Genomic DNA, 72,089 nt, shown 5'->3' with positions numbered 1-72,089 from the left:
TGAGACTTGAGCGTGTAGAATGCGATGAATTTGTCGCTTCCGTCCTCAACGATCATTTTTTTCCACGACCCCGCCAACTGAACGCATTCCATGCCATTCAGGCTGCATTTCTGCGCATCCTCAAAGCTTGACAAACCGGGAGTCCTGATAACCACCGCACTGCAAATCGTTGCGATGTTCATCAATTCTTCCACTACTGCATCGTACCTTGCGCTTCTTAACTGGAGGCTTTGTCATGTATGCAGGAAGATTAGGAAAAACTTTCGGAATAGCCCCATTGACGAGGGCCCACTCACCACGAGGCATTTCTCTGTTTTTCCGTCAATTATGCGCACGCAATTTTTCAGGACATCCTGGTCGTGGAAGTGGAGGTCGCATACTTTCGACTTGGCAGATAACTCCCTGTCAGCTCGTGCGATGGCTCTATTCCGTGCAGCACGCAAGGCGTCGTCGCTGGGTGCAGAAAAGTAATGCCGTGACAAAATGCTCGTGTCATTCCAGCGGCCGCTCGTAGCCCGGCACGTAACGCCTGGGCATGGTGACCGCGGAAAGGTCTAGGAGAGTCACTACACGTCCAGCTCCGTCGCTGCCGCCGCAGTGTGGCCGTGGCACCGGCCACACCGTGAAGCCGGATTCGACGGCAGCGCCACTAAAACGCGAACCGGCGGTGGTTCCGCGCAGCACAGCGGAGTTTTGAAACTAACCCTATCTAGTAACGTTGACTGTAACCGTATTCAGAGTTACTGAAATCTCCTGCAGCGTCATCAGCACTTGTCAACACCCCAGCTCCTGCGCCTCTCCTCTCCCATTTCTTTCCTTGCGTCTGTCAATTCCTCTGCCAGCGACCGTCAATAACTGTCTACTACACCTGCTACTTCAAAACTCCAAGCATACACTAGTGCTTTCCTGTGGTGCTAATGTGAGTGCTGCGGCATAAAAACACAACATACATCCCACATTCCTATTACGTAAACATTCCAACTCTGACACCACCCCAGCCGTTGTTGAAATCTGCATTATTCCAAGGGTTCGTATTTTTAGTGCGCAGCTCTTTGGTGCCTATTCCTGCGTTGCGCGGCGTCGTTGTCGGCGTCGCCGTTGTCTCTCGTAACCAGCTCCATAAATGAAATAAATAAATCCTGTCTACTCCGGAAATCGAACCTTCATCCCTGGATCCCCAACCGGACGCTTTAACCGTAGAATTAATGCAACAAACACTAGAGCGAAAGTAACGGCAGAACGGCAGAACCCTCTCCACTCCTTTGCTTATCGTGTTCGCAGCCATGATGGTACTTCTCGCATACAAAAGCTGCGTGCAGCAAGCGCGCTCTAGTTCTAGGCACAGCAGACGAAACGATACGAAACTATCTCAAACACGCTTTTATCAGCCTTTATATCACTTAAATTTTACAGGTGTAAGAAAATAAAATGTGAAAACATTTTTTATGAACTGTAATAATGTATAGATCTATCTTTTAGAGTTCATTGTGCGAGTAAAGCAAAAAATAATTACTAGACGTACCATCATGGCGCTACATGAATGTAGCACAACCTTCTCGCCGCGCTTTACCCCCCTGGCTTTAAACAACTGCGCCACTCCCGGGATATCTTTCTTTATTGCATGGAAAAACTTCCGTACAAAAAATAAAATCTTCGCTTACTCAAACGTGTTTATATCTTAATTTATCGGCTTGCTTAATGCTGCGGGACAAACTCCGTCCAAGTAGGGAATTGATTTGGCTAGGACCTTTCTGGTCCACCTGGTAAAAAATGGAAGTCTCAGTACCAGTCCAATCCAATCCAAAAACCCCGCCATATCCCTAACCTTAAATTGTAGCACCCCATGGAGGAATTTCCTTCCTTCCTCAATGTGTGTAAAAAATGGAAGTCTCAGTACCAGTCCAATCCAATCCAAAAACCCCGCCATATCCCTAACCTTAAATTGTAGCACCCCATGGAGGAATTTCCTTCCTTCCTCAATGTGTATCACCTTCCTTCCATGTGTTTTCCTTCATCCATGTGTATCACCATCAAAACATCAAAATTCAGGGAAACACGCATCTAGAGGTACGGCAGCACGAGGTTCTTCGCATGGAGCATATACACTTCTCACCAAAGCACACTATTCACGAAATTCCCGCATTTGGACGATTTTGGTGGATCGGCATGCGCCACGCCCGGGATCGTGAAACGCGTATCCCAATTCTCCATGTCTACCTAGGATTGGATTGGATTGGATTGGTACTGAGGCTTCCCTATTTTACCAGGTGGACAGTAAAAGGTCCTAGCCAAGTCAGTTCTCTACTGTGGCGGAGTCTGTCCCGCCGTGGCGTAACGCCACCAACACCATCTATCTAGTCAGCCTTATCCAGTTCTCAAGGCGTCGTTGTCTCCACAGCCTAATCCCGCTGTATCACATCACTGTCCACCGCAGCATCTCCTTTCGGCTGTCCAGACGCGAACCCCAGCGCTTGCGGCAAGGTCTACCACGTCTACCATAAGGATGATAGTAGCAATGACAATGGCGCTGCAATTATTGATAATAACAATGATAACATTAGCAGCGATAACTATGGTGCAGTTAGTTGATAATGATAGCAAACGTGATGCACCGTATGCGCCAGCAACGCATAGGCTTCGCGTTTCTGCAGTGGGAAGGAAAGCGTCTACCGGCGTTGCATGCTCCCGGCGTAAAAGTGCATTCTCGATGTCAGCGCAACCCCCTGATGGGGCTGGGACAGGTAGGTCACTGCCGCTTGCGGCGGGGGCTAGCCTGTCCGAATGTTTACCTGTTGTAGGCCGTCATTGCACCCGCCACCTCTTCGGTGGTGGACGACGGCTGTTGTGCGGCGCGCGTCTTTCTCTCCCTCTTCCTTTTCTTTCTTTTCTATTTTCTCTTCTGTCTGCACGAGGCAGCGGAGGTGGATCAGCTACAGAGCCAGTAGCAGGCCCGTGCATTTTCTTTTCCTTCTTCCTACAGCCACAACAACAACAACAACAACACGTTAAAGATCCCCAGGTGGTCGAAATTGCTCCGTAGCCCTCCACTACGGCTCCTCTTTCCCTCTTTCCACTTTAACTCCCACCTTCCTCCCTCCCCTTACGGCGCGGTTCAGGTGTCCACAGACACAAGTGTGACAGATACTGCGCCTTTTCCTTTCTGTGAACCAATTATTAATTATTATTATTATTATTATTATTATTATTATTATTATTATTATTATTATTATTATTATTATTATTATTATTATTATTATTATTATTATTATTATTATTATTATTACTAAAGATCCCCAGGAGATCGAAATTACTCCGCAGCCCTCCACTACGGCTCCTCTTTCTCTCTACTTTCACTCCCACCTTCCTCCCTTCCCTTACGGCACGGTTCAGAGGAATGGGTTAAAGATGAGGTGCACACTTTGAAAGCCTTTACAAAAGAGGTCTGCACGACAGAGGACTGCCCAGCGGTCGATACGCACCTTCTACATTTATGGGAAGCGAGGCACTCATTGACAAAGAGATGGCGCAGACAGCGGCTTAACCGCAAACTCAAGAAAAAAATAGAGGAGATAAACAAAAAGGCAGAATCCTATGCCATATCCTTAGCCAGACAGAACTGGAATTCGCTCTGTGATGGTATTCAGGGGAAGCTAGGGGTGTCAAAGACTTGGAAGCTCCTACGTGTCCTAATCGACCCCAGCAGCAGCAAGTCGGCCACTAAAGACAGGCTCACGAAGATCGTACACGCCACCCCGGGTACGGACACAGAGTTGATGGAAAAGCTCAAGACCAGGTATCTGTGCACTGACCAAGTCGTGGAACAGCCGGAGTATTCTGGGCTGCCGAATCCCGAGCTGGACATCCCACTCACGAAAGAAGAAATAAAAGCAGAAATCGCGGCCATGAGAAAAAATGCAGCTCCAGGTCCAGATCAGATAACAGCGAAACTCTTATTTAACCTCAGCGATGACACCATCACCTCGCTGGTGGAATGCTTCAACGAGCAGCATTGGGCTACAGGAACGTTACCAATATCCTGGAAGACAGCCGAGGTTCGGTTCATTCCGAAGCCGAACAAACCCCTTAAACTGGATAATCTAAGACCGATATCGCTGACCTCGTGTTTGGGGAAACTCATAGAGAAGGTCATCAACACGAGACTGAGTAGATACTTAGAAGATAACAACCTCCTACCTAACACTCAATTCGGCTTTCGCCCACACCTATCAACACAGGACGCCCTGTTGTACTTGTACAAAGACCTCCTTGAGACACCTCCCAAGTCACAGACAAGGGCCATCCTGGCACTTGATTTGAAAGGAGCGTTCGATAACGTTCTACATAAAAATATCCTGCAAAGCCTCGCCGATACCAACTGTGGCGCAAGAACCTACAACTATATCAAAAACTTCTTATCAGCCAGGCAAGCCACTATAAACTTCGGTGGAATAAAATCAGATCTCATCACTCTAGGCCCGAGGGGAACTCCGCAAGGGGCGGTACTGTCACCCCTCTTGTTCAACTTAACTATGAAAGATCTGCCAGGCCTTCTTTCCGAAATTCCCGGCATCAAACACACATTGTATGCGGATGATATCACTGTCTGGTGCAACTCAGGGAGTGACGCCGAGATCGAGGAGCGTCTTCAAGCAGCAGCGGACACGGTGGCCCGGTAGCGTATTGACAAACCATATCCCGTAGGAGCACTCGAGCAGACGACGCTCTGACGCGCAAGCACGTGACACAACGTCACTTCCGCGAGTAGCAGCGACGCTGTTTCTCCCTAGCGCCTTGTGGCGAGACTACTCATGGTTTCAGTTTCGTTTCATGCAGGGCTCGCATTTACGTTTTTTTCCCGCTGGTGTTTGTCAAAGGTACTCATGTTTCGGTGTCGTTTTCGCGCAGCACCCGTATTTTCGCACGGCTGTGGGCTGAAGTTCACGTAAAATAACGCGAATTGCCGTCGGCTAAAAGTTCGGTCACGCGATCACGTTAATTTCGGTCCAGTGACCACTGCGCGGGCTTTTTGCTCTGGTGTTCTGTAAACGTCGGTCGGTTACCGGTCACGTGTTACGTAAATTTCAATCCAGTGGTCACTTGCGCGGCTGTTCTTGTTCTGGTATTTTCTGGAATCGTCGCTCGGCTCGGCTACACCCCGAAGTTTGCACTTCTCCCCATCCGCATAGCTCCACGCATTTCGTCCGGTGCTTCTGGGTTGTACGCACGTGCACTTGGCTCATCCGTTGCGCGCTGCGCTAACCAGGGTGATTTTGTGCTTGGCGAACTTGTGAGTCAATTGCGGATAACTAGAGATGATGGACGAGCTCCCAGAGCCGCTCGAGCTCGTAAAAGATGAGCTCGCGCCAAAAGGGCTCGGATTAGTGTATCGCGCGAACCTGACAAACGAGGCAGCCGTCAACGAATGGCTGGAAGCCTACAGCGTCGAAACCAACAAGTCTTGGATTGTGCAATAGGTTCAAAAGGATGGAGAAAGATACGTACTTTGCCGATCAGCCAGTATTGCTCATAGCAGTATATTTCAATCATTGTCAAATAATTTATACTCGGCTAGTGCTATATGTGGGTTGAATTTCAGTCAATTTAACAAAAAGTGGAGCTACATTTCTCGCTTATACTGGAGTCGAAAGTACACGAGCGCAATATATTAGGCGATAGTTTCCATGCAGACCAATGCAGTTAGCTGGCAAGCGCGAGAGAAGAGGCTTTTGAAGGAAGTCATCACCCCGAAGCTAAATGACTAATTGTAGAAATGATGACACAAAGTGCTAGTCACATGCCGTCAATGTGATAACTTTCCCTTGTAAACGTTCGTAAAATCAGTTTACAGAAAAAAAAAAAATCTTAGCCAAAGAACTTATACTGAGTGAACATCTAGTGAATATCTGCCGCAAATGTTAATAATATATCATTATAGTATACATTATAATGTCCACGTTGAAGAGAGTAGAAAGTGTACATGTACCGAATACCCACATATGCCCACACATCTCTTGATGAGATATTAAATGATATTCTGTAGATATGTAGCCAACATCTTTTTAGGGATCAGAGCAATTGCTGAAAAGTGCCAAAGAAGATAATTGTTTATCCAAGGTAAAAATTTCCTACTGGTTTCTTGCGGGGATCCTACTAGTTCCAGTAGTACTGGTTTATAAACACATTCCCCATAGCCACTGGAATCGGTAGCGGCTGGGTCTCCCTGCAGAAGGTCGGTTGGGTGCATTGGTTCTGGTGGGCCTGTTGACCTATGAAAATCTTGGTGCAGCAGCTGCCTAGGGCCGCACTATCAAAATGAAGACAAGGGCAAAGGTTTCATAAGTATGAATCATTCTTTATTATTTTCCATGTCTACAAAAGTTCTGCAATCTGCGTGGACACTTTTGTCTTGCTGTGTGGTACTGCTGCAGGTGTTCCAGCTTCAATCAGATGTTGCAATGAAGTTAGCTGCACAGCAAGATTTTTTTCAGAAAAACATACAGCACCACACTACTTTAATTTGAATATCAACAATTTGGAAAGCAGCCATTCAAGAACAATGCATTTGGATTACGTTTGTGTACTTGCATCGCCAAGGGCTTAGATTACTTCCAACCAAAGCCATCATCTCAGCTTTTAGACATTAGTTGATGGCATGGTACCCTGCCAATTTAACAGTCAAACCATTCCATATGTGACACACCACAAATTGTTAGTGCTGTGCTTCGCATGCTATACAGCTGCTTACAGTGTGATCAATCATGTTTCTGTGTAGTTTGAGCTTTTTCAGAATCAGTGCGTGGCGAGCCTGTGTATGCATTTGGACCAGAATATGAGAGTGAAAGTGTGTGCAATGACAACTGGTGTATGTGGAGAATATGCACTTCATGTGTTATATGTCAACTATGCGAGACAAGTGCAATCCACTGTGTGCATGGTCTTCTCTATAACTCGAACCAATTCACTGCACTGCAACATTGTCATCAACCATTTGTATCCTCATTCTCCTTTTATTTCCCTTTTCTCCCTTCTCTAGTGTGGAGCAGCACGCTAGGGTCATATTGCTGCTGGCTGAACTCTCCACCTTTCTTTTCGTTGGAATTATTTTCATCGCTATCTTGCTTATTCACTGTGCTTTGGGCCTCCTTGCAAACACAAATGTGGCTATTTGCAATTCAAAGTAGGTTCTTTGATGGCTGCATGGCTGCCCAGTGTCATTTGCAGAACTGAAGTCACATCTGCCACTTTTTCCTGCCAAAAAGTTGAAGGCATTTGCCAGTAAAACAAACTGCTTCTGCATAAATGGTTTACAATGTATTGCTTGCCATGCATTTACTAAACAGCAAAGGCATTGTTTCACCTAAATTTAAAAGCAGTGTATTCAGTTTTGTTTAGTATAGTGTCCCAAATTGACTTAGGCTTTGCAGGATTCTGTAGTGTAGGTCTCCGGCTCATTTTTGACCAATGATTTTTTTTTAACATGCACTGACACCACACAGTAAATGGGTGCCTTACATTTTTCTCTATCAAAACATGGTCACTATGGCTGGGATCGAACTCAGGTTCCTCAAATTTAAATGCCTAAAACTGGTTGTTTCATACTATTTCCTAGACGACTTTCATCGGGGTAGCCTTGTAGTACCTAATTTACTATAGCCACAAGTCCTTGTAGTACCTAATTTACTATAGCCACAAGTCCTTGTAGTACCTAATTTACTATAAACACACTTGTGGCACATGATGATGACATTAACAAGCGTTTCTTTGAAATGTTGGATTGCTAGCTGACCAGTGTGCAAACCATAAGGGAGTGATGTCAAAATACTCTGGTTCTCCCCTCTTCAAGTGTTGCTATAATTTGTGAGCTTAATCCTTTAATCTTGTAGCAATGATTCCTTCTTCAAAAAGATTGGTAGGCATAATGGTGCATGTACAACATGTCACCTAATTCAGAAGCTTTTGAAGCGGCTGTAAGATAGTTTGCAATTCAAGTTAGCCAAGGTCACTTTGAGATGTATACAAGGAATAAACAGTTGTGAAAACCAGCACTTATTTATTTGACTCAATATTGAACTGCACCATTCTGCGTAAGCATGTTATGGGGTGCCCACAACTTCAAAAATAAACACTGTTGTTTCTTCTTGCCATGACACTTGAGCAGAATACCAATCACATACATAAAGAGTTACAAAAAACAAATTACACAGCATGCTATGCCACTGCCTCTGCTTAACAGGTGCAGTTAAGTTAGCTATTGCGCTCAACAAATGCCTATTCAACACAGTGCTCTCAAACAAGCGTGAGTACTTTAAGAGGGTGGAAATTCTGGCTGGTTGGTGCATGATCTGTGGCTAAAAACAGCGCTAACACGAGACGAAGCAGCGTCGTGTACCCTCTGCTTCGTCTCGTGTCAGCGCTGTTTTTAGCCACAGAAGCGTGAGTACTTCGTTATCGAGTTCACCTAATATCCCACTACTTTCAGAATCAATAGTTTGACGTCGCCAGATTATGGGCTTCAGAAAAGGGCGGTTGCCGCTATGACCAGGGCGCCGTAATCATGCGTGCGTTCACAAAACGAGAGCATGTTTTCATTTCAAGGATTATTACCGCTAATTTCAGAAAAACTGGCTTCGCTGTTCCAGCATGTTGCCATATAGAAACATTTCCGTATTTAAATGCCGGAAACTGAAAAAAAAAAAAAAAGAAAAAAAAAAACAATCCTGAGTGAAAACAGCTGCTCGCAAGGTAGCATAAAATGAGAGACGGCCTTTGAGATGTAATTTAGCATCGGTAGTAATCTACATTTGCCCTTGGGTAGGCCAGTAGCTTTAGCATCCTTAGCGAAGACCCCCGAGCAGCGATGCTGCATCACAGCAAGTGTTGCACAAATACACCACGTAACCAAGTTTTTTCCTCTTTTTTTTTTTCCCTTTTTACCCCCCATATTCCAGCGGTGCTTATCTAAATATTGCAGTGCTACTAACCAAGGCACTTTCAACGATTAGTGGCTCCAAGGCGAGCTCCAACGGCGCTGCGCAGCTTTCTTGGAATCGACACACTTGCACATCCAGCACCAGCACAGTCGGCATCCAGCATGTTTAGGCAGCAAAAGTTCAGCAGTCGTGGCTTCACAAAATCGCTTGCTGTCAGAGTCAAACACCAGACTTCGAGATGAAGGCCAAGACACTTGTTTCGAACTGCAAACATCACAGTATCCAGCATCCAAATGGCACGGCTTGGGCCACTGCATTTATAAAGCCTCAAAACTGCGGCCGCAGCACCCCTTAAGCCACAGGCACTACCACTAAGCCATGGTAGAAGGATACGCGTTTGTCTGGTTAACCAACGCCCCAACGCCAGCGTCGGCGAAGCAACGGCGCGAGCGTGTGCGCCGCCATCTTCGTTTTGCATAAAAAAAAAAATAAAAACAAGCAAAAAAACAACTTAAAGGAAGTGACGTCGTGTCACGTGCTTGCGCGTCAGAGCGTCGTCTGCTCGAGTGCTCCTACGGGATATGGTTTGTCAATACGCGGCCCGGTACGCCAGGGAGAGAGGCCTCCAGTGTGCGCCGGAAAAGTCCGAGTTGCTAATTCTGAAGAACCCGAGGACACCCCTAGCACAGAACATCTCGGTGTATATAGAGAGCCACCCAGTACAGAAACCCACGGAGATCAAGATCCTAGGGCAGTATATCCCGCAGGGGCGACAGAACACCACCACAATGAAGAAGCTTACAACATCCACCGAGCAAATCCTCCGGATGATACATCGTATCCGAAATAAACACCATGGCATGAAGGAAAGAGACACCATCCGCTTGGTGCAAGCTTTCGTGATCTCGCGGATAATGTACGGGAAGGCATTCCTTAACCTCTCCAGGTCGGAAATTGAAAAGTTGGAGACACTCATCAGGAAAGCCTACAAGACGGCCCTGGGGCTACCAAACTCCACGCCAACGGCCAAGCTCATGGCTCTAGGAGTACATAATACCCTCGAAGAGATGTGGGAAGCACAATGGCTCTCACAACTCAATAGGCTCGCACTTACAACACCCGGCAGAAAACTGCTCGAGAAGATCCATGTTAATCAGCCCTATACAATTGACCAAAGGGAAGAGGTCCCACGCGATGTGAGAAGACGCATCAACGTGTACCCCATTCCGCGGAATATGCATCCCGCATATAACATCGAGAGGAGGATAGCAAGAGGGGAAGCCCTGCAGAAGAAATGGGACAAGCAGACTAACACCCTTTACGTGGACGCAGCAGGACCACACAATGGAGTCATGACTATCGTAGTCTCAACGCCTGCGGGGTCGATGGTGAACTGCGCCTCGGTGAAAACATCTAACCCCACTCACGCAGAGGAGGCAGCTATTGCATTAGCTGTAGCATCTAACCCCAACGCCGTTGTGCTCACTGATTCTCAAAACGCCTGTCGCAACTTCAATTACGGATTAATTCATAAGTCAGGGTTGTCATTGCTAACTAAGCACCCACCCAACCAAGCATCAATCATCTGGTTTCCCGGTCACCTGGAACTACCAGGAGGAAACGAAGCCGCTCACAGGCATGCCCGAGCTCTTCTATACCGGGCGTCTCCCCCTGATGACCATAAAGGGTGCCGTGACCTGATAGGTTTAGCAGTGTATGCTGACAATCTCGCGCCATACAGAACAGCCAGAAAAGAGTACCCAACACCACACAAATCCCTCAATAAGTTAGAAGAGAACATCCTTAGGAGACTACAAACCAACACATACCCAACACCAGCTAAATTACACCTGTGGTACCCTACACTATACTTTCCGCAGTGCCCACACTGTGGAGAGGTAGCTAACCTCTACCATATGGTGTGGGCATGCCAATTTAATCCCTTAGTTGACCCCATTCCCAACCCCTCGGAGGAGCAGTGGGAGGCTATTCTGCTCAGCGATGACCCTGACCGTCAGCACTGGCTGGTGGGGAGGGCCAGCGCAGCAGCAGCAGCCAATGGACTACCGGACTAGGCGGCCCACCCACATGTTCTGAGAATACTGAATAAATAAAGATGTTTTCAATCAATCAATCAAGTGTGAACAGAAACAAGTGTGACAGATACTGCGCCTTTCCCTTCCTGTGAACCCACTATTAACTATTCTAAAGCTACAGCAACAAGAACAACAACAACATGAGAAGGGAACAGAGTTCAAAGCCCCGCCGTGGTGGTGCAGTGTTAAGACGCCCGACAACAGTGCCGGAGTACCAAGGTTCGACCCCGACCACCGCCGGCTGCGTTTCGGTGGAGGCGAAATGGAATGGCATTCATGTGCTGTGCGATGACAGTGCAGGTTAAAAATTCCCGGTTGGTCTAAATTACTCCGGAACCCTCCACTGCGGCACGCCTTCTCTCTTTCCGCTTTCACTCCAACCTTTCCTCCCTTCCCCTAAAGCGCGGTTCAGATGTCCACAGCACAAGTATGACAGATGCTGCGTCTTTCCTCTCCTGTAAACCAATTATTATTATTATTATTATTAGAGCTCAAAAGTGACGAGCCAAAACAAGCAAACGGATTTGCTTGTTCTCCTGCTATTTGTTCTTTATTTTATATTCTCGATTTTTCCTCATTTCTGAACGCGCCTCCACCCGTCGGTTTTGGGCTTGACGTTATTAATTTAGCGTCAGTGCACGCCCAAACGCATTAAAACCAACGCTGCAACGACATGAAGAAAAAGAGAAAGAAAGCAATGGCTACACGTGGAGCACGTGGCGCACGTTCTTCAGTTGTGACTGCGAAGTACGGTTAGGCCTGTTCGCGACCGAGAGCAATTCGAACGATTCGAGCAAGACGAATGTCTTCGTAGGCGTCTATGTCGACCGAGAAGCGTCCGCTTACTTGAAGGCCCGATGTGCAGCCTGTAAGTGGTGCCAACGCATGCTATCATATTATTTGCCTATGCAGGTGACATCTGACTTGAATTAGGAAGCACGTCGGAGAAAATAGTGGCAACGTGACGGAAAACTGCAGCTATACTTTTTCGCAAACTCCATCTGATTACTAGAGACCTAGCTCTGCAGCAACGCATGATATTTGTTCAGTAAATGTCGACATGGAGTCATACAGAAAAGGCGTGTTACACGTCGATCACGTTTCTCTTGCCGCGCTGACCAACTTGTACCAGACTCCCTTCTACGTATACTCCAAGAGGAAGATTGAAGAAAACGTCCGCACGGTCTTAGAGGGTCTTCAGTCTTCTGAACACATGATATGCTACCCTCTCCGAGCCAACTACTCGCTGGGTATTGTCAGCATATTCAAACAGTTTGGCACAGGTTTCGTTGTTTCCAACGTCGAGGAGCTACTACGAGTGCTCAAGATCGGAGGCGACCCGAAGAAAGTAGTGGTCGCGGGACCGGGCAAGACGAGCGCAACGATTTCGCAGGCTATCGCCAACGACGTGTACTGCATCCACGCTGAGTCATGGCAGGAGCTGGATCGGATTGAAGAAATCGCTCGGGCGAGCAACAAAGTCGTTCCAGTGGGCATCCGTGTCAACCCCGAGGTAGATACCCGCGCGCATCCACACTTGGCCACATCCCTCGTGGACTCCAAGTATGGATTCCCGCTACAGGAGGCCGAGGAAGCCTGCGTGAGAGTCCACTTCTCCGCGTTCATGGAGCTCGTTGGAGTCAAGTACCAACTCGGCTCCCACATTCTGGTCTTCGAGCCTTTCGCCGAGGCTTCCGACAAGATAGTGGCTCTTGTCGATAGGTTGAAGGACAAAGGTATCGTCCTCAAGCACGTCGACATCGGCGGAGGAATCGGAGTACCGCTTGGAATTAGCGTCGATGCTCCCGGTCCTGTCGCCTTTATCCGCCACATCACCGAGCCCGTAGAGAAGAGAGAACTGCGCGTCGTCTGCGAGCCGGGACGTCTGCTGATGGCGGATACCGCTGTGCTCGTGACGCGAGTGGAGTATGTCAAAAGGACAGCCTCCAAGAACTACCTCATTGTGGATGCAGGCCTGAGCGATATGATGACGTCGACCCTCTACGACTCTTACCATGACATCAGAAACCTCCACGACGGGCCCGGCAGGAGGACGGAGCTCTACGACATTGTAGGCCCAGGAAGTGGCCCCGCGGAAACATTTGGCCTTGCCCGCTATCTTCCGGCGACGCAGCAGGGTGACGTTCTCGCGATCCTCACCGTAGGGGCGTACGGATTCTGCTTGTCGTCGAACTTCGCGTCGAGGAACCACGCGATGGAAATAGTCGTCGATGGTCCCACGTACTCTGTCATCCGTGAAAGGCAGACTCTGGAGCAGCAATTCGTGAATGAACGATTCTTTAAGTAGCAATATCGAGATTTGAACAGTATAATTACTCGCTTTATTGTACTGAAATACATCCAACACTTATTGCGTGATATTCGGTCTCATAAATGATTCTATATGCTTGAAGTCTGTAATCAGGTAAGTGTAATAAATCGAAAGTTTTCTGTTCATAACGGACGCTTTTTTCTTGCGCTCTAAATAGAATTTCACGAATTCGAATCGGCTGAATGGCGATTACCGTTGAAACAAACTTTACTTATTACGCTTAATTAAGTAACTTCGTAAACGCTAACGCGTAATAAATAAAACAATTAGAGCGTCTCTCTGATGTCTCAAGAGGAGAATGGCGAAAGGCTACCCATTATCTCCTATCATTTGCCTCTTAGCGGCGTTCGTTGCAGTGTTACATTTAATTATAATTGCTTCACAGGAAATTAAAGGCGCAGTATCTGTCACACTTTCTCCGGCAAGTTGGACGGTACACCATCGCTCTTGTCGCATGGCATTCCTTGGTGCGCGTTCAAGTGTGGGATTGCAGATAGCTGGAACCTAGATAAGAATTCATCGCGCAGAATCTTGCGGAATATGACAGATCTCGCGCACAACACTCGCGCACGGGATTTCGTTCCATGAGCCTCAAAAGGATTTCGCCTTAATACCGGACCTATGTGTGCACTATTGTGGTCTTGAAAGCAGTCGAAGCGCGCTTGCGTATGAGGCATAATGCTTTCTGTGCTCAGTAATGATTTTTTTATTCCTTTGCCTTTCCACCAGACAAGAAACTAGACAAAAGGCAAGAAGCAATCTGGCGTCGGCTCCAGACGCGTGCCTTCTTCAGCCCTTCTAAATTAGCGCACATGTATCCAGCACAATAGAATCCAAATTGTAAACACTGCGGCGAAATAGCAGGATATGATCACATATTATGGAGCTGCAAAAAAGCGCCGCCACCAGCGGACCTACTACCAGTCGCTTCTTTTGAGCGGTGGGAGGGCTATACTGGCCAGCTCAGACCCGTTGACGCAAGTTCGGGCTACTGAGTGGGCTCAAAAGGTCGCCGAGAGCAACGGTCTTGAGGTCATCTAAGTGTAGCGCCCACAAATCGCTCATTGCTGACAATAAATGTTTTCCAATCCAATTCAATCTAGATTTGCGGGCTTAGGCTACTGGCTACTTTGGAAATGTGTTGATGTCTATGCAGTCAAATGCTTTTTAGAGCGCAGCTACAGCTCTTGTGCACCTGTTCGACGGGTTAGCTTAGTCGCCGTCGGCTCGGACGATGACTTGTGCTGGGACAAGGGCTTCAAAGAGAGAAATTTTCCCTGAAATGTTTCTAATGCCGTAAAAGGAAAGCAGATTCTCTTGAGAGGACCGACAACAATAAGAACAGAAACCTTCTCCGGTTCCTCCAACAAAACGGCTTGCATGATTCTGATGCCTTATGGGAAGTTCGCGAAATAAAGTCACGAGAAACCAGAGAGTCACCAGCCAAAGCATATTTCCCAGAAAAGAAAGAAAAGCCACGAGCTCTTCCTGTGCCGCTCACTCATCGGACATCCAAGACGGTCGGCGGGACTCACTGAGGCGGGCTTCAATAGATGCTCTCTCCCTCTAGCTCCAAGCTATCACACTCTCCCCTCGCGTTTATATTTCGCTTTTTAAAAAAAGAGCTGGAGAGCTGCGCTCAAGTTTCGCATTAGGGGATTTCGTGATCATCCTCAGAACTTCTTTTTTTTATCACTCAAGCAATAAGCTGATTTAGTGTACTCTGAGTGGATGTATGCCTTCATCCTTTGTGTGAATCACGGGTAAGTCATTTCAGTTTAAATACCACTAAGTAGAGCGTCTCGGCCTCGGGCGTTCCCAGGTTACCGTTACAACAGGCAGTAACAATCAGATTTCACGATTAAAATGTCTGCCAGGCCAAGCAGTCACTCCACTGTCATCAGTTGTAGCATTTTCATAGCTGCGTCTCGATTCATTATTGCACGTATTATTGTGCGCCGTATAGGCTAATGGCAGCACCTCCTAGTTCGTGCCTTCTACTAAGCTATGCCGAAGAAAATTCGGGAATTCAAAAAATTATCCCGTTCTAGTCAGTAACCTTTTCGAGAATAATTACCGGAACGTAATTCACATTGCAGTCTACGCTATTTGAGAAGTAATTTAACTTCCTCACTTGTCTGGATTGCATCACCATCACCACCACCGAAACGCATAGCCGCCGCCGTTCGCCACTATAGAACCGCTTGCCTATATAAATATTTTATTCTCTGCCAGTTCTTTCTTAGCCATGAGCGATGGCACCGGTGAAAGTGCTTCGTCTGACGCTGCGTAGGTGCCTCGATGTTTATGAATGAATGAATGAATGAATTACTCCGCCTAGTGCCCCCGCCGCCTTTCCTGTTGTAGCGTAGGCCAAATACGCGTTTAGATCAAGAACAGTTAGTGGTGTTTTTCTTGAAGAAGGAATATGTGTGAAAAATAAAAAAGATGCCTGTAATTGTACATGCAGGTCTGGGTCAGTTCTTTGCCTCTATCTATCGAAAAGCTGAAACAGCTGATGAGCTGCGCTCACATTTCGCATCCAGGTCGCAAACATCGGCATTTTTTTCCCTTAATTTCTTAAACAGAATAAGGGGACACAGCTCAAAAGTGACGAGCCAAAACAAGCAGACCGATTTGTTCGTGCTCCTGCAATTTGTTCCTTATCTCATCCATTCCTCTGTATCTGTGCCCGCGCGTCCAGCCGTCTGTTTTTGGCTTGGCGTCATTAGCTTAGCGTTTATGAAACGTATTAAAACAAACTGCGGCAACTTGAAAAAAAAAAAAAAGGAAGAAATGAATGGCTGCGCGTGGCGCACGTCCTTCAGTCATGACCGCGCGGTACGGTTAGTCCTGTTCATGACCGAGAGCAACGAACGATTCGAGCAAGACGAATGTCTTCGTAGGCGTCTGTGTCGACCGAGAAGCGTCCGCTTGCTTGAGTGCCCGATGTGCAGCCTGCAAGTGGTGCCAACGCATGCTATCATTATTTGCCTACGGAGGTGACCTCTGATGTGAATTAAGAAGCACGTCAAAGAAAATAGTGTCAGTGTGACGGAAAACAGCAGCTATATTTTTTCGCAGACTCCGTCTAATTACTAGAGCCCTAGCTCTGCAGCAACGCGTAATATTTTGTTCGTAAATGTCGACATGGAGTCCTACAGAAACGGCGTGTTACACGTCGATCACGTTTCTCTTGCCGCGCTGACAGACCGGTACCAGACTCCCTTCTACGTATACTCCAAGAGGAAGATCGAAGAAAACGTCCGCACGGTCTTAGAGGGTCTTCAGTCTTCCGAACACATGATATGCAACCCTCTCCGAGCCAACTACTCACTGGGTATTGTCAGCATATTCAAATAGTTGGGCACAGGTTTCGTTGTTTCCAACGTTGAGGAGCTACGGCGAGTGCTCAAGATCGGAGGCGACCCGAAGAAAGTAGTGGTCGCGGGACCGGGCAAGACGAGGGCAACGATTTCGCAGGCCATCGCCAACGACGTGTACTGCATCCACGCTGAGTCATGGCAGGAGCTGGATCGGATTGAAGAAATCGCTCGGGCGAGAAACAAAGTCGTTCCAGTGAGCATCCGTGTCAACCCCGAGGTGGATACCCGCGCGCATCCACACTTGGCCACATCCCTCGTGGACTCCAGGTATGGAATCCCGCTACAGGAGGCCGAGGAAGCCTGCGTGAAAGTCCACTTCTCCGCGTTCATGGAGCTCGTTGGAGTCAAGTACCAACTCGGCTCCCACATTCTGGTCTTCGAGCCTTTCGTCGAGGCGTCCGACAATATAGTGGCTCTTGTCGATAGGTTGAAGGACGAAGGTATCGTCCTCAAGCACGTCGACATCGGCGGAGGAATCGGAGTACCGCTTGGAATTAGCGTCGATGCTCCTGGTCCTGTCGCCTTTATCCGCCACCTCACTGAGCCCGTAGAGAAAAGAGAACTGCGCGCCATCTGCGAGCCGGGACATCTACTGATGGCGAACACCACTGTGCTCGTGACGCGAGTGGAGTATGTCAAAAGGACCGCCTCCAAGAACTACCTCATTGTGGATGCAGGCCTGAGCGATATGATGACGTCGACCCTCTGCGACTCTTACCACGACATCAGAAACCTCCACGACGGGCCCGGCAGGACGGAGCTCTACGACATTGTAGGCCCAGGAAGTGGCCCCGCGGAAACATTTGGCCTTGCCCGCTATCTTCCGGCGACGCAGCAGGGAGACGTTCTCGCGATTCTCACCGTAGGCGCGTACGGATTCTGTTTGTCGTCGAACTTCGCGTCGAGGAACCACGCCATGGAAATAGTTGTCGATGGCCCCACGTATACTCTGTCATCCGTTAAAGGCAGACTCTGGAGCAGCAATTCGTGAATGAACGATTCTTTAAGTAGCAATATCGAGATTTGAACAGTATAATTACTCGCTTTATTGTGCTGAAATACATTCACCATTTATTGCGTGATATTCGGTCTCATCAATGATACTACATGCTTGATGTCTGTAATCAGATAAGTGTGATGAATCGAAAGTTTTCTGTTCATAACGACGGTTTTTTCTTAAGCTCTAAATAGGATTTCACGAATTGGAATCGGCTGAATAGCGATCACCGTTGAAACAAACTTTACTTAGTACGCTTAATTCAGTAACTTCGTAAACGCTAACGCGTAATAAATAATAAAACAATTAGAGCGTGTCTCTGATGTCTCTAGAGGAGAATGGCGAAAGGCTACTCATTATCTCCTATCATTTGCCTCTCATCGTTTGACTCTTAGCGGCGTTTGTTGCAGTGTTACATTTATTTATAATTGTTTCACAGGAAATGGAAGGCGCAGTATCTGTCACACTTTCTCCGGCAAGTGTGAGTATGGGCGGTACACCCATCGCTCCTGTCGCGTGGCATTCATTGGTGCGCGTTCAAGTGTGGGATTGCAGATAGCTGGAACCTAGACAAGAATGCTTCGCGCAGAATCTTGCGAAATATATGTTATGGGCTACTTTGGAACCATGTTGATGTCTATGCAGTCAAGTGCTTTTTAGAGCGCAGCTACAGCTCTTGTGCACCTGTTCGACAGGTCAGCTTAGTCGCCGTCGGCTCGGACGATGACTTGTGCTGGGACAAGGGCTTCAAAGAGAGAAATTTTCCAGGAAGTGTTTCTAATGCCGTAAAAGGAAAGCAGATTTTCTTGAGAGGACCGACAACAATAAGAACAGAAACCTTCTCCGGTTCCTCCAACAAAACGGCTTGCATGATTCTGATACCTTATGGCAAGTTCGCGAAAAGTCACATGAAACCAGAGAGTCTCCACCCAAAGCAAATTTTCTCAGAAGAGAAAGAAAAGCCACGTGCTCTTCCTGTGCCGCTCGCTCATCGAACATCCGAGACGGTCGGCGGGAATCACTGAGGCGGACTGCAATAGATGCTTTCTCCCTCTAGCACCCAGCTATCACACTCTCCCCTCGCGTTTATATTTCGCTTTTTAAAAAAAGAGCTGGAGAGCTGCGCTCAAGTTTCGCATTAGGGGATTTCGTGATCATCCTCAGAACTTCTTTTTTTATCACTTAAGCAATAAGCTGATTTAGTGTACTCTGAGTGGATGTATGCCATCATCCTTTGTGTGAATCACGGGTAAGTCATTTCAGTTTAAAGACCTCTAAGTACATCGTTTCGGCCTCGGGCGTTCCCAGGTTACCGTGACAACAGGTAGTAAGAATTAGATTTCACGATTAAAATGTCTGCCAGGCCAAGCAGTCACTCCACCGTCATCAATTGTAGTATTTTCATAGCTGCGTCTCGATTCATTACAGAAGCAAATATTTTGCACGTATTATTGTGCGCCGTATAAGCTAATGGCAGCACCTCCCAATTCAAGCCTTCTACTAAGCTATGCCGAAGAAAATTCGGGAATTCAAAAAATTCTCCCGTTTGAGCTAGTAACCTTTTCGAGAGTAATTACCGGAACGTAATTCACATTGCAGTCTACGTTATTTGAGAAGTAATTTAACTTCCTCACTTGTCTGGATTTTGTGTATTTGAAGGGAAATTAATGACGCCCACCAGGACACTACAATGATAAACACCCTTTACGCACACCTCAACAGGCCTTGTTTTTTGTAGCGAGAGCTACGCTACGCTAGTAATCAGCACGTCAGGCCGTTTCAGTTTGGCCGCAAGTGCACATGCGCGAAACCACAGCTGCATCGCGAGTGACGTGCGGTGCCCGAACAAAAAGACGAACGTCTTACCAAGCGGAGACGCCAAGATGCAGAGCGTAATAATAATAATAATAATAATAATAATAATAATAATAATAATAATAATAATAATAATAATAATAATAATAATAATAATAATAATAATAATAATAATAATAATAATAATAATAATAATAATAATAATAATAATAATAAATCGTAATATAATGTGCACAAGAACAACCATATAATCTCTGTGCTGCAGCACGACAGAAAAAAATGCACACGCAAGTTTTACACAGAAATATAACACAAGAACAAATTACACATGAAATGGAATATAAACATGAATAGTCACAGAGAGAATGAAATCAGTGAGTAGCGTGTCTTGCAAAGCATATAAAAAATGATAGAGAAAAGGAATAAAGAACAGTCGTTAATTATAGTAATATCAAATATGCAAAAAAAAAAGAAAAAAACCAAACAACCATTCCAGGCGCAACAAATGTGAGGTACCTAAAACACAAGCTATAGAAATAAAGGGAAATTCAATGGGGGGGGGGGGGGGGGGGGTGAAGGGTGGCAGTTCCTGGCCCTACGGGGCTGGGACGGTAGGTCAACGCCACTTGCGGTGGGGGCTAATAATAATAATAATAATTGGTTCACAGGAAGGGAAAAGCGCAGTATCTGTCACACTTGTGTCTGTGGACATATGAACCGCGCTGTAAGGAAAGGGAGGAAGGTGGGAGTTAAAGTGGAAGGAGAGAAATAGGAGCCGTAGTGGAGGGCTACGGAGTAATTTCGACCACCTGGGGATCTTTAACGTGCGCTGACATCGCACAGCACACGGACGCCTCTTCGTTTCGCCTCCATCGAAACGCAGCCACCAAGGTCGGGTTCGAACCCGTGTATTCGGGACAGTAATCGGGCGTCTTACCACTGCACCACCCCGGCGGGGCTGGGGGCTAGCCAGCCATCGAATTTTATCTGTTGTAGGCCGTCATTGCACCCACCACTGCTTCGGTGGTGGACGACAGCAGTTCCTTTCTTCTCTATTTTCTCTTCTGTCCGCACGAGGCAGTGGAGGTGGCTCAGCTACAGAGCCAGTAGCAGGTCCGTGCATTTTCTTTTCCTTCTTCCTACAGCCACAACAACAGCAATCCATGAACACGGGACATTAAGATTCAAATATAAAGTTTGTGGGATCCCCAACCAGTGACGCCTTAGGCACACAAGCCAATGGGAGGGAGGTGGTGAAGGGTGGCTGTTCCTAGCCCTGCGGGGTTGGGACATGGTAGGTCAACGCCGCTTGTGCTGAGGGCTAGCCTGACACCGAATTTCAAGTCAAAAGCCTTTAATGGCTCATGCTGTCGTGGACAAAGTGTGTCCCGCTTTTGCGGCATTCTGATTGGCCGAGGCGGGATGCGTCCCTGCCATCTGCAATGCCACACTTGAATGCGCGCCAAGGAACGCCACGCGACAGGAGCGATGGTGTACCGCCCAAACGCACACTTGTCAAAGAAAGTGCGACAGATACTGCCCCTTTCCTTTACTGTAAACCAATTACAATTATATGTAGCACTGCAACGAATTCCGACAAGAGACTAACGATTGGAGGCAAATTATAGGATAGGAAGGATAGGCTTTCACCATTCTCCTCTTAAGAGACATCTAAGAGACCCTCTAAATTTTTATCTGTTGTAGACTGGCATTGCACCCGGCACCGCTTAGGTGGTAGACGACGGCTGTTGCGGCACGCTTCTTTCTCTCCCTCTTCTTTTCCTTTCTTCTCTACTTTCTCTCTTCTGTCCGCACGAGGCACCGGAGGTTATAGTTCAGCTAGCCCCGCCGGGGTGGTGCAGTGGTAAGACGCCCGACTACTGTGCCCGAGTACCCGCGTTCGAACCCGACCTCAGCGGCTGCGTTTCGATGGAGGCGAAACGAAGAGGCGTCCGTGTGCTGTGCGATGTCAATGCACGTTAAAGATCCTCAGGAGGTCGAAATTATTCCGCAGCCCTCCACTGCGGCTCCTCTTTCTCTCTTTGCACTTTCACTCCCACCTTCCTCCCTTCCCTTACGGCGCGGTTGAGGTGTCCACAGAAAACAAGTGAGACTGAGACAGTTACCGCGCCTTTCCCTTCCTATAAATCAATCAGGTGGTTCAGCTACAGAGCCAGTAGCAGGCCTGTGCATTTTCTTTTCCTTCTTCCTACAGCCACACCAGCAACAACAGTACACGGACGATGGAGGCGAAACGAAGAGGCGTCCGCGTGCTGTGCGATGTCAGCGCAAGTTAAAGATCCCCAGGTGGTCGAAATTACTCCGTAGCCCTCCACTACGGGTCCTCTTTCTCTCTTTCTCCTTTCACTCCCACCTTCCTCCCTTCCCTAACCACACAGCTCAAAAGTGAAGAGCCAAAGGGAGCAACCCGATTTGTTCGTGCTCCTGCTATTTGTTCCCTATCTCATACAATCCTCTTTATTTGTGCCCGCGCGTCCAGCCGTCGGTTTTTGGCTTGGCGTCATTAGCTTAGCGTCTGTGCATGCTCAAACGTATTAAAACAAACTGCGGCAGCTTGAAAAAAAAAAAAGAAAGAAATGGCTGCACGCGGAGCACGTGGCGCACGTTCTTCAGTTGCGAATGCGTGGTAAGGTTATTCCTATTCGCGACCGAGAGCAACGAACGATTCGAGCAAGACGAATTTATTCGTAGGCGTCTCTGTCGACCGGGAAGGGACTGCTTACTTGAAAGCCCGGACGAGCAGCCTGTGAGTGGTGTCAACGCACGCTTTCATTCTTGGTCTACGGAAGTGACTTGTGATGTGACTTATAGGAAGCACATTGAAGAGAATAGTGTCAGCGTGACGGAAGACTGCAGCTGTACTTTTACGCAGACATCTAATTTCTTTAGCCCTAGCTTTGAAGCAACGCGTTATATTTTGTTCGTAAAGGTCGACATGGAGTCCTACAGAAACGGCGTGTTACACGTCGATCACGTTTCTCTTGCCGCGCTGACAGACCGGTACCAGACTCCCTTCTACGTCTACTCCAAGAGGAAGATCGAAGAAAACGTCCGCACGGTCTTAGAGGGTCTTCAGTCTTCTGAACACATGATATGCTACCCTCTCCGAGCCAACTACTCGCTGGGTATTGTCAGCATATTCAAACAGTTGGGCACAGGTTTCGTTGTTTCCAACGTCGAGGAGCTACGGCGAGTGCTCAAGATCGGAGGCGACCCGAAGAAAGTAGTGGTCGCGGGACCGGGCAAGACGAGGGCAACGATTTCGCAGGCCATCGCCAACGACGTGTACTGCATCCACGCTGAGTCATGGCAGGAGCTGGATCGGATTGAAGAAATCGCTCGGGCGAGCAACAAAGTCGTTCCAGTGGGCATCCGTGTCAACCCCGAGGTGGACGCGCACACGCATCCACGCCTGGCCACGTCCCTCGTGGACTCCAAGTATGGATTCCCGCTACAGGAGGCCGAGGACGCTTGCGTGAGAGTTCACTTTTCCGCCTTCATGGAGCTCGTTGGAGTCAAGTACCACCTCGGCTCCCAGATTCTGGTCATCGAGCCTTTCGTCGAGGCGTCCGACAAGATAGTGGCCCTTGTCGATAGATTGAAGGCCAAAGGTATCATCCTCAAGCACGTCGACATCGGCGGAGGAATCGGAGTACCGCTTCGAATTAGTGTCGATGCTCCCGGTCCTGTCGCCTTTATCCGCCACATCACCGAGCCCGTAGAGAAGAGAGAACTGCGCGTCGTCTGCGAGCCGGGACGTCTACTAATGGCGGACACCGCTATGCTCGTGACGCGAGTGGAGTATGTCAAAAGGACAGCCTCCAAGAACTACCTCATTGTGGATGCAGGTCTGAGCGATATGATGACGCCGATGCTCTGCAACTCTTACCACGACATCAGAAACCTCCACGACGGGCCCGGCAAGAGGACGGAGCTCTACGACATTGTAGGCCCAGGAAGTGGTCCCGCGGAAACCTTTGGCCTTGCCCGCTATCTTCCGGCGACGGAGCAGGGAGACGTTCTCGCGATACTCACCGTGGGGGCGTACGGATTCTGCATGTCGTCGAATTTCGCGTCGAGGAACCGCGCCATGGAAATAGTCGTCGATGGCCCCACGTACTCCGTCATCCGTGAGAGGCAGACCCTGGAGCAGCAAGTCGTGAATGAACGATTCTTTAAGTAATAATATTACGCGCTTTATTTTATTGAAATACATCACTTATTGTGTGTTACTCGGTCCCATAAAGGCTACTACTTGCTTGAAGGTTTAATCAGATAAGAGATAAATCAATTCTGCTGTTCATAACTGACGGTTTTTTTCTTGCGCTCTAAATAGGATTTCACGATTTCGAATCGACTGAATGGTTATTGCCGTTGAAAATAAAAATTTACTTGCTACGATTAATTCAGTAACGCTGTGAACGCTAAGGCATAATAAATACTAAAAAAATTTGAGCGTCTCTTAGACGTCTCAAGAGGAGAATGGCAAAATCCTACCCTTCCTCTCCTATCATTTGCCTGTCGTCGTTTTCCTCTTATCGGCATTCGTTGCAGTGCTACATATAAATATATTGGTTTACAGGAAAAGAAAGGCGCATTATCTGTCACACTTTTTTCCGGCAAGTGTTTGGATCGTACACCATCGCTCCTGCCGCGTAGCGTTCCTTGCCGTGCGTTCAAGTGTAGGATTGCAGATAGCAGGAGCGCTAGACAAGAATGCATCTCTCAGAATCTCACTTAATATCACAGATCTCGCGTACAAATCTTGCTCACAACTCTCGCGCACGGGATTTCGTCCCATGAGCCTGGAAGGCTTCCGCCCTAATATCGCACCTATATGCACACTATTGTCATGGCCTTGAAAGCAGTCAAAGCGCGCTTGCTACGAGACATGGCGCTTTTGCTCAGTACTAAATATTTTTTTTTTATTCTCTACTGTCTCCAGATTTGCGGGCTTAGGCTACTTGCTACTTTGGAACCGTGTTGATGTCTTTGCAGCCAAATGCATTTAGAGCGCAACTGCAGCTCTTTACACCCGTTCGGCGGTTCAGCTTAGTCGCCGTAAGCTCGGGCGACGGTTTGTGCTGAGACGAAGGGAGTTAAAGACAATTTGCAGGAAGTGTTTCTAATAGCGTGAAAGGGAAGCAGATTTTTTTAAGGAGCGGACCGACAAATATAAGAGCAGGAACCTTCTCCGGTTCCTCCAAGAAAACGGTTTGCATGATTCTATCTAATGCCTTGCCTTGTCAGATGGAGGGGAGGGTGCACTGGGTGCAGCCCTCCTGTGAGGGTACAGACCTCAACCAACAACCATCATCCTCCTACGGCAACCCCGGGCAAGGTCCCCCCCACCACAGGGGTGGGGAGATTTTTGTTTCGGGGAGCGGGCGTTATCCCAGCCAAGGGGCTCATGCAATCTGGATTCCCACCGCCGGGGCGGGTTCGCAGCGCAATGCACCGCCCACGCAACGCCCCGGCGGATCGAAGCATGACGCGAGCAAGACTCCTAATAACAGACTTCTATTCTTCGATTTTCTTCTTTGAATATTATCATTGTTCGCGAAAGAAAGTCGCGAGCCACCAGAGAGTCACCAACCAGAGAATATTTTAAAGCCACGAGCTCTTCGTGTGCCGCTCGCTCATCGGACATCCGAGAAAAAAACTGATTTATTTATAGGAACTGAAAGGCGCGGTAACTGTCTCACTTGTTTTCTGTGGACACCGCAGCCGCGCCGTAAGGGAAGGGGGGAAGGTGGGAGTGAAGGTGGAAAGAGAGAAAGAGGAGCCGTAGTGGAGGGCTATACGGAGTAATTTCGACCCCCTGGGGATCTTTAACGTGCGCTGACATCGCACAGCACACGGACGCGTCTTCGTTTCGCCTCCATCGAAACGCAGCCGCCGTGGTCGGGTTCGAACCCGGGTACTCCGACACAGTAGTCGGGCGTCTTACTACCCCGGCGGGGCTCGAACATCCGAGAAAGCCCGCAGGGCATATATAGCGTGAGTCAACAAAAGCCCCGGACGCTCTCTGCCTCAGGCTCCCCGCTACCACACTCGCCCCTAGCGCTCTATTTCGCTTTGGAAAAAAAAAAAATAAAAATAAAGGCTGAAGAGCTGTGTTGAAGTATCGCATTGGGAATATCATGATCGTTCTCAATTTTTTTATCACTCGAGCAATTAGCTGATTTAGAGTACTCTGAGTGGATGTACGCCAACTGCAGGAAGCCATATATCCTTCTGAGACTGACGGGTAAGTCATTTCAGTATACTTTTAAAAGACCTCCAAGAAGAGCGTTTCAGCTTCAGGGGTGCCCACGTTACCGTGAAAATGGGTAGTAATAGATTTCACAAGTAAAATGTCGGCCGGGCCACGCAATCACTCCACTGTCGTCAGCTGCAGTATTTTCATAGCTGCGTCTCGATTTATTACAGAAGCATATATTTTGCACGTGTCATTTTGCACCGTATAGGCTCATGGCAGCACCTCGCTAGTTCAAGCCTTCTACTGAGCTATCGCCAAGAAAACGCTGAATTTCAAAGATTCTTCTGTATTAGCTATTAGCGTATTCGAGAGCAAGAATCACAACGTAATTAACATTGTTGTGTACGTTATTTGAGGAGTAATTTAACTTTCTCACTTGCCTGGGTTTTGTGTAACTGAAGAGAAATTAATGACGTCTATCATCACAGTACAGTGATGCCCTCTACGTACGCCGCAATGACTCTATGCACCCTGTACTTTGCTTTTTCTGTAGGTAGCCCGTTAATTCACACCCATTTTGTTTTTCTTTCAGCGCTAATGTTTCCCAAAATCGCTACCTCTTCTCACCTACTCTCATCTCCCTATTCTCAATGTCCTTTACTATCAATGTCCCACCCTCAGAAATATAGGGCCCCTCCGTAATTTCAGTTGATGGGGATTCCCTCGTACAGTCTGGTACAGTCTACGGAAACGCTCGCTGAGCAACCGTAACAGCCGACTGAGTACCATGCTGGTCGAAGAAATGACCGACAGCTTGGTTAGACAAATGGACAATTTTTCCATTACTTCAAGATGCTGTTTTGTATTCTTGTTAAAATTGCAGCAATAAAGGAAGAGCCGTCGCTTCATAATACAACGTAAAAATGTGACGTATGCTAATTTTAGAAACTACCGCCAACTCGCCCATCTACCAGCCGGGCTTTTGGTTGCTTTTTCGCCCAGCAGCTTCAGCAGCCGGCTGAAAGATCAGTGGCTTCAATGTAACGTTGAGTGAAAGGTCCGCGTCTACAACTGTACTCGTTGTCGACAGAAGTGTCTCTTAAATTAAACAAATGCAGGCAAGCAAGCCAGAGAACATAGCCCATAATAATATAGCACTATGACAATGTCCTACCTTCTGGGATGGGAGATGCGCATGCTCCATGAGGTCAATAGTCTATGGAGAGTAATTTTTTAGAGCCATATGTGGAAATCGCTGCAGCACGCTCTCTACGGTGCATTACTTGCGACCTGTTTGAAAAAAGAATAAGGAGTGCAATATATCAAAGCGCATCTATCTGCGCCCGCTCGTTCTGTTGCGTCACGAACCAAAGAGAATATCTCAGAAAAGAAGGAAGAACCACGAGCGAGTACAGCAAAGCTCGTGGCTCTTCTTTCACTTTAAGCATTGAAAAATTATTTTTGTTTGGTTTGTGCGAAAAATAAAGATTGCTTTGTAGCCGCACATACATGCATACAAGCACATTTCAAATTATTTGCCTGAATATATCGTCGCAATATCGGCGCTCAAATTTCGCATTAGGGAGTATCGTAATCGTCCTTAGAATTTAGAATTTTCTTCACTCTCCCTTTGTCGTCATGGCGTAGTGTCAGTCTCCGACCTGGTGACTTGTACATAGAGTAGAGGCCTGTTCGCACTTGCGACTTGCGGAGGCTGTGCGACCGTTTTGCTAGGAAAGCGACAGCTGAAAATGGTCGCTTGCCCAACTGATGTTCGCCGATGGCCTAGCGTCGATAAATGACTGGGCAGAGCCCGACCTGTATTCTCGGCTAGCCAATGCAAGCCCGAAGGCGGGCCCATGGTTGGCCGACAATTACGCTGCTGAATAGTTGGCCAAAAACTTTCAGCCAGGTATCGGCAAATGGCATTTAATTAGTTGGCCCCCAACGCTTGGAAGCATGGCCCAAAGTAGAGCTGGAGTTGGCTGCCCGTGAGGTTGGCCAAATACTTGGAGCCAGCCACATATCGGCAAATGATAGGGAATTAGACATCACTCAGTGGTTGGCAGCTAAACATGGCTCGAAGTATAGGGCTGTGGTTGGCTGCCCACGAAGTTGGGCAAGTAGGATATATGTTTTTTTTTTTTTTAGTAAATGCATTTGTGCAATGTTCACACAGAGGCGGCAGAACGATATTTTAAATAAAAAGGGTAAACAACATCAGCATGCCCTCTTTTACTTTCTATTTTTGCCGTCGCTAGCTTAAACATGATTGAAATAGCTTCTCTCAACTTGTGAGGGTCGCTCTAAAATGAGCACCTCAGGTTGAGGATATAAAGCTCGCTCAAAGTTATTGCTTGGTGTGTGTATATGTGCGCAGCGTGGTGGTGTCTTGCTGATAAGGTTTCTATTAGTGAAGTGCCTTTTGCATGATTCGCATATGATGGATCTTGCCATAGAAATGCTTATATTCACTGCCAAGCATTGCTCCTTGCTATCTGCTGTCTGAAAATGTTACTGATTTGTTTCATCTTTTCAAAGTATTATGAAGGTTACCGTTTTTTCGCAAAGAACGGGCGTGTTTTGTTGGCAATGTTACGGAGTGCCATTTGAAATTGTCGGGTGTTTTGCGAGCGGACATTGTCTACAAGGTTGTCCTACGATTTTGACCCAACATTGGTAACCATACCAGAATGACCATGCCGCTTGTCGACGTCGGACCTACATATGGCCAACGCGAACTATGTTGGCCTGTTTAAGGCCAATAACCAAAAACGACCTCGGCCCAACCATGTTGACCGAGCTTGGGCCTCGGTCGGTCATGTAACATGCTGCCGTTGTGACAACTTTTGGCTGCTGTCGAATTTTCAGTTGGGTAGTCGAAAAGTGACAGTCGAAGGAAGTTCGAGCACTGCTCAATTTTCCAATTTTACTGCTGGTCGCAAAGCGGTATCCAATCGGCGGCTCAGCTGAAGTGAACAGAAGTTAGTTTTGCATGCGGCTTGCCATTTCTGGTGAACAGTCATGAATTAAAGATGACAAGTGTTGCTCCGAACGAGACCAATTCAGGAAAGCAATCTGCGGGTCGTTTTTGCAAGCGTGACATCGGTCGAGCCAGATTCGAAGTATTCTGGTCGAGCTGAGCGGCTCCCCGGTCGCATGCGACAGCCGGTTTCCCGCCCTTCGAGACTCGCAAGTGTCAATGGGCCTTTTACGAGAGCCAGTGAATGAAGAGGCTGGAGCCCAGGACCCAATCTCCTAGAGCAAGGTAAAAGGATCTATTTATTCTAACCTGCTTCTGAGACATGTGGAACCACAAATAGTATAGTACTTCGGGCGACAAATGTGAAGCGATAAAACCGGTGGGGTCCTGCCTGCCTACCTGCCTAAAGTAAATTTATTTAGCCCGATCAATTGGGGAGACACTGTCCTGCAAAAATGAATTCCCCGTACCGACTGAGTGCCTTTTTATGAAAAAGTATGCGTTTGCTTACGGATTGGGGAAGAGTTTTAAAGCGAGAATTGTGTTACGCCAGGTGTCGTCAAAGTTTAGGTGGCAAAATTTCACCCTGAAGCCAGAAATGACCATAAACTTTGACATACGTAACCAAGCCAAACAGAGCTCTCGCTCTGCATCTATGTTTAAAATAGTTAAATCTCCATAATTACTTTTTTTGCAGTTTGCCATCAAACTCTCTGTTCACTTGCCTCGTGAGAGAAGGGGTGAGGAGGGTGGAGGAAACGGGGATATTTTAGCTACGCCGTTAAGGGTGTGACGCGATAGCATTTCAAACACACACACACACACACACACACACACACACACACACACACACACACACACACACACACACACACACACACACACACACACACACACACACACACACACACACACACACACACACACACACGCGCGCGCGCGCGCGCACGCACACACACACACACACACACACGCACACACACACACACGCACGCACACACACACACACGCACACACACACACACACACACACACAGGTAGAGGGAGAGATAAAGAAAGACAATGTTTTAACTTCATAATTTTTTTTTATAATTTTCTCTTTTTGCCTGCTAGGCAATGACGTCACCGCTAAGCTCAGACGCTGTTTCTTAAAACTTGATGCTTTCCAATGCGCGTTCAGCAGGAAGCGGTTTTTACAATAATCCGCGTCTCCGGCCCGCTTCTGTCGCATTGCCTCTGCCTGTAGCGTCCGCATCTCGGCATTTTCACACCGCCTATCCCTCACTACCTCTGCACACCTAGCCTTCGTCTCCGCCATCGGCTTCAGACTTAGTTGACTGATTTGGAGGCGTTGACCGACGACGTCGCCGAGGAGCAGACGTAGATGCACCATCCACACACGTTGAATGCTGTCTAGCAGGAGCAGGCATATATTGTGGGCATGCACATGAATAATATGTCCCATTGTAGCGGCCGTGCGCATTTATCACGCGAGGTTACGCACGCGCTGTTAGGGAGGATGATGAGAGGAGGGCACACCGGCCATCCTCACTGCCTCCCAGTAGGGTGCCTATCTCCCAGTCTCCCGCAGCGACGCCACCGTGGCCTTCCTTCTTTCCTCCTGGCATAGCCAAGGCAGAGCTACCTAGACAAAGGAGATTGTGTAGGTGGCTCTAGCCGGAGGCCCTCCTCTCTACAGTCCTGCACAGTCAGAGCCACCTAAACACAGTCCGGGGGGAGCGCGCCTCCCGTATTTCCTCTCGTCTTTCGGCGGGTGAACGCTTACGAGCGCGGTTCAGCCTTTCTGCCGTGGAGAACGCCGCCGTCACCTGCATCGGTCGGCCATCGTATATGCGCTTACTGCTGTGGGACATGAGCTCAAAGCCATGCGAAGTGAGCAGAGCGTTGTTCTCCCTTTTTAGGTGGTTTTAGGGCGAATGACTTTCTATAGCTAATGGTGTGTCTGTTAAAAGTGACTGCCGGACGTTTCATCGGGAAATGTCCGCCGTATGAAGACAGATTAAAGGAGAAACGATTGGTAGTGATGATTATTGATTAATAGAGGTTATAATGAAGATTGATAGGTAGTATAATGACTTGTAATGACCAGTATGCCAAACGACAACTTGTAACGACTACAATTGATGAGAAATGACTAAAAATCTCCCCTTTAACCTTACTGTGTTACCTTTCTCCACCTTTTTGGCCAATATTTCCAGCCTATTGCAGGACAGAATACCCATTTCCTCGCTATGATACGCCCCAGAACTTTCACCATTTCGTCTCCAAACGCCGATCTTTTTTCAGTATTTCCGCCCCCTTTTCCTACATCCATAGTGTCTACTCTTGAGGGTACACTGGCGTACCTATATGCGCAATCAAGAATTCTGTCGGATATGTACCTACACAAGCCTGTAAGTACAAACACGAATGTTAGATCCTTTGGATAGCACTCGGTCTATTCACCACCTGAATTGCATTTATTTTGTAGATAAATACGTTCTGTATTGAAAAAAAAATAATAATAAGAATCCGGGGCGGCATAACTAGGGATCCAAGGGAATTCGTGCACTAAATTCAAATTAGTGTACGCATCTGGGAAGGGACAGCTAAAAGAGGGTAAGGGGGCCTGCATGCACATTAGCTCAAAGCCCCCATTTTTCTTAATCTGGCCTATCCGGTCCCGATGAGAAAAAGCGTTCGAGTACTGATAGCCCGAGGGCGAGCCCGAGGAAGCGCGTTCGACCCAGGTTCGATCCTGGTAAGAACACATACCTTCAAAACCGAAACTGATTAAATGTACATTATATATGTTAATTCTGAAAAAACAACAACAACAACATAATTGGCTGCTTATTGAGCGTATCTAGTTACTGTTACTACAAATCACTTAACGTATGAGACAATATACAAATTACAATAATTAATTACCACTATGTTTCTTCTTACGATATGGTCTGTCTTTATAGTCAGAGAATTTACGGCGATACCTTTTAGGAATCCGTTGATTTCCAAACCATTGGCAAAATTTTATTCGCAAGCAGGGGCTAGAAAAATCCGCGCGCGAAATTCACGAATCTCGCGCATGTCTCGCGTTCATGCGATGACCAGCGCGCGAGGCGCCACGCAGCAGTAAACCGGCTCACTGTAATCAAGAATGGCGGCTGTGGTACAAGATCACGGAAGCAAACATGTGGACGAAAAAGAGGAGATTATAGAGGATGGGGACGAGGAGGACGACGCCGAAGACGACGTCGGACCTCAGGACGCCGCCAAAAAGAAAAAGAAACGGAAGAAGAAGAAAAAGAAAGGTGAGGTCTAGGAACCCCCCGTCGACCGGAGTCCCGCCACCCACATGGCTTCTGCTGCTGATTGGATCTGCCGCATTTCGCTTCGCCACACGGAAACGAAATCTCTAATCAAAGTCCCCTGAATCTCTTTGTGATGAAGTTAACAATCGTCATGAGCTGTACATCCACTTTCTGAACTCTTGACCCGGCGCACTAAGTGCTCATTGGAGACCGCCTTGGTATGCTTGGTTACCCGCGAATGCTAAAAATAAGACGTAGTGGGAGACTTCAAGTGCAGGCAGAGTTGAATTTTTGCGGAACTCGCACCTGCTATTGTATATGTAGATTTGTCTCCGATTATATGTCGCCGCTAAGGTTGATTCCCTTGTCGCGCTACTTTGTTTTCTGACCCCGTTTATCTCTCGATCTTGTCGTTTAGCTCCTCAAGAGGCCAATGGAGAAGATCTAAGTACAGCTCAAATTTCAGCTGCGACAAACGCGCTTGAGAACCAGCACATTGATGGCACAGGTGACAAGACTGACGAGAAAGGTGAAACATTGCTTTTTTTTGTTTACCCTGCATGCCATGATGGCTACTCCTTACATTTGAGATTTTCAGTTTGTTTTCGAACAAGCCAGTGGTAAGATCAGTTAACCTGATGGTTGCGTTGACTTGCAAATTGTGATCACTTTAGTTACATGTTTCTAGCTTGGTACTACTTTGGGCACACTAGGCTGCTTATTTTGACAGACCGCAAAATTTTGAGCTTCCTACAGCTTGCATATATGTCACATTCATTGTATACAGCTTTGCTCATCAGTATGTGGTACATGTAGAGCAGCTCACTTTTGGTTTCATTAGTTTTTCGGTGTCCGTTGCTTTTTATTGTAAGTACAGCATTCAGACGCTAAAAATGTGAAGAAACCAATCTAACTGTCCAATGTGTTCTCAAACATGCTGTTTCTTTGCTGTCTGGTGTGCGCATATTCTCTTCCAACATTGTCTCATGGCGCACTGTCTTGGTACTCAAAAGTATTTGTGGACTCTCTTCTTACGCTGTAGTAGCCTATTCTTGATACAATGAAATGTTTTCGTAGCGTGATACTTAACTGGACGCTACAGTGCTCTCATTCTTTCATAATCGTGTATTACTACATTATTTGCATGCTCCCCCGCTGCGTCTGAGTGATTAGGGCACTCGACTGCTTAGCCCAAGAAGGCGGGATCAAGTCCTGGCCTCAGCGGCAGCCTTTCGATGGAGGCAGAAGGCATGGTGCCCCTGTACTGTGCGATGTCAGTGGAGTGCACATTAAAAAATCCCAGGTGGTCGAAATTTTCGCAGTACTCTACTGTGGCATCCCTCGTAGCCTGAGTTGTTTTGGAATGTTAAGCCCTACGAACCAGACCAAGCATTATTTTTATACCATCAGTTTTACCAAAACACTGCTTATGCTATTCTGGTGGCATTACAGTAACAATTATTCAGGCTTTCTAGCTTTGTTTAAAGAATTTCTATCTTTCATGAAAAAAAAAAGAAAAAAAGAAACATGCGAGATCGAATCCCAGTTGTGGCGTTCCCTGTTTGATGGGGGTGAAAAAGCAAGGCCCCATGTGCTGTGCGATGTCAGTGCGCATTAAAAAACCCCAGGTGGTGGAAATTTCCGGAACCATCCACTACAGCACGTCTCATAGCCTTAGTTCTTTTGGGAGGTTAAACCCCGCATAACGAAACCATACCTGCAGCTCTGCTGGTAAACTTAATAGGCACATCCTTTTTTATTTTTAAAGCCGTGGGCATGTGAGCGTTTATTTTGCCTTTTTCTTTCACTCTCATATTTGTGAGGCAGCAGAGTCTTCTGAGGGCTGGCTAAAAATATTTATTACAAGCTCTGGAAAATCAAGTAACAAAAATTTTATATAGTGCACATAGTCAGTCTTTGTGTTACGAGTTTTAACCATTTCTGTGACATACTGCTTTATTTCATGAGACATGGACCCAGTTTTTGCTGCCGCTTTCATTATTATGAAAATAAAAAAGTAAACTGTGCCCAGAGAGATGTGCGCAATCATTTTCACATAAAATATCACCTGTAGTTCACTGTTGCTTTTCACCTGCTACCGTGCTTTAGGTACATGCTGTGGGGTACGGCTGCTAGTTCCAAGTATGCTGTGTTGAATCTGAGCTGTGGCAGACATATTTGACAGAGCCGAACTGAGAAAATCATCGTCATATAGTGTTGGCAGCTGTCCAGTATTCAGGAAGGAGCTGAAAGGCCTTCTTCTCAAGATTATTATTGGGCTGACTTTGGCCTACAATGAACTGTACAGTCATGCAATTTATAAGTAGGAACATGGGAGTTCTTGGCAGATAGCCTAGAACCCTACTTGCGGCAGTTGCTTTCAGCAACAAAGTGGAAAGAATTATGCTGCCGTGCCTGCTTTTGGCAAATGGAGGAATACACCTCCTTTCCCACTTTATTGCTGAAAGCGGCTGGTGCATATTGCCACTAGTAGGGTTCTAGGTACGGAGTAAGATAGACAGGAGTGCCGACTCCACTTTTGGGAAGGGCAAAATTTTGCTACATCGGAGAAAGCTTGATGGTGAATCCGATAGATGGCGCTAGGATCTATCACTGGCGCTGAAGCATGCCGTCTCCACACCACCGCTCCGGCGGTTCCGTGCTGCCGAGGCGTCTGTTGTCTGCTTCCTGTCGCAGCACTTGCATATCGCCTGCATCGCCGCTGGAATATATCCGTTGAAATCGCGTTGTCTGTGTCTTCGAGTTGCATTGAGGTGTCGTCTGTTGCCTGCCTCATTGCTGGCATATATCTCTTTCAGTCGCGTTGCATTCGCCTGCTTCATACAGCTCACCTGCCGCGTCCTGCTGACTCTACCTATATGTGAAGATCCCCATGCAGACAGCATGTTTCATGTCTGTGTTTTCTCGCGTCCTGCGGATGGTAGTGTTGTGAGTATTAAGATTAGGAAAACGGTACGGGATGTTAAGTTCAGTGCCCGGCACCTGCACATAGGCAAACAGAGGCTGAAGTGGATGGTTCTGAGCAAATTAGTGCCACCTATGGCTCTTGAATGTGCTTAGAGCGCACATAATCTGCGTGTGTATTAGATCTCTGCAGTTATACGTTGTAGATGCAGCATCGGTGCCAAAAGCATAGTTCACCGTGGAGCGAACAATTTGGTATGGCTGTAAATGATTGAGGGTAAGTCTTGCATTATAAGAGTGAGCAGTTTTTCGGCCATGTAAACACACATCGGGGAAAAAGTACTTTAATACAGAGTCATCGCTGAAAGCTACTGTGACTATCTTAGAAGTTTATTTATTCCAAAGAGAAAAAAGAAACCGGCCACTGTGGCGTGCACTAATGTTACCCGTCATACAAGAACAGCAAGAAGCTAGGACACTCGAATAGACTAATATTGTTTTGTGCACTACAAGTGTCATTTCAAGTTTTCCCCCCGATGCTGAGCGCATAACGGCTTTGGGCTCATGACTTTGCTGAAATGTGGTGGGGATTGCGTCTTGACTAGGTGAGCCTGTTTTTCTTCAAGTAATACATTTCTTTTATAGCTGCTATGGTATTTTAGGGAAAGAAATTCATCCTTGAAGTGCTGCGCACACTCCTGTTCTTTTAAGTGAATTTTCGGCCAATCTGGGGATTGTTCCGCTTCCACAGCTCAAAAAGCTTAAAATCAGATGACGGCCGAAACAAGGGGACTTATTCATTTCCGTTGCTGTACCCTGAATTACAGCCAATGACAAAATACTTCATTGCTTACCCTACCATCCGCATATAAAAAAAAAATAACAGTGCGCAGTAAGTGCTTCTCTCACGTTCACCTTGCTGTGTGCCGTACCTTCTGCATACTCGTGATCTCGCTGCGTGGTTTGTCGTCTGGATGCCCCTGTCGACTCATTCTCAAGGGAATACGCAGACGAAAAAATAAAGATAACACTGGCGGAGCTTTATCTTGAAGTTTCATCTTTAAAAACATACAACAGGTTGGCGTACACGCAATGATGACCACGATTCCACTTGTGTGTTTTCCAGCTAGCAGACGACGCGCAAAGTTACCACTCCGTCTGCTTTCCGCCCGTTGTACGCGACGCTCGCTCCTGGATTGAGCTCCGAGATGTTTCGTTTCGTAACACTGTCTAGAGGTGGCGCACCAATTTGTCTTTCTGCAAGGAGGATAGGAATAGGAGGAAAGCGTGACCAGAGCTGCATTGGCGAAGAAAGGAGAGCAGAGGAAGAGTATAGTGCAAAGCGAAGCTCTGCATGCGGGCTCGGCGTTCATGTAGCAAAATCGGCCTACACCCAATGCATTGCTGCGCGCCTGAGTCGGCTCTCCTGTCTTATCTTACTCTGTGGTTACAGACTATCTCCCACTTGCTCCTGTGGTAATGCTCATAAATTGCATGACACTACAACTCGGCGATGACAATAGCAGCAAATAGCCATTGAGGCAATTATAGAGAAGTCTGCCTGCTCCCCTTAGCCAAGCTCAATTTATATCTGGCTAGGAAACATTGATTTAAGGTACCAAGGGCAACTACAGCAACCTGATACAAAGTAGAAGCAGTGGCATGTGGCTGATATCATTCAAGATAAATCTTGGCTTATCTTGAATTACAAAGTAAGTGATAAAGCTGCATCATAGCAGCTCTGGGTGTGGCCAGACAAGCAGTGAAAAGTTTCGCATCAGTTTCGTCTCTGTTGCTTTGCTGGGATGGAAGAGTCTCTTCATTAACAAAGCTGTTCGGTTATGCACTTGTGGTATGGTAGTTCACATTAAACAACAATTCCCTTGATGGATAATACATGCAGTTTCTATTGGTCTCATTGTTTGTGCTTTGCGTCTGATTGTTTGTTTATGAACTCCCTTTTATTGTTTATGCACTTTAAGAGTCATTCCCTTTCCAGCTGATGGTGAAGAAGCAAAGAAGAAGAAAAAGAAGAAGCCTAAAGGTATTCAGCTTGGCATGTTCACGTTTCACTCTGTTCTGAGAGCCAGTCATGCATACTAAAATGAAATGGTGTCTGTGTTGCCCTATTGTTTGTTGGCACCCAGATAACAAATTGCTTGCATTTATGCTTGAGAGCAGTTGTGAGGGTTTTTCAAACCTTCTGAGTTGATAGTGACGTCACATTCCTTACTGTGTGCCACAACAAGCCGTTTCTGATAGTAATAGGTAGAACTATTTGTTAGCAAACTGAAACTGAGGCCACAACCAAAATCTCACTTAACCTAGGGATGGCATCTCGGGTATTACCAGAATAACACTTCTTCACACCTTGAAATAAGGAAGTTGCAACTTGCAAGCCTCAAAATTTTGTTAATGTTGAGAGTGAGTTTCAACATCTGGGTGAAATCTGTGACTAATGTTTTATTGAAATGACTTGAACTGAGGCCATAGAAACCGGGCACCTTTAAATTTGCACAGGAATCAAATGGTGCATAGTTGCCAAGATTTCTATAAGTATTCAATACCTAGGGGAAGTCTCCAGTATAAGTGCTAACCTCAAAAAACTCCCAAGCTGGCTGTTGAGCTGTTGACTTGGCGATATCTGTGAAGTGTAAAGGGGGAAAGCTTGATCATTACGATGAAGGAAGACAGAGAAACAAACATCGACAGTGCACGGAAACCTCATTAGTTTAAACTCAAAACTCCATAGTTCGAGTTTCCGGTTAATTTGAACTGATGCAGCAGCCCTTCTAAAATCTTGTGCATTGCAGTCACAGTAAATCACCCCAAATATGCTTTGCTGAGTTTATGCAATTGTTAGCCCACCATTTGATCTCAGCACCAAGTGGCCACATACCTAGGCCACTTGGTGCTAGTAAAACCTTAGCACTAGCTGACGCATGTGTGTTGTGGTTACCCATTCAGTGCAATGTGTCAGCCCCTCATTCTGATTGTACACCCTGCAATTTGAACTTCAGTTAACCAAAATAAATTTTCAGTGCCATTTATATTTGAATAATTGTGATTGGAATGCATATGTATTCTCTCCACTGCAAGCATCCTAACTAGTACCATTAGGTCTTCCATGTGAGGACATTGCAGAAAAGAGTACATTGAAGCTTACGGTTGACATTTTATTCGGCTTCTGTATAGTTTCAGCCTAGTTTGTTTGTGCATTAAATAAAATGACCATTTCCCTTCACTTGCAGGTCCAAAACAGCAGACGGACCCTCCATCGATTCCAATCTGTGATCTATTTCCGGATGGCAACTTTCCAGTGGGCGAGGAAGTGGAGCATCCCATTCCAAACGATAGGTGCAGTTTCCTCTTGAATCTTATTTCAGGGCATGGTTATTTTGTAATTGCTTGAATTATTGCAACTTTTGCTCAAACTCTCATTTCATAGCCACAGTAAATAATGGGCCTTAAGGCTGTTCACAATTGCGACTAGCAGCGGTCGCGCGACCGTTTTGGTCGAAAAGCGACAGTTGCAAATGGTCGCATCGGTCGAAAAGCGATTGCCCCGGGCTGTTCGGGCACTGCTCGATTTCCAGCCGCGCGACTGCTGGTCGCAAACCCTTAAAACAATCAGCTGCTGAGCTGACGGGAACATAAGTTAGCTTTACTCTATGTGGTGAACAGTCAAGGTAGACACGATGTGGAAAGCAACCCGCAAGTTGCATTCGCAAGTGTGAACATCGGTTACTCTTGGTCGCATGCGATTGCCTGTCGCACGTCCTTCGCGAGTTGCAAGTGTGAATAGACCTTTATACTGCTGAGATTTTGCAAAGGCTAAGTTTTAAGAGCATATCTTTTGATGTATAGAAGTAGTTTCCATTGTTTCCAAGATTTTTTAACCAGTAATTAAAAGCCTTCAGGTTTGCAAAAGTTAGAATTTGAAAGTTCCCAATTTTTGTTGTACTTTTCATTACGTTTTAACCATGTATAGGTTTGTAATTATGAAAGATATGTTATTGTAAAACTCTCATGTTTGGTGCTGAACATCTTGCTTCTGTCGCAAATGAAAGTGTGCACAAGCTTGTCATTTCAAGAATGGCTGTTGTGGTGTCTCCTGTTCGACTGCGGTGCCGGCTCTTCTGTTTTACTTTCGTTTTGAAAGTACAGATGGCGCTGTCATGCTATGCATTCCCCTAGTTTCAAATTCCATGTGACTGCATCTTGTCAATTTTCATGTAGCCGCACTGGAAAGAATCGCTTCACTGACCCAGAGAAAAAGGCCCTGGAAGGCATGTCACAGGAGCAGTACAGGGAGATTAGGCAAGCAGCTGAGGCACATCGTCAGGTAAGCAGATGGGCTTATAGTAATAGTTTATTCTTTTCACCCGTCATTACTATTACAGTAAACTCTCTATAATTCGACCTTTAAGGGACTGAATCAACCGAACGTTGCAATTTATTAAATGGGCCTGAGAAACGTGTCAAAAACTGCTTGCATCCCAGTAATTAGTTTTATGTACACCTGCATATGTTTATCTGCTTTCGATATGAAGCCTAAGTGAGAATGATGGTTTTTCCTGGTTTCTTCGCGTGCTGTACTCTGGGTGTTTCACTGCACATGTCCAAAGTGCAGTTTCAGTGGTTTCAGTTTACCAGAAGCAGCATGTGGATAAGCAATAGAAGTAATAATAGAAGTAATATATGCATAGGCCTTAGACCGTCATTAAGCCATTCCAGAATAAAAATAAACACCGACACAACAAGCAGCTTTTTAAATGCTGCAACTGGTCGGTAAAGCGCAACTGAAACTATGCGAGTGAGCTGTGTTTCGATAATGGGGAACTTCTGATGATGTGCCTGTCATAGCACTTTTCCAGGCAACTGAAGTTCGCGGAGGACTTTTTCCACGCATCCTGGCTGCATATGTCACACTTCTGCATGATCCCCCTTCTGAATTAGCCAAAGCAAGCCCGCCCATTGTTCGAATTAGCTAGTGTCTGGTACCGTAGACTTACTCTAGTTTGAATTATCCAAATTCCTGACTTATTTGGGGTCGAATTAACGAGATTTTACTCTTTAGTAATGCCATGCTTTCTGTGCCTTGTAAGGTTTGCCGATCATTTCCAGATTATGTGAGGAATTGTACCTAAGTTTAGCCTGTAAGAAATTGGGAATCATGTTGTCGTCATAAATTGGTGGCTGGCTTTTGTGTTACATACCTGCCAACCCTCTCAAATTGTTCAGGAGACTCGTGGATTTTGACCGAGCCTCCCGATTGTATGAACATGATAGTCCCTTCTCCAATGCCTCGGCATTTGAAGGTATCTGAAATTAATATATAAATATGCTGAGAATTGTTCTGGACTTTGCTTTGGATTATTTTCTCCAAAGAATTGCTTGCACATGCATCTTATCTGGCCGAGACGCAAGGTTAAGCAGATGCGAAGCTGCTTAAAAGTTTTGCGGTCTTTGAAAATTTCTAGCTTACTTTTATTTTATGATGATTTGCCACTTTTCTATGAGTGTTTGCATGCTTTCGATCAATTTAGGAAGGAGCAAAGTGCAGAAGTTCGGTTTGTTGAAGCATGTTTCTGGCGCTGATCTCGCATTGCGAGAGCCGCCAGGTTGGGTTTTTTTGGTGCTTTAGTTAGTGTGCATAAATTCTTATGGTGCGTTTCTTGACTATTTAGAGTTTTTTTCGGTCAAATGTTTCAAGAAAATGAAATCCTGCCGCAAAGAGCTATGTCCCCGCTCATGTTTTCCAGGTGAAACTGTTGGCATCCTCACATTACATAGAAGAACAGGGCAGTCCGTGGTACACAGGATGCTATACGTGTGTGCATTGTGCGAGTATGGAGCGGCCATTTTATAGCGCCATTAATTTTGAGAATGGTGAAATGTGTTCTGCCGCCCAAGTTAGAACGCAATGCAAGGAGGGCAAATAAGATGGATGGCCCGCGTTGCTGCATGCATCGTCCGAGAATGAGGAAGGACCCTCGGAAACAGTCCGCCTTTCAAAATTGCACCACTGTGAATAGTTGCGGCATCTTAACCCTTAACTTTTCCATTGAGTTTCTTCTTATGTTTATCTGATGGCACTGAAAGCATACGTTTTCTGATGTTCTGTGATGTGATTGGCCTTTTTTGGCCGTACGATCAATTCGACATCGTGCAGATCATTCGTAGTCCACGGTGACCATTTGCTCTCTTTATACTTATGTATTCTTTCAGACGAGGCAGTACATGCAAAAAGTTATCAAGCCTGGGATGACAATGATTGAAATCTGGTAAGTAGGAGAACTTGTGATATAAAATGCCTTTGATGAAAGAAAGGTTGGGGCCTTGTTTGTGACTTACGAAGTAAAACTTTAGTAAACTTAATTCATTGCATGGCACAAAATGGGACATTGTTTGTCGCTTTGTGAATTTGCTTCCAGAAAAATAGTATGTGTACCATTGAAAGTGTTTCAGACAGTATGTGCCATGCAGTCATGTTTAAAAGAGGCTTATTAGGCCTTAAGGCCCCCTGTGTGCTGTGCAATGTCAGTGTACAGCACACAGAATCCTGGGTCGTTGAAATTTCCGGGGCCTTCCTCCATGGCATTCCTTGTAGCCTAGGTTGGTTTGCAACATTGAACACTATAGACTTAACTAGTATTAATTTTGTCTCCGTGGATAGATTCCTTGACACATACTATAGCATACATACTATACACATACTATAGCTCCTGCCAGAGGATCACGGACACGGACCAAAAAAAGGCAAAGATGACTAGTCGTTCATTTGTGTGCCTTGTCTTTATTCATGGCTAAACATCTTAAGCTACACCATGAGGTACACTACATGCTGAACCATAAGCGCAGCCATGGAGGTATTGCTAACGCAATTTAACCTAGAGCTAAACCACAGCCAATTTTATTTCAGCAGGGTTTACACTTCTCTGCAGCTCTAGTTTAATTTTATTTGCAAATACCATGGGAATTCTGAAACAGACAAGAAAAGTAGTGCTATTTTAAAATGTTTCTTCTTTTTCTTCACTGATGATCAGATGTTCAATTTTCAATTCGGTAGTCGAAGGCATTTTTTCTCTATGGTCATATTCGAGTCATATTTGAAAATTTCAATATTCACACACCCCTAGTGATAATAGAGGCACAAATAAGAGACTACTGGTTAAATGAGTAGCAAAGTGAATGGACTAACGAGGATCAGCAAGGAGATTTGAAAACGGGAGTCATTAAGGCCGTTGCATCACATCGTTATCAGTAGAGCTTAAGTACTCATATTTCCTTTCTGTTCTCATTCCTCGTTGACATGAAACAGAGGTCTTCTTGCCCTTGCACATGTGCTCATTGCAGTGAGTTGCTGGAGTCCACGGCTCGCAAACTGATCAAGGAGAATGGACTGAGTGCGGGATTGGCTTTCCCGACTGGCTGCTCCCTCAACCATTGTGCCGCGCACTACACACCGAACGCGGGCGACCCTACGGTGCTCGGCTACGACGATGTGTGCAAGATTGACTTTGGCACACACATCAATGGCAAGCAGATCACAGTTGGTGGCCCTCGTTGAGAAGGCTTCTTCTGACACATTGCACACTTTTTTTTTTTTTTCATCTTGTTGCTTTCTGCAGCTTTCTTGTGCTGCTCTGCTTTAGAGTTTGAAAAGGATTTTACTGGGAATACTTGGAAAAAAAGACTGCCTCACTTGGAAGGGTGCTTTTAATTTCCCCAGGGCAACAATCCCATTTTTCATCCAATCACAATGTCATGAAAATAGATGACCTCAATAACTGCGGCTGCCGATAACTGCATTTCGATGGAGGCAAAATGCATAAGGTACTTGTTTGTGTTGCCAGTTTTCCGTCCGATGTCAGCTATTGTTGGAGAACCGCAAGTGGTTAAAATGATTCGAGCCCTCCACTTCAATGACTCCTGTTATCGCTTCCTCCTTCATCCCTTACAGCATGGTTGAGGTGTGTGTGGAGAAACGAGTAAGTTAGTGGAGCATTTCCTCAAGACCACTTTTTCTTTTTCGCAAGGGCAATAGCTGCACTTACATGAATTTGACAGCATTGTATCTTATCAGCTTTCTGGCATACCACATTAAGGTAAGAAGGGAAATGCATCTGGAGAGATTGTAGTGTTAATCCACGACGTGAGAATAGGTAAAGACCAGGGCAAGTCAAGCATCTTGGTGAAGCGAAGCAGATTTTGAGCCACCCCTCCTGCCCTTCGCACTGGCTACAATGCCTCTCTGTTGTATAACAGAGCAAACTGCTCGAGACGGCTGTAGCTGGTGCCTCCTGCCACGTGCACTGGCTATGGCTATGCACCACATGTAAATGATGGTGCATCAGCTGTGTGAGATGGGCTATGAAATACAATAAGCCACCGTCGTGCTTGTATATAACCTCTGTGGTTAATGAAGGGAGTGGAGCATAAAAGCACTCCTTATTCTGCGCTACCTTATACAGAATGTGTCAAAGCAAGTTTCTCTTTTGTGACTTTATGCTCTGACACGATTTACCTGAGCCATCTATTGCTCCAAGCAGTTACCTAAATGTGTATGTAGCAAATGAACCAGCTCGCTGAGCCTTACTCTGTCAGACATCAGGCGTGGCAAGCTTTGCTTCCGCGTTCCATACATATTCAGCACTAAATACTACAGTAGAACCTCGGTGATGCGAATCTTGGGGGTCAAGAATGGGGTCACGAAAAAATTCGTATCATCAGAACGAAAGAAAATAAGCATGCAGAAGTATGGGAAAGGCAGTCGTGCAGATCTGTTTATGTCTGAGAAGGTTTATAACAGTCACGCGACCACAGCTCGCCACTCCCGGTGCTCACATCGTGACAGGCGATCGCGACGTCAGCGTGTACAGCACGACAAGAGGTGGTTAACACTGGCCGCGCAGCCTCGCAGACTGCTCGCGATGTGTACAGCGCTACTGCTAAGTCTACAATGTGCGCGGCCTGTACGTGTCCACTGCGTCCGCCGCTGACTACTACTCACGGCCGCGCGGCGTGGGAAGCGATCGCGATGCTGGTGATGTGCGGTTCGCCTGCCTTCGCTTACTTCTCGTGGCGCGTACAGCACAACAGAATACGGCGGTACGCGGGCCGAGTGGTGCCGTAAATTGATCGCGATTACGGAGCCTGTGATGTGCGGTCCATACGCGCCCACCGCGTACACCGCTGCCAGCTGCTGCGATTGCGACGTCTGCGGTTTGTGGGCCAGATGCCACTGAAAGCTTTTATCTCAACGTCAGCGAGGTGTGGACCACGCATCTCCGTAAACTGCTTGTGATGCTTACATGCAGCACGGCTAGTGATTGCGGCACCAGCAATGTGCAGGCAGTGTGTAGTGCACAAGGCTGCGGTCGCATTTCGCGCTTTCGTATCATCCATAGTGACGTGAGAAAGTGTTTGGAACATCCGAAATTTTGCACATTGTACACGATGCACTGTGGCCGGGGAATATTGCGAATTTGTCTCATCGCGAAATTCTTATCAACCGGATTTGTATTACCGAGATTTTACTGTAATTGTTTTTCTAGACAAGGGAAAACAAATGTCATTCAAAGCATCCATAGCTTAGGTAAACTTTTTTGACAGATCATGAGATTTAAAGGTGGCAAAAAGATGTCAGTTGACATTTGTTTCCAGGTTAATAATTGGCCATTACCAACCTATTTCATGAAGACAAGTGTGTCTTGTTTTTGTGTATCGCAAGGTATTGACTGCCAGTGCATTTGATTTCAAACTGTCGAAATATACTCATCTGTGTGCTTTGCAAAGCATCGTTGGCATGAGATTTTTCTAAGATTTTGGATTTTTTATTCCAGCAGTGAAGTGAAATCTGACTACAATTGTGTGCCAATATGGTGTGCAGTAGCAGTGGTAGCATTTCAGGTATTCTTGCTGGATTTATGTCATGTAAGGTTGCCTCATAATCAAGTTAGGAGGAGGCCACTGAGCTAAGAGTGCACGATAGGCTTGCAAGGTTTCCAGCTAGGGGTCTTTACTCAATTCGAAAGTATTGGGCGAGGACGATTGATGAATGAGTTTCTAGTGTTGCATTAGGTTCACTGGCCACCTAATGAAGAGTTAGGATCCGAGCCCCTCGTTTGGAGGGAGTTCAGGAAAATTTGAGGCGGTGGCTGTTGCTCAATCCTGCTTTGAAATTCAAGATGGGGACTGTCTGTTGCTTCAGATGCTGCACCGTTTGAAATAGCCTGTATATAATGGCTTGTCTCGCTTTATGCTTTTAGAGTGGGTTTTTTATTAGTGTGTTGGTGTATTTGTATTTTTTATTTTTTTTTTCAAGTGCATTTAAGAAAAAGTGACAAGGCTTTTGAGCAGGTCAACATGTTTCTCGGAATTTTGTGCTAATAAAAATATGAGCTTCATTTTGAAAGATGCGGTGCATTGGTCTTAAGGTAACTATCTAGTATGTCTCTCGGGGACCTTTTTACTGTCTCAGCAGCAATTGGCTAATTTTAGAAAGTTTTATTTTTGCACTAATTTAATAATATAAAGTCTGCACAGCAGGACTGACACTTCTGAAGTGTGTTCATATTGAATACAGTAGAATTCAGATCAACTCTGTTGAGACGAATTCTTGTATAAGATGATTAGTGTAGAACCATTGAGGGGTTTCCCGTTAGACCCAGTTTACAAAAAAAAGAAAAAACCAACCGATTAAGATGAGCTGTTTAGGGTGAACTTTTGCATTGACAGCGAAATATGGCAACTGTGCAATGGTACTCACGGGGCGTTTGCGTGGTATTGTCAGGGAGGGAATAGCAGTCACTTTTGGTTGCACTGATGAAGATGAGGCAGTGAGAAGAACAGAACAGTGAGCATCATGCTCTCACTTCAAGTCACTCACATAGCAATACATTTTCTATTTTCAGTTATTCTCTCTGGAAAGTCTTTTTATTGATTGCTTTTGTGCATCATATATCTGTCGACAGGTTGAAGGATTGATGAGGGCTAGTGCATAGTTCAGTTAGACACTTGTCTCATGTTAAATATTCTTTAGGCAGTTTTTTTCATGCCGGAGAACAGCGCCTATGGTATTTGCTTTGATTTTTTTTTTTTTATTGCTGGTTTTCCAGCATTTCATTATGTTTAGTTTTGTATGTGTCTGAAGATCTTTTTACTACACTATTTCTGGGCCTGATAGGTACCTTGAAAGCTGTATTCTTTCTGCTTCTCCTAGGCCAAATTATTGACTGTGCCTTCACACTGACCTTCAACAACAAGTACGACAAGCTGCTGGAAGCAGTTCGGGATGCCACCAACACGGGGATCAAGGTAAACGACCACTTGGAACATTGCTAAAACTGCAGGATATGTTCATTTTGTTTCTTTAAGGATGCTTCTAGGTCTGTGACGTCGGGCATTGTCGGGCATTGAAACGATGCATTGAGGATTGATTGAAGTGCTTGTATTGACAAACTGCCACTTTCCTGTGACAAAGGCTTTACATGTCTAGAAAAAAATTAAATCAAGGCTTTACATATTGATACTGTTTATCATAAATCTTTTATATAATATGGACAGGGTGTCTAGTGTCCGGGAAAACCAGGAATTGTCAGGGAAATTTTATGCACCAGGAAAAATCAGTTAAATGTCAGGAAAACCATCAAAAATTTCGCAAAGTCTGGGAAAATGGCACGATATATTCTGCAGTGCATTTTCATTTTAGGTTGGCGCACAGCAAGTATGTTATTCGTGCAGATTGTTTTCTGTGCTGCATTGCCAGCGCACGGCCGCCGCGCCGCAAGGCGAGGCGCGATATACTTTGACGCCAGCGCATGGCTGAGCTACCACAATAAAAGAACCAATATGTACGTGAGCTGAGTATTGCGTAAATATGTGGAAGTGCTGTGTGAGAGTAGTACACGATAAAAAGCATGAATAACCGCGCCAGCAGCATCCAGCACGAAACTGATAAACAAGCGGTGCTGCCAAGTGCATGCACAGCCATTTTGGATTGGATTGGGTCTGCTGTTTGCGGGTAGGGCGGCTCACGTGCTCTGAGGCTGGCATCAGTGCGCTTTTAATTTTTAGTAAACTTTTGACATTCTTAACGGCCATTAACCCTATTGACAGCCTTTTCACTATTGTAAATTGCAGGGTATGATTAATAAATAGCTTTTTGTAGTGATTTATTCGTTTGTACTCATTATCATTAGCAGCTACGGTTTTGAGCCTCTTCACTCGTCAGGGAATTTGAACCTAAATAGTAAAAAAAAACCTGGAAAAGTCTGGGATTTTGAAAATAGGGGTTTGCTAGACACCTTGATGGACTCACGTATAATATGAGGGGTTACCTCAGGATAGCAAAAATGAAAAGAAAAAACAGTTTTCGTCTGTGTATAATGCAAGTTAAGAAAGCTCACCAAAAGCATTTACATTTTGCTGTATTTTGCACCTGCCCTGTGACACGAATGCGCTCAGTGCTTGCGCGCCCAATGCGAACACAATTCTAAAATGCCCATGATTGTAATGTGTACAATATTTTTGTGATTTGATAAAGAAATGAACCTCCTCACTTGGAACAACCAAACTTGATAGCTATTGCTCTAATGTCACGATGAAGCATTGCACAGTTGCCTTTTTGGCAGATGCCTGTTCCTCTCTGAAGTCATCTGTTTTTGTAGACTGGCGCTTTTTTGACCCATTGAAATCCTTCCCAGTTGACTTGATTCCACCAACCACGCACATAAGTTAATGAACACCAAACTCTCATGAGGCCACTTGCCTCCAGACACAAGTTACTTAATTTTTGTACACGAGTACTTGCAAGGCCTATCGATATCCGTGATTGTGATGGGCTAGGCGATATTGCTGCGAAAGAAATATACCAAGCCTTCATTTCGTGATGCCGATGACGAGAGGGTGCTGCTGCCGTACTTTAACCTTTTGTACTCGATTCAAATGCGCATGCCATTTCTGGGCCATTTTTCTCCAGGTGAAATCTGTGCTTTAAAATCTAGTAAATTACCCAGTACCCTCCATTATTATCTCTCTCATTGCCTGAGTCACTTTGCGACTTTAAACCCAATACACCAAACAAATAATTTTTGAAGTTGCGGGGAGCCCAGGGGCGCGGTTTGTATCTTGGCCTGAAAGCAAGGTACTTGTTTGCTGCACAATGTCGATGCACTCTAAAGGTCCTCTTGGGATCAAAATTGTGCGGAGCCCTCCACTATGGCATCCATCGTAGCCAGATTTACTTTTGGGACATTAAACCCTATACAGTAGCTGATCGATTTTTCAGACTCCAATATTATTTGTATATGTACTTGCACGATATTTCGGACTTTATTCAGGAACTGTCACGCGGCCCATAGGGGCATGTACATTTTCACGACCGATATTTCGGACCCTATGGTGTCCAAAAGTTCGATTTTTCGGACCAAATTTGGTGCGAGCAGTATTGTGGAGATCATTTTTGACCGAAGGTTCGCTTTTTCGGCATCTCTTAGACGCGAGCAGGTGTCGTTTTCGCAAACAACCGCGGTTCTGCATGGCCGTGAAAGCTAGGCGAAGAAGTCATTCGGATGGACTAACTTGACTCTTTGTTCATTGTCGCTATTTGAGGCAGGGGCAATAAGCGAATGCTCGACCTTTTCACCTTTTCATGCTCAACCTTTTCAGTACTGTCCACCGTGGCTCGCTCCACCGCCGCCACCTGTGAAGAAGGGGAGGTTGGGGTGGTCCGTTGCATTCATTATTTATGGGGGCTCTCGTTCCGCTCGCTTTTTCCTACAATTTCCATCTTGCGGTCTTCGCTACCGTCGTTAACCATGGGAACTGAAGGTTATTTTTTCGTGCGGCGCGTGCATTTGTTCATGGCACAGTCGACTGCGTCGCAGACTGGTGGCATGGACATGATGAAAGCATAACTGGCCGAGATATTTTAACTGGAAGGTTATAGCGTGTACAGCTTAGCATGATCTGCTTCTGCGGGGCACCTTTATGCATGCAGTGACCGCCTTGAGCGAGTTGAATGCTTCCCGGCGGCGTGCACACCTGCGGCGTCTACACCAACCAGTTCGCGCGTGCGCTTGTGCCTGTCATATTGAATCAAGCAAGCGTGTGCACATGGGCGGGGCGCGGAAGTCGATCACAGTAGCAGATCGTGCTATGCTATAACTCCCTGTTATCGGCATATAAAGGAAACATGGGGAGCGGCCAAGTTTGTGATTTGTAAAGTTAATTTTTCATGGAAAGTGTTTTTAAAGGTCATGAATTTTTCGGACTGTTCAATTACTAGGACCATTTCCCGAGTCCCGCCAAGTCCGAAAAAATGGTCGGCAACTGTAAACCATACCAAACCGAATTTGTTCTGTGCCATAATTTGCAGTGCAAGTTTTATCAGATACAGTCGAACCTCGATATATCGAACACGGATATGTCGAATTATTGATTATATCGAACACTTTATATATCACGCGGAAAATCGCATGCATTTTTAATTTTTTATTTTGAACGGCGCCGGTTGCCAAATGGATAAATCGAACTCCGCCACCCCAAACCATGTGCACTCTGTTGACAGGAGGCGAGCTTTCCCTCAACGCCCTCGAAGATAGCGGCGGCGCGATGGGCGTTCCCGACTGCTGCGCACGATCGCTGCATACATCGGTCGCGCTGAGGGCGCCATTTGAACGTAGCGGCGTATGCACGCGGCGGCTTGGCCGGGCTAGGGTGGCTAGCCTGATTTAGTTTGTCAACAACTAACCGCGTCTCGGCGCCGCCACTTGTGCTGCGCCAGTCGTTGTTATCGTGTGTGGCCTAGGCAGCCTAGGTGGCCTAGGCCTGTCACGGCGTGGTCGGTGTTGTGATGGCTGCAAACGCGAAGAAGCGGGCGACCCTGACATTTGCTGCGAAATTGGAAGTGATCCGCCGCGTTGAAAATGGTGAAAAAAAGTCAAGCGTCGCCGAAGCTTTCAGCATACCGAGGAGCACTTTGAGCATTCTGCTGAAAAACAAGAGTGACATAAAGGCCAAGGCGGAACAAAACCAGCACTCAGGCGCGCGGCGGGTGCGCAAAGCTGCCTTTGAAGACGTTGAGAAGGCGCTGCACATATGGTTCATCGACGCAAGGGCCCGGAATATTCCTGTATCGGGACCGATGGTACAACAGAAGGCCAAGAACTTTGCGTTCATTCTCGGTGCCGAGAACTTCAATGCCAGCAGCGGTTGGCTGCAACGTTTTAAGGCCCGCTTTAACATTGTCGGGAAGACAGTCTCGGGGGAAAGTGAGGACGCCAATGAAGGCGAGATCAAGAAGTGGCTTGAAGAAGAGTGGCCTAAGATTCTCGTCAAGTATGAGCCCAATCAGATATTCAGTGCTGACGAGACGGGCCTGTTCTGGCAAATGCTTCCGCGACAAACGCTCGACACGCGCGGAGACAAGTGCCACGGCGGCAAGCAAGGCAAGGCTCGTATTACAGTTCTGTTGGCTGCGAATATGGACGGCAGCACGAAGCTGCGGCCACTTGTCATAGGCAAGTTCCAAACCCCAAGATGCATGCGCAACTGCCCCAGTGTTCCGGTGACATACGCATGGAACAAGAAATCGTGGATGACTCGGGAGATATTCCAAAAATGGTTGAAGGCATGGGACTCGGAGCTAGCGCATCAAGGCCGGACGGTTTGCCTCATCGTTGACAATTGCACAGCACACCACACTGATGTCCAGCTGAGCAACATTGAAATTAAGTTTTTGCCGCCGAACACGACGTCGAAGCTGCAACCATTGGACCAGGGCATTATTCGCGCTTTCAAATCCATTTATAAACGTCGGCTGATCGACATTTTGCTTCTCAAGCTGCGGATGGGCCAAGAGCTAAAGATAGACCTTTTGGGTGCCATTCAAATGCTGAAAGCCTCGTGGGACAGTGTCAAGCAGTCGACAGTAGTTCACTGCTTTCGGCATGCGGGTTTTGTAAGCCGCATTGAAGAAGCTTCCGAGCAAGCAACTGAAGAATCAGCGTTGGACGACGGCACAGAGGAAGAATGCCAGCTCGAAGAAACCTGGAGCCAGTTGGAGCGCTTTGTCGGTGCTGAGCCACACAGCATGTGCATTGATGACTTCGTTGGCGGTGATGACAGCACCGGAACAGTGGCGGAGTTGACAGATGTAGAGATTGCGGCGGAAGTTACTGCTGAGCGGCCAAACGAAGACGCTGCCGAGGTTGATCCCGTAAGCGCTGCCCCGCTCCCGACTGCAACTGAGGCTGTAGCTGCTTTGGACCTTGTACGCCGCTACTGCGGCGCAATAGAAGGCGCTGGACTATCGCTTGTGGACCGTTTAGACTACGTTGAGGACGCCTTGGTTAAGCACGCGGTTGCCAATTTGAAGCAAACTACGCTGCTACAGTACTTTAAACCAAGGGAATAAATACTTTGTTTGAAACTTCAAGTGAGTATTTATTGCGCCACTGTGCCACGATTGGTTCATTGATTGATTTGTGCTAGTTTTTGACGCGTTTTCTACGTGATTTTGTATATCGAATTCCGGCTATATCGAACTACAGTCGAACCTCGATATATCGAACAGCGCGGTGATTGCAAAATAGTTCGATATAGCCGGAATTCGATATACAAAATCACGTAGAAAACGCGTCAAAAACTAGTACAAATCAATCAATGAACCAATCGTGGCACAGTGGCGCAATAAATACTCACTTGGAGTTTCAAACAAAGTATTTATTCCTTTGGCTTAAAGTACTGTAGCAGCGTAGCTTGCTTCAAATTGGCAACCGCGTGCTTAACCACGGCGTCCTCAACGTAGTCTAAACGATCCACAAGCGATAGTCCAGCGCCTTCTATTGCGCCGCAGTAGCGGCGTACGAGGTCCAAAGCAGCTACAGCCTCAGTTGCAGTCGGGAGCGGGGCAGCGCTTACGGGATCAACCTCGGCAGTGTCTTCGTTTGGCCGCTCGGCAGTAACTTCCGCCACTGTTCTGGTGCTGTCATCACCGCCAACGAAGTCATTAATGCACAGGCTGTGTGGCTCAGCACCGACAAAGCGCTCCAACTGGCTCCAGGTTTCTTCGAGCTGGCATTCTTCCTCTGTGCCGTCGTCCAACGCTGATTCTTCAGTTGCTTGCTCAGAAGCTTCTTCAATGCGGCTTACAAAACCCGCATGCCGAAAGCAGTGAACTACTGTCGACTGCGTTTGCAGCCATCACAACACCGACCACGCCGTGACAGGCCTAGGCCACCTAGGCTGCCTAGGCCACACACGATAACAACGACTGGCGCAGCACAAGTGGCGGCGCCGAGACGCGGTTAGTTGTTGACAAACTAAATCAGGCTAGCCACCCTAGCCCGGCCAAGCCGCCGCGTGCATACGCCGCTACGTTCAAATGGCGCCCTCGGCGCGACCGATGTATGCAGCGATCGTGCGCAGCAGTCGGGAACGCCCATCGCGCCGCCGCTATCTTCGAGGGCGTTGAGGGAAAGCTCGCCTCCTGTCAACAGAGTGCACATGGTTTGGGGTGGCGGAGTCCGATTTATCCATTTGGCAACCGGCGCCGTTCGAAATAAAAAATTGAAAATGCATGCGATTTTCCGCGTGATATAGAAAGTGTTCGATATAATCATTAATTCGATATATCCGTGTTCGATATATCGAGGTTCGACTGTATTTTGCAATCACCGCGCTGTTCGATATATTGAGGTTCAACTGTAGTTTGCAGGCACTTGGCTCCAGTTTAATTTGAAAAAATATGAGTGAAGAAGCACTAGAACAACAGGGTTTGACTGCTAACCCAGTGTTGCAACTCTTATAGAAGGTTCACGAACCCACATTAAGCTGCATGATCATTCATACTTTGTTGCTTAAGTCGCAGGGATCTGCCACCATGTTCAGTGTAGTCACGAACTGTTTGGCCGTCTTGATCGACTTGTGTTGATGCCAGATGGCGGTCTTCTCCCAGATTTCTCGACAGAGGGGAAGGAATCCGAGTTGACGTTTATGAGGTCAAATGATGTGATGATTTCACGAGCCTGTCACCCATTGTATAGAGGAGTGTGCACTCCTAACTTTTTACTAAAAACAAACTTTGCTGCGTTGTGTTGGGGGTATGTGTGTTGTGCCTTTCTTTTGTTTGTCCCTCGTAAGTTTAGCATGGTTCTTCAAGGCATATCAGCAACTAGGCCTCGTTATCACGCGTTATGTAGCCTTTGAGGCTGAAGCCAGAGTTGGTGAATGATCTAGGCAACAGGACTATGGACGTTTGGAATTTTCAAAAACAGCCTGCTTTGTGATTATTGATTGTGCTGGAATTTCTAACAACCTGATGATAATTGAGCCTTTACTGTTGCTCAAAGAAGTGCTGATGTTTTAATGCTTTTATATAGGGTAGTAATAGCTGCAGGCATCTTTATTATTGCACTCTACTCAATAAAACTGCTGTTTTTGCTCAATTGAATTGCAGACAGCTGGAATAGACGTCAGGCTGTGTGACATTGGCGAGGCCATCCAAGAAGTCATGGAATCGTATGAGGTTGAGCTTGACGGCAGAACATACCAAGGTAAGCATAAATATATTGCTTAAGAAGGGAGTTCCTGAAGATTTTGTGCACAAAGTTTACCACCAAATTGCTGAGTGCATTTTTTGCTAGTCACTGGAATTTTAAGAAAGAAGTGTGATATCATGTCATTGAAAATATATGTATCAATGTAAACATTTTACTGATGACCTGTTTCTAAGCATTTTCTTTGCTTGCACAACCTACAAGAAGGGCAAATCCTACACTGACTATTGGGTGCATAGTTATTCACTGTTGACAGGTGTTTTCTACCCTTAAGCACCAACTTCTTTTTTTTTTTCTTGAGATATTTGAATGAAATTTTCTAGGTAGGGTCGTAGCACAACCATTTCAAGAACTGCCAAGTTTCTTGGAGCTGGGTTCACTGATTTTCAAGTTAGAGGATTATATCAAAGGGGTTTACATAGGTCCCTTAGGACAGGCCTGGAAATTTACAAAATGTGCTGGCACTGTGAAGTTTGTATGGTCATTCTTGGATAGTTACCACAGGGCAACGCAGACTATTTTCTAAATTTCTTAGCCGGAAACTTTTAGCACAGCCTCAAAATCGGTGTTAATAATTAGACCTAGAGAATTAATTATTTCATTACCAGAGAAAAATGGGTATATTTCATAGGTTTCTGACAAACTTTCTTGCTGCAAATTCTACGAGAGATAATATAGGTAAAATATATACCAGAGATGGAAATAATATGCACATTCGAAAAACATTTCTTTTAAAGGGCAACTCCGGAGGTTTTTTGACATTCGAATATTCTAATAAAAATTTTACTGTAGATTCTCCTCTCCGTTCTGACGCATTCTACAAAATTTGGGCGCCGTACGATAATCCGTTCGCGCGCAACACCACTTTAAAATATGCTGTTTTCATGGCTCAAGTTGAGACTATTTCTGCCGGCAACACTGAGTTTCTGACGTCACAAACAGTATACCGGCGTTACTGTCCACTTCCCGCATGATTATGAAATTGTTAGGCTTATATTGAACTACCTCAGACATTTTATGCAATGCTTCATTATTTCCATGCGTTATTTTCACCATCCAACGCACATACGAGTGTTTTTCTAATACTGAGTGTGACGTCATCATTTCGTCATCTGGGACGTCGTTTCTGGCCGTGAAAGCAGTTTCGGTTTCGATTTGCTGTTTTTCCGTTTTAAAAATACTTCTAATTGGAATTTTGAAAAACGGTTTTTTGCGTTGGAGTCAGGACGTGCCGAGGAATGTAATTCAACCAAAAACACAAAATCATGGAAAAACCACCGGAGTTGACCTTTAAGACATTGAGTACAGTGTAGTCCACTTATAAAGATATTGAGAAAACCGAGAAATCCGATCAATATAACCGATTATTATATCTGGACCGGCGGAAAAAAAAAAAGGGAAAAACGAAAAAATTCGGGAAATTCGAATTTACAAGATCTTGACTGTTGAAGAAAATTACTAAAATAAATTCTAGAACATGCTAAATTTTAGATATCTTTCTTGAAACTTGCCAACAACACCTTATGCATTTTGAGGTGGAAATTTTTTCATCATACTACCTGAAATGGGCTAATTCAGTTTTTGATTTGAAATAAATTTGTCTCACCAAGAAAAAATACTAAAAGCACATTTTTCTTTTAAGTAAAGTTTAATAACGGTAATTTAAACCATTCTCTGTTTCAACTGAGATCGCGTTTAAAAATGCCGTAAAAAATTACAGAAAAAAAAAAAAAGTATATCTACCCTAGCATTTCCGACAAACTCTTGATGTGAAAATTTAAAAACGCGATGAAATGAAATAAAATATGCAGAGCTTTTCATTTGCCAAAAAGCCTAATCACAAAGCAATCATTGGCTGTATTGCTATCGACATGTGGCGGACAAACGCGCAAGCTTCGACGATGTACAGATGCGAAAGCGAACGTGCACGGCTTCTTGTGGATGCTTCATCCCACAGTCCATGCAGTAGAGCATCCTCAGATAGCGGCTGGGCGAATAAAGTCCATAAAATCGAGCAGTTACTCACAATGCTTCCGAAATTTCAGATGCTTATATACCTTAGCTTTGTGAAGCATATTCTGACTAATCAAGTATATCCGAAAAATTAGCGATTGAAATTGTGGTTCGGTGACTGTAGACGCATACTTGTCGGTGTTCAGGCATGTGGCATTTATAACTACCGTGGAAGAAGTCGGCTGCTTTGGCAAATCTTACCTACTACGGATCGTCAGTCTAAGGTCAATGCCCGGAGTTATACTGTGCCAAAACGAAATCTGTCTTTGCGATGGTGGAATAATGTCTCCCCATTTGTTGCCGAGGCACTGCAGATGATAAAAATGTCAGTCATGACATATTTTTATTGAGTGAGTGAGCTCCAAAGATGAGCAAACCTATGATAGGCAGAAATTGAAGCGCGCGCACGTGCAGCCACCAACGTTCCTGGCTGTTGTTTCTGAGTTTCAATTTCGGAATAAAAATCTAAAGATGCATCATTGTCTTCTGAGCCGCTGTTGCTAATAGCATCCAAAAACTTTGCACCAGAGGCAACAAATTCTCCTGAAACAGATTTTTTGCAAGCGAGCGCTGTTCCCAAGGTTTATGCCCTGTTGGAAGCATTCCACGTCGCAATGTGAACTTCGAAGATGTTTGAGAAATACCCACCACACACCAAAAAAAAAGATACAAAATACGCCAAAAGCAAAAATATGGTGCCTGAAGTCGTGCACTGGGGTAGCGAATTTTGAACTTCGAATATTTTGATTACAGGTGGTCAAATCAGAGTGGCGTGGTAACAAAAGATTTAATTGAAAAATTTAGCGTTTTTGGTCCTTTGTGTTGTCCATATTCTACGCCTTTTTCTTGGGTTACTAGCAGACTTGTTTGCAAGAATTCGTGCGCATACTTTCAAGGTGAACATCAGATATAGTGAACGGCCTTTTGCACCACATCCGACTTCATTATAATGAGGTTCGTCTGGCACAAAAGCTTGGGGAAAGCTGAAAGTGTGACATTCTACACTGAAGTTGGGCGGATACTGGACCTTTGATGAGGTGTAATCGTCATAAGAATGTGGAGGAAAGCAGAGAAGAATCGTAATGGAGACATAAATCGCATTTCTCTATCAGAATTTTGTCTGCACTTGCTGAGTAATCGTACTTCCTGCACATGTCACAAGTACACTGTCATTGCATACATTATTTACATTATTGCAGTCATTTAATCATTCCCTGTGGGTGTTTGTTAGGCACGGCTTATTCATCAATTAATATTATTCATTATCATTAAGTTCAAATACAGTTACTGTGTTTGGTCACGTAGTGCAGTCAACACAAAGTGATCTTAATGAAAGTTTTTGCCAATCAATTTTTATATAACTTTGCTGGACCCCAGAAACGATACAAATAATTGAACTAAAAAAAAATGGGCCTGCTGTGAAAAACTGTCATCGGAAATGGAGAATCTTAGTTTCTAAGCGTACCATTTACAAGCAATAGTATTTGATGGTATTCAAGCCAGCAGTCGAGCTTTCATCATGCCCACACCACCTTTTACCACCAAGGCCACATAGTGTGATGCCATCGCGGTTCATGTAACGAATATGCCACGATGCATGTCCCGTGCGAAGTGAGAGTAAAGTATTTCGCGGGGCAATAACAGTTGCAAAGAATAAGAAAGGTAGCCTACAGGAAAAGTGAGCTGAAGTGAGCGACTTCACCAGCACTCTCACTCCACATGCCCTGTACCATGTGTATTGTCATCCGAGCGATGGTGGATGCTGGTGCCATTCTGTTTTCAATGTGATTGCATGCCTTCCTTTGGAGGCCACTCCGATGGCAATGAAGAGCATGCCACAACTCGAGGGGAAGTAATTAGGAACAAATAACCAAGCCTATCCAAGCCGTTGTGCTGTCCTGTTGCCTCCATTTAAATCCGATACAATGCCTTTCACTGCAGCGGAGACTTGTTCTTTTTGAAAACGATGTGTGCCTTAGTAAACTTCAAATATTTGGAGTATGAAAAATTGGTCGGTTATTGCAGTTCACATTATTTGGTGTTGGTTAAAAAAGAATCCGCAGTAAGTTTGATGAGTGATTAGTTACACTTTGGTGACTAGAGCACAGAAAATTGGATCCAGTGCAAACGTCCTACTTTAATCTATGCCTTTTTGCTTTCCCTTCATTCCTTTCACATTTGCAAGAATGTGGCTTTATCTTCAACACAGAAATCTCCTCATGTTGACTGTTGTACTTATTGTCTTTTCAGTGAAGGCCATTCGTAACCTCAACGGCCATTCCATTGGACCGTACCGTATCCATGCTGGCAAGACTGTGCCTATTGTGAAAGGCGGGGAAGCCGTGAGAATGGAGGTCAGTGTTTTTGAAATCCAGATCACTGGGGCCAAATTGCTAGTTGCACTGGTTTCTCATATATACTAGTACTAAAGGGATATTTTTAAGGCTCACACTCGGAAAACCTGGCGCATTCTCATTGGCTTCCGACATTCTAGCCAGAAACCTCTGATCGATTGATAGGATTTGATGGGACAGCTGCATGACCTCACCTGGGAATTTGTGAAACGTGACGCCACACGTGGAATGAAAGTGATTTAAACATCATATGTTTACATCATATTTTGTTTACACAATAATGTAAATAATTATGGGGTCCGGAGGGGATTCGAGCCCACAACATTTGGTTTGCGAGCCAGATACATCACTGACTAGGCCACACAAGGCACACTCGTATGGCCTAGGAACGAGTGAGGGCTTATATGTATGTTCATGTGGTCTTCGGTATCTCACGTGTGTATGGCAACGAGCGTGAGTGTAACTAGAGAAGACCACAGGCCTCTGTTACTTCATGCCCTTTAAGCAAAGCTAATTTTCTTTTTATCACGTATTCAGTGGGGCAGCTCTACCCTCGTAGGAATCGTTCTGGAAACCAGTACAATATCAGTGTGCTAAATGCTTTAGCGGTGGATTTTGTCTTGCTTGAAGGCAGGGTGTACAGTAACTTGCTGTAGTGCCGTGTAGAGGAGCTATATTTAAGGCACTAAAGGCAAGTTGAACCTGGTCAGTCTAGATCGATTGCCTTGTCACAATGGCTGCTTTCGCGTAGACCAGCATTCTCGTAAGATAGGTCACAGGATGCAGGAAAGACTCCCATCCACATCCAGCCAAGAATCGTGGAGCTCATAATTCTTCCACTGCAACATTTTCCTAGCGGGAGTGCCCTTATGTCACATTTTGGAATAGAGGGGCAGAGAAAAAGTACTTTCGACTACAAATTTCTCACTAATAGATGTCCCCTTTTGGTTTGTGCTGAATGAGTTTAAACAGAGCCATACAAGGGGAAGCAGTCAGATTTCATTGAGGAATAGAAATTCGATGCACTTGACCCCTATGCTTCCCTAGGATGTTAGTGCATCTGTAGTTTGTTCTGTCATTTGTCAAGCCTGCAACATCTTAATGTCTGAGGAAAGCACTATACTGTGCAGGGAATTTTGTTGGATTTAGCTTCATATCAGACCGGTAAGATGAGGTGATATGCGAGCGTTCCGACAGCGGGAAGGAAATGATCCACCAATAGTGGTAACCGATGTTACAGAGCTAGTGCAGCAATGGCTAGTCCACGTGGTGACGACTGCTGCCGTCATCACACTGGATCTATCATGCGGTCTTAGTCTTTCGGTGATGGTGTGTTCTATTGGATATGGCCACATGTTGTTGTATGGAACAGAAAAGTTGCTCTGGTTTAGAAATGTTTCATGCCTGCAATGGTATGCTGAAGGTCTTTGAGTCGTAATGTTGCGGAGTGACTGCATAGATTTGAAATTTCATTAAACTATTTCATCATTGAACCCTGCCGACAGGACCAGCACTATGCATTTGGTGACCGCAGATAGAATTTGCGAACATGTTATTAAAGCCCCAAAAAACAAACAAACAAGAAGGAAGGGCATGGTAATGTGATCTCAGTGTTAACTATGTAGCATACATACGGGCAGAGAGACTGACAGATGCACCATGTTAATAATAATACAGCAGGATCTTTATACCATCATGGGTGATGCAAATTTTGTTATGATGTGAACTCGTTAAAATGCACAATTCACCAAAGTGTATTGTGCGCGACGCAGAGAATTTCAAGAGGCAGAATAAAAAGCCAAAATTTTGGGCAGTAGCATGGTGAGGAAGCCACGACTGATTTGGGAGTTTGGTGACAGCATCCTAGCAAGCTTTCGAGAACGGCATGGCTGAAAATGGGGACTTGTAGGTTGGGGCGGGTTGCATGAAAAGGTCACTTGAAGCTGCTCTAAGTATGGCCATGGCTTCTGCTGGGGTGGATTTAAGGGGTGAGAAGGGGCCTGTCACCCCCTGATATTGGCCTGTTGATTTCTGAGGTCATAATACAAGACAGGTGCACCACAGTTATGCACATATACTAATTTAGTATTCTGATTACCTTCTTGTCTAGGCAACAAGAAAAGCTCTGGCAACTCGCTACCCGTATTCTGATTTTACATGGGAATTCTTTATGGCTGCCGTGAACGTGAACAGACCGCTTTGCCGCTGACTTCTATTCAGCTGTAGTAGAGGGTGATATAACGGAGGGCGCCATGTTTTGGGGAAAAGATTGGTTCATATGAGCCTGCAGTAGCACCTTACAGGGTTTCCTTCATGTGTAAACACATTTCCTTTCAATGCATGAATTTCGTTTCTTGTTTGAATGTAAAAATTTTTGGTGATATACAGTTTGCATCTTTGTCATGATTGGACCAATGAGATTTTGACTCCGCTGATGTGTTCCTGGGTGTTGCATTTTCCCGCCTAATGTATTGTATTTACACGATCCTGGCTTTGGCTTAGACTGTGGAAATTGTTCATAAAAAGAAAGATTAACAGCGCTAACAAAAAGACACTCAAAGATAGGTAACACAGGACAGGCGCTGACACTCCAACTTCTTTCTCTAAACAACACCACATACAAACTTCTTCTCCAACAACCAAATGCTCCTACAGAGTCAGCAACATATGCATAGCAGTTCAGGCCTACCTTACCTTACCAAAATTCAAAAGTCGATTTTGACAACATACAGCGATAGAGATGATTCACTGATACATTTTGAACCTAGTCTATTTATAAAAGAAGCTTCTAGCAGCCCATGGGCAAGAGTGTCCCTGCTCCTACCTAAAATCTTAATTTCTGTGTTTGCCTTGAGATGGTACGATCGGCAATGAAAAGGTAGATGTAAATTTTGAATTTTTTTCAGAGAAAGCTTGTGTTCTGAAGCCCTATCGTTCACACATCGCCCAGTTTGCCCAATGTGTACCTTTTCACAGGTTAAGGGAATTTTATAAATAACCCTTGTGGCGCATTTGACGTAGGGGTTGACATGCTTTTTGGTGCAGCCTTGTTTCCTACTGACATCGTCCATGACTCGTCCACACATGGCAGCCAATTTTTTGGGGTGGAGAAGACCATCCTGACACCATGTTTGTTGGCCACCTTCTTCATATTATGTGCCACCTTATGTATATAAGGGACAACGATAGGTCTTGAACCAATCTCCTCGTTATGGTGTCTGTTGTCAAACGGTTGTATCCTTTCATATTCTGCAACAAGGACTTATGGTGTCTGTTGTCAAACGTTTGTATCCTTTTATATTCTGCAACAAGGACTCCGTCACAGCCACCGCTAGGTGTTCAGGATATCCCGCTGATAGAAGCCTCTTTATCTGGTTATCGAAGCTCCCTTTCATTATATGACAGCAAGATCTTTGCACAGCACACTTTAACGCTTGCATCGTGATCGCCCGCTTAATAATCTTGCAGTGCGCAGAATCATAATGCAATAAGTCCTTGCAAACTCTTGGGCGATAGCGCCAGCAGACACCATTTTAGACAACATAAGGTCTAAAAACTGCATACAGTCATGCTCCGATATTTCTGGTGTGAACTTTAAGCCCTCGGCGCAATTCTGAAAAACATCTAGTATTTGTGCCACTGTTTCCTTATAAAACCCGTCGTTCTGTCTCTTCAAAATCACTAAAAAGTCGTCGGTATATATAAAAACCTTGAGAACTATCCCAGAGTCAAGAGGTTACGAATAGGGACCAGTCAATACACGCATGAAAAATGCTACTTAACATGGGAGCAACACATATCCAATACAAATACTCTTGCGCTGTAAATAAGACTGGTTGTTAAAACTTATAAACGTAGAATTCAAGAACTCTTTTTGTCTGTCAAAGAATGCATTGAACTGAAGGGCATTACACCCTTCCAGAATAATGCTGCTATGAACATTGACAATTTCATGACCCTATTGGAGTTGTATCTGAACTCTCGCCGACTACTACACTTCCATCGATGACTGTGTTGTTGTCGCTGGCCATTTAAGCGATGAGATAATCAGCGATGCCCTCGATATGGCAGATGAGACGTCCAACGAAGAGGGCTCGCACGATGATGATGAGCCCCCAGTGCGCCGTCCCACTGGAAAAGTCGCTGATGCTCTCATAGTTTTAGAGGACTTCTGTTATGACGCTCCTGGCAACACGCACGCCCTGGAAGGGTTGTCCCATGTCTGCAAACTGGCCCTCACTGCCCAGCTTTCTGCGAAAGAGCAAAAGAGCATTGCTGACTTCTTCACGAAGTCAAGGTATACAATAAAAAAAATGCACATGCAGTCTTTGTTGCTCATTCGATAATTCGACATTCGAATAATTCCGACATTTTTTTCACTCCTGTGAGATTCGAATTAACGAGTTGTTACTGCATTTGCTCGAAAGTTTAACCGTAATCGAATACAACGAACGGCCGATTTTTCGGACCGCAAAACCTTTTGAAAGGCAAATTCGTAGAAAAAAAGCACTTACGTAAACTTCTGATTGCCACTATGGTGGAGGAAGGGGTCAGTAGTCCAATATGATGCTTGACGGTCTCGCCGCGCAGGGTTTACACAGACAATGGACAACAACCGGCGTTCGATGGTTGTACTGCTGAAGCAAACCTGCCACTGCGAGTTTGTTCGAAACGTTAGGTGTCCGAGTTTTCGGTTGTCGACTGTAACTGGCAGTAGTTTTTGGGATTCACCTCTTGTCTTGCGTGTCATAAATCTAAATTTGTAGTTTTTGTACCATTTGCTTGCAGGAAGGTGAGGTGTATGCCATTGAGACCTTTGGTAGCACGGGCAAAGGCTACGTCCACGATGACATGGAGGTGTCACACTACATGAAGAACTTCGATGCGGGCCGTGTACCTCTAAGGTGAGTAACTTAGCCAGAGCACAAAGCTCTTTCTATGTGGTCGTTCTGTATGTCACTGAAGGAGTTCCGGTCTAGTACATGGGCATGTGTTCTACTTATAGTACAGTGGAATCTCATTGATACGATTCTCATGACCATTGAAAATTAAAATGTATGTTTGAAAATCTTATTATCCATAACAGTCTTCAAACGGTCGGGACTGAAAGATAATTAACACAGACCTTACATTTATTACAACTCTATGAAACTTGTCACTTTGTAACTTTTATTTCTCGGTATCCAGAAGCAAGCTTTTTTGAAGCCTTTAAAAAATGAGTTGGTCACAGTTTCATCTCCTAGCTCTGCACCTGCAGCCTGCAACAAATCCATGAAAAAGCATCTAAAGCTTGGTGCTTTGCCAACTTACGAGAGCTTAGCACCCACCTTCCCCGCCAGATTAGATCTGGTCAAAAGAAAGATATGTTGAGTTGTTGGGGGAGGTTATCCGCACAGCAACTTGATACGCTGCCAAGTTCAGCACTGCCCACTCTACCAAAGGATAAAAACAGTGAATTCTTAAGACAGACTGAGAGAGTGGATTCATTGTGCTAGTGGGTTCATTTTCTAGTGTTTACTACAGTAGCTGAATTATTTTTTGAACTCCAATAAATCAGACTTGTGCGATATTTCGGGCATCACTCAGGAACCTTATGTGCCCCATAGGAATGTGTACATTTTCACGACCAATATTTTGGACTCTTGGTGTCCAAAAGATTCATTTTTCAAACCAAATTTGGCGCCAGCAATACTAGATCGTTTTTTGGCCGAAGGCCTTTTTTCGGCATGATGTAGACGAGAATAGGCATATTTGTCGCAAACAACTGTTTTTGCGTAGCCATGAAAGCTAAGCGAAGCAGAGTCACTCAGATGGACTAGCTTGGTTCTCTGTTCATCGTTGCCATTTGAGGCTCGTCATAATCGTCGTGGTAGCCTTACAAAGAGCGCGCAGAACTGAAAATGGAACGGCCGCACCGTTCTGAGGCAACAGAAGGGGGGGTAATAGTGCATTCACGGAGCTGTCGTTACGCTCGCTTTTTTTTTTTAAATGAATTCTATTTTACAGTCTTTGCTATCATGGTAATCACGGAAACTGAATGTTATTGCTTTGCACGGTGCTTGCATTCATTTGCAGCATGATCATGACCTGCAGCTACGTTACAATGCGTCATGAAGTGGCATGGACATGACGAGAGCATGACTGGCCGAGATATTCTAACTGGAGGGTTATTGTGGTTACAGCTTAGCATGGGCCCGCTTCTGTTCGGCACCACAGCGCATGTGGTGACCACCTTGTGCTAGTTGTATGCTTCCCAGCGGTGCACACGCCTGCCGCTTTGGTATCGACCAGCACGTATGCACTAGTTACCTTGCCCGTCGTACCTGATTGCGCCAGCGTGGGGAAGCAGATCAACTATAACTCCCTTTTGTCGATACTATATACACGAAGCATCGGGAGCGGCGAAGTTTGTGATTTGCAAAGCTGATTTCTTGCAGAAAAGTGATTTTTTTTCAAGTTCAAGGATTTTTCACAGATTGTACGAACTTTTTCCCAGGTCCCTCCGAGTCCGATAAGACAGTTGGCAATTGTACTGTCTTCTTCCACTAGGACTTTTTTTGCTGGCTCTCAGAGTGAAATTTAAAACCACTCAAGTTTTTCACACATACTCAGGATTGTCATATACAAACTCACATGTAGCATCTAATTTGCCATTTGAAAACGCATAGCAAAGAACAAGAAAATAACATATTGTGCTAAAAAAATTTATTAATTGGGATTGTATCAATGAAATTTCACTAACAGCTTTTATCAATGTAACTGTGACCACCACATTGGCAAGTTTCTAGGACAAAAATTTGCATCATAAGAAAGGAACAACTTACTTGAACCTTATTTTTATTTTTATTTTTTAACATTGCTATCACATCTTTAAAGTATTGCAGTGTGTGTTCAGGCTAGTTGGTGGTTCATGGCTAAAGGGAACAGTGTTCGCTTCATCTCCTTTGGAAGTTTTGTGTTGCCCAGCTTTAGTTGCTATCGGAATGTTCTTGCTAACTTGTCATTCTTCTCCAGAAGGAACATGGATCTGATCACTTAGTGTTGCAATGCCAGCTTGGTCAGAAGAATGGTCTGCATAGTAGAAACATAATGCTTTGACTACTGGCACGTACCATATATTGCGTGTAATCCAATTTTTGTTTATCCAGATGAGTATTCCAAACATTTCAGAAGGAGAGGGTTTGACACATATGCAAAGCAAGCTTATTTTCTGAGTTCAGTAGCTTTTATGAAGCTATTCAAGGTCAGTATGCTGTTACTTGCAGGTGCATTTTCTTTCATTGAGGCAGCATCATTTAATGCGTTCTTACTTTGAGTATTTAGATACTAATTCAGACGAAGTGCATGGTCCTGTCGGGACGCATTGAACTCCATGTGTATTAAAGCTCGCTAATATTTAGCCTACAAACTGGTTCGACAACTGACAACGTACCATTAATCTGACTTGCATTGGCATGGACATTATTGGATAAGCAATCGGTGGCACTAGAGCATGCTTTCTTGCCCATATTCCAACTAAATCAACGGTTGCGAGAAGTACCAACTTGACGCTAAACCTGAACAGGGTCGTGATTGGTGGGCTGGGTCGTAAGCAGCCATGTTATGCACTTGATTTTGTGCAGGCTGCCACGTTCCAAGCAGCTGCTGACAGTGATCAACCAGAACTTTGGCACGCTAGCCTTCTGCCGCCGCTGGCTCGACAGGCTTGGCCAGTCCAAGTACCTCATGGCGCTCAAGGATCTTTGCGACAAAAGCATTGTGGACCCATACCCGCCTCTGTGTGACACCAAGGGCTGCTACACGGCCCAGTTCGAGCACACCATACTGCTACGTCCAACCTGCAAGGAGATCATCAGTCGTGGGACTGACTACTGAGCGGTGCCTCACGGTGCAAGCGTCATTTCACGACCCCGGTGCAGTGGTGTATAATGCAAGCTAGTGAGGCTACTTCGAGGGCACATTTCTGCACAAATTTGTGACAGCCGCTTGCTTTCTTTGTCTGCACTTGAGACTTCATGAGCCAAATTTGGGTTTGCTTTTATGGGATCTGTAGAACTGCTAAATGTGTTGTAATTATGTGCTCCAGCTTCTGTGAAGTGGTAACATCGACGTAGGGTTTGTGGGTGTTTTATTCTTGGGTGCTGTAACAATGTGGTGCAGTGTTTCTGTCACTCGGTATTTAACAAAAATGTATGTTTTGTTGAACCTTAGTGTACTGACCTAGTTTTTTTTTTTTTTGTTTTTTGTTTTTTCACTGGGAGCAGCAATTAGCACGGTGCCAAAAAGAAGGTGTGCACATTACTTAAAAAAAAATTCTGAAAAGTACCTTAAAATATCTTTATTTACACTTTCCTTTTTCCCTAGTTTTTTAAAAATCATTGCGTGGTGTGTATTCTATGAGCCAGTTTGTGTGAAGCATCTTCTCATTGCCCAGCTTTGCAATGACTTGAAAACTGTGCTGGAAGGTCATGCCTTTGGAATGTTTTGCTAGCTAGCATTCTTTACCACTGCATGGTCTTCTGATGCAGCAAATGCGCTTCCTTTGTCGGAAGCCAAGCCAATGCCTCCTGTAGCGACATGTCTGGTAGATTGCCGGCATTAACTGCCAAGTGCTCCATGTTCTTGTGGGCTTGAAAAGTTATTGAAATTACAAATTGCCTCAATTTGGTCCATTCGACCGACCCATTCACATGAATTGGAATGTTTTCACTTCGTTGGGACACATTTGGCTGGTAATTGAAGCTGTTGACGTTTAATATTAAAGGTTTGAGGACTGAGTGCCCTCCGCATTGCTTTGCGATGCATTGGAACAAGCTTCTGAAAGTGTGAGTGTCTCGGGAGAAAATTTGTTCTGCATTCAAAACTGGTTCAACAGCGGCAGAATAGGTAGGCAACAAACAAATTCTTGAGTGTAATTTGCTTTCGGTCTGTAACAAGCATGGAGTGTTTAAAAGAGGCATTTGATTATGCTGTTTCTTATATACGTTAAAAGAAGAAAGAAAAAAAAAAAAACAGCCAGGACTATTAACATCTGCATCTCCTCTCTAACAGTCGTTTGCTGCACATACATTCACTTATCGAAGGTGTTGAAAGGTGTAAACTTAAGTATACCTTACAACCTTTGGCTGCGTCCAACTTGAAATGGAGTGCAGTGTTGTTTCTCAATGAAATGCCTTGTTACATAATAGGCGCACCAAGTAAGTGGCAGGAAGCTCTAGGGTTTTGGAAGCTTTTTGTTGGTATACTTGTTGAAACTGCAAAGCCACGAAAGGGCTTAACGCACAGTTAACGCACAGTTATGAAGAAGTTTGACTATAAGTTCCCAAGGAGTGTTTGTGGACTGAGTGTCTGCATGGGCCTGCTGGAGCAAGTAGTCAGCCTTCTGACTTGTTTTTGTTTCTATAGACAGGCCTTTCTTTCCTTTCTTCTGTTTCTCAAGCATGTCTCGTCTTCATTTCGCAGAAATGTGAGAATCTTGTGAGAATTGTGAAACACCTACAGCTAACAAACCGGTTACATTATGTGCTTTGTTAAACTTTTGACCCCCTTCTGGCTTAAGCTTTCACCGTTTTTCTTCGTTAAGCAGATAATTTGATGCAGGAAAGAAATTGCACGCACTGCTACTACTGTGGCTAAGATTTACAGTGCCAGCTCAGTCTTGTTCTTTTGCTTTTTATCATGGTGTATGCTTATTTGTGCACTAACATTGTGTCTTGACAAGAAGTATGAATGGAATGCAATGTAGAGACTGCCAAGGTTTTGTGTTGTGGCAAGGACAAAAAGAAAATTTTTATCTACCTTTTCTTTTTAATGTTTTTGCAATTTGATTTTTCTTTCGTGCCAGCTTAGACAGTGCTGTTAGTAAACATATTGATCAGTACGAACAAAAGAGTGCAGTCTCGGTAAAATTTTTGCCAGAATTGGTAAAATTTTTGTTCATAGTTTTTTTTTTTCTTTTTTATGTGATTGCAGTAGTCAGAAGCATTACGGAAGAATTAATTTGCTAATGCTTAAGAAGTTGAAGGCACTTCTATGGGCGTGAAACAAGCGCATAATTTTTCTGATAAATTGCAAGGAATAGGTGTGAAAATTTGCACTTTGCCAACTTGCTTCATAAAGCAGCTGTCTGCTCATTGCGTGCAATGATGTGCACAGCTTTTCTTGTCAGCTGTCATTTGTTTGCTCACTACTTTTTCCGCCTGAACAGTGTAACAGATGTGTTCATTTTTACCTCTTTCGCCACTTTTGATGTGTTATTGTGCATCACAGAGTACCGTCTCTTTCTGTAGAGGATTGCTTCAATGAATTGGTTGTGTTTGATTTTGTGAGACAGCAGACATTGTTGCTTTTCTTCTTTGTGCTTCCTTGCTTCTAAGACACATTTTCTTTGTTTGCTAAGTAATAAATAAAAAGCTCTGAAACATTCAGACGATTTTCAAAAATCTTGTTCTGTAGTTCGTAACAGAGTAACCGTGCCATTTCGTGGGTAACCAAAAAATGCCCTTCCCAGCAATGAACGAAAAATATGTAAGCAGTTTTCTTGTTGCTGGAACAAGGACCATTCATACAATCATCACAGCCCATCAAAACCTGTCGCAGTTGCTTAGGGACTTGGCGTCTTGCTTCTGAGCCCAGATTGCGCAGCCAAGTCTCAGCTGCAATGGCCGTGGGCTATGTGATATTGAAACTTTGAAATTTACCTGGAGCCCTCCTCTCCAATGTCCCTCTCAATTCATAGACAACTTTGGCCATGGAAATCACCAGTGCCTTTGATCAGTCTGGACAGCACTATTTTAGTGGGCACAAAAAACTAGCTGGCAATTACGATACTTGGTAATGGAGAACTTGAGTGCAGCTGTCTATGTCGCAGGAGACCTGGAGTCTTCGTCATCAGTAGTGTGAGTGAGAAGCGTGCATTCTCTCTGCTGACGGTACAGTCCCACAGTCTACAGTGCTTCTATTAGAGAAATTTTATGAAAGTGAATAAAAACTCATTTAAATGTGCTACTTCTCAGTGGTTCTGCGTCACATTGTATTTGCGCTGAATTTTTGAAGGCGAAAAGCAATAGTAGTTAAATTCATCTCTTCTCTTCTTTTTGCACTGCAACCCCCAAGGTCTTTCACTTGTGTACTTGACCTTGAGTTGAGAGACCCTGTAGTGGAGGGCTTCGGAAATTTCAACCTCTTCGCATTGCAAACCCCAGGTCATTCTTTTGCATATTTGACCCGAATGACGTCGCAGTGGAGGGCTCCAGAAATTTCAGCCATCTGGGTTCAAGGTCATTCGCTTGCGCATCTCGCCTCAAGCTGAGAGATGCTGTAGTGGAGGGCTCCAGAAATGTCGACTACCTGATATTCTTTTGCACTGACCATGTGACTAGGCAGGAGGTTTAACAACTTTGCCAGTGCTTGGTTGCTTGTCTCTTCATGTATAAGGGGTGTGCCCACCCGAGCCCGTTAGCACTGTAACTTCTGAGCTTCTATGTAGCCACGCCTAACAAGGCTTATGCTCTGATAACTATGTTTAACTGGGATAAATTCACAATTTTTTTTCTCATTATGTTACTCTGCCAAATAACTTTCTGAACGCACTACACAATGTCTGGGCACAGTAGCATCAAAAGATCCCTTACCCTGGGGTACCTCGTAAGATCCCTTCACCACTTGCAATGGGATGGCCACCTGGGGCACCTTATCCCGGCTACACTAAACTTTTCCTTTGCGTGTAGGATACGAAAGCATTATGGGGTACCACAGGATCCGAGTGCTGCCTTTGACTAGACAGTCTGAGATCTCTTGTTCCAGATGGACTGCGGCAAGCTGCAGGCGGCCGGGCAGTTTTGCATCCCAGGCTGGCAAAGTGCCAACTGGGATAGGATGGCTTTTGAGCCACTCTATTCTGTTGACCAGTTACACTGACCCTGCTCAAGCCAGGAACGGGTGCTAAAGAGCTGCTCTATGAAAGTAGCATACCAACATTGGATCTTTGTCCTCGAATGTATAAGCCACTTAACTGTGAAGATGTGTACAAACACGGCAACGCATTGTAATGAATTCGCCAACATTATTATGGCGATGCTCAATGCACAATACAGTATGTCTATAGCCTAGCAACACAAAGTTTTATCTCCAAATAAGAGCTGAAAAAATCGGATATATTCGAGCGTGGCACAATACACAAGTCCAATGAACTGAACGTGTGTGTGGTGCTTTTGGTCCATGAATTCGGCAACCTGGTGGCTTGAGAAATTCATTCATTCTGTTGTTGGAAGCAGATCTATGGAAAGCCAAAGTTAGCGCTTCAGTCAATTTCTTGAACAAGTAGTTCCTAATGTAGCCATAGTTTGTAAAGAAAAAGTTTTGCGTAAAATCTCTAGATGCAATGGCTAACTTATGCTTATTAATTCTTTTCGGCATCATTTGAGAACTAGTTCTTAGTTTAAGTAAGTAAGAACTTACCCTACAAGGTCCCACCAGCACGCATATCTCACCGCACTCTCCACCAACTCCAGATCAGCTGTCCACATGCACGAACCATCACCTTCGCAAACTCATTGTTTTCATGTGCCGCCGCAGGCTGTAATGGCCTTCCCGAAGAGATTGCAACAACAACCTGTCCAATAAACTTCGCGCTAAAAGTCTATAGGTATTTATCACCATCATAACACATGACTACGAACTATCACATCCAAAATTTGTACCCACCCCTTGTGTAATGCCCCTCAAAAGGGGTATTTAAGGAAATAGAAATGAAATGAAATAAATATGCACTGCTTGGAATTGATATTTTATTCGAAGCAACCGTACACAAGGTAAACCAACATGCGCAAGGCTTGCTGTATCAGTTTCTTCCATGTCACTTTCCCACTGGGTGGTCATACCATCAAAAATCCAGTGAAGGCTGACATTTTTTTATGGAGGTCAGGCAATCTGCACCAGTGTCCGGCTAAGTTTGAGAGGCTGTTGTGTCGACTCCTTATCAATGTGAGACCGACATCGGCTCAAACATTAATTACATGTAGGCTGTGAAAGAAACATGCTTTTAGAGAAGAGAGCAGAACTTGCCTCACCTTCAGTTTTTATTCCAGGCATTCATGCTTTATATCACATGTGCTTCTACTGTTTTTGCCTGTACTGCTAGAGAGGTGATTCAACTTAGTTGAGAAGTGTTCCTGAAAATGAAAAAACAAATAAACTTTTGTAGGTTGACAGTGCATTTCCCTTTTACAAAACTTGTAAACATCATTTGTTTGAAATAGTTGTCCCACTATATGTAAATGCATTTGTCTTACAACGAGAAGAAAGCAACCCTCTTTTATGAACACCTGTCTATTCCTCTCTCTCATGTCCTGGAACAAAGGAACACGTGACATGCATTTAAATCACTAAAGGAAAGGTTCCTTCGAGATAATTGTATCACTACATAACATGGCATTCTTCAGAATTCATCTTGCTCTTCGGAAAAAAAGTCAGGGAAATGTTTTAAAAATTTGATGTTGATTCCTCCTTAGTTTTCAGAAACCATTTTGCAGCTCCCCTAGCACCCCTTCGTCCCCTACCCGTGCCTGCTGTGTGGCCTTTATAATCGCTTTTATGGGAAGGTAGCTATGTCAGCTCTGTCACCTTTTTCCTTATATATCATGCTCATTCTACTTTAGTCTCCATTCTTCGGGAGCTTTATCCTTCGTTAACATTTTGCACACCACTTCTCTTAGCATTTCCTTGCAGTTTGGGCCCAATTGCTCTATTAGCATAATAGCAATACCATTTGGGCCTGCTGATGCGCTACTTGGTACTCTCTTCTCCGTCGTTCCCCACTCTCTGTATCCAAGTGAAACCACTGCACTAACTGCTCTATCCTCTACTGGGCACCTATGACATTATCTTGTCCTTTAAATGTTTCTGCCATCATTCCTATATGTTCTATCACCTTCTCCCCTTATAGCCGAGTACCTTGATCTGTAACTGTAAACTTCTGCTCTTAGTCTTGTTACTCAGGGAATTGATGTTGCCAGAATTTCTGAACTGCTTTTTTATCCTTTTTTGTTGAGTACTTCTGGCAACCATTGCTATCCCTGTCTTCTGATTTATGTAGTTATCCCCCTTTCTCTACTTCAGCTGGTTCTCCCCTACACTTGAAATATCTGTTCCCTGGAGG

General features: G+C 45.3%; 1 protein-coding gene across 1 annotated transcript; it reads left to right on the top strand.

Annotated features, from left to right (window-relative positions):
* The first annotated feature begins 31,886 nt into the window (after positions 1-31,886).
* On the top strand, positions 31,887-68,379 carry und (methionyl aminopeptidase und). The gene is made up of 12 exons (XM_084587007.1): positions 31,887-32,073; positions 32,492-32,602; positions 36,998-37,042; positions 38,250-38,355; positions 39,238-39,343; positions 41,230-41,285; positions 42,358-42,539; positions 46,226-46,320; positions 53,465-53,561; positions 57,828-57,931; positions 62,720-62,835; positions 65,554-68,379. The coding sequence occupies exons 1-12, from the start codon at positions 31,920-31,922 to the stop codon at positions 65,804-65,806; spliced, it is 1,425 nt and encodes a 474-aa protein (XP_084443133.1). The 5' UTR covers positions 31,887-31,919; the 3' UTR covers positions 65,807-68,379.
* The last annotated feature ends 3,710 nt before the right edge of the window (positions 68,380-72,089 follow it).

Source organism: Amblyomma maculatum, chromosome 1 (assembly GCF_055883805.1).
Source record: "Amblyomma maculatum isolate TAMU_Amacu chromosome 1, ASM5588380v1, whole genome shotgun sequence".
NCBI lineage: Eukaryota > Metazoa > Arthropoda > Arachnida > Ixodida > Ixodidae > Amblyomma > Amblyomma maculatum.
Note: the sequence above shows the minus strand (reverse complement) of the source record. Positions and strands in the feature narration are given on the sequence as shown.

What these genes read in the sequence shown, in the direction of transcription:
- und (XM_084587007.1), top strand. Translation starts at nt 31,920, where the DNA reads ATGGCGGCTGTGGTACAAGATCACGGAAGCAAACATGTGGACGAAAAA. An exon ending in GAAGAAGAAGAAAAAGAAAG is followed by an intron (nt 32,074 to 32,491) that starts GTGAGGTCTAGG and finishes CTTGTCGTTTAG; the next exon opens with CTCCTCAAGAGGCCAATGGA. An exon ending in ATGACAATGATTGAAATCTG is followed by an intron (nt 41,286 to 42,357) that starts GTAAGTAGGAGA and finishes TGCTCATTGCAG; the next exon opens with TGAGTTGCTGGAGTCCACGG.